Genomic DNA, 72,089 nt, shown 5'->3' on the forward strand with positions numbered 1-72,089 from the left:
CCAAAAAATGCAAATGATAGTCCACGTTTTTTGAGAAGGGAAAGAAATACCAAAAATTGCATATGATAGTCCAGGTTTTTGGAGAAGGGAAAGAAATTTTTGAAATTGCTTATGATAGTCCACGTTTTTGGAGAAGGGAAAGAAATTCTAGAAATTGCATATGATAGTCCATGTAACACCCCTTATTAACCCCACGGCAATTTAAACAAATATTCAGAGTACATGAAGTAAGGGTGCCATAATTCATAATAAATAAACATTATTAAGTCTTGTCATGCATTCACTGAGGTAATCATCATAAATTAAAATGTTTCATGTTAACACAACGGAGATTTAATCAAACGGACTAAGTTTAACATCTTTAAGGGTGAGTCTCATCATAATTAACAAATGTTATAAGGTTATAAAGCAATAACACATCACAGTTGCATCATTCACCCAATTGTTTCATAACAGACATTCAAAACAAGTCAACAATAACCATCACATCATCAACATTTACAACATTGGAAATACCTCCAATCATGTTATAAATTATTCATATGTATGAACTGACACTATGCATGTGGTACCAACATCATCAAATGGGAATAACCCATGACCGATCCAACATCATCAAGATACGGTCCTGCCAGTACAGATTCCACACAATGGGAATCATGCCCTTCATTGATCCAACACACCCTTATGGATACAGTATCATCAATGAACATGAATGAATGCAATATATACAACATACTTATACCATCACCATCATCATCAATATCATCATCATCATCAAGTATGTTCATATATATTAACATCATTCAATCACAATTCCATCATCATCATCATATAGAAAACATACACGTATTTGCACCAATCATCATCAATAAGAATAGCGTACATGTATTCTCATCATTCTACAACCAATCAATCATCATCATATAGATTATTCTGTAAGTTTCGTTTAGCTCGAAACGGCACATCAAACGGACCAACAGTTAAAAAAGTTATGCATCTTTGAACTTTTAAAATATCACAAACATCAACAGCACGCGGCGCCATCTTGGTTCGCGGCGCGAACTGAGCGTCCTAAAAATCCTTGGCTCTCTGCCAAGCTATTCGCGGCGCAAAATCTGCACGCGGCGCGAAGCAAGAAAAAGTTACGCCTTCGCGGCGCCAACACGGGTACGCGGCGCGACCTGTGCGTATCACAACTTCCTGGCATTCTGCCCATCTGTTCGCGGCGCACCCTATGTACGCGGCGCGAACCGGTAATTTTTAGAAACCCCAACCTGTAGAAAACAGCATTCTACACATTCCAAACTCACCCAATTCATATCAGTGCGAACCTAGGGAAATGGAATGCACAAACAACACGAAATACACCTCATAATACACCAATTACGCATCGATTGAGACTATAACAACACAGACATCATGGATTCAAACATAGGGATCAAACATCATACAATTTGACTCAATCCCTAAATCTATCATATGACTCAATTGACCCGAATTCTACATCTATTCTGTATTATCAACCCCTAACCCAATAATAGATGATAATCAGATAAGTCCCCCCTTACCTTAGCCAAATTCTCGAACTCTTCCCCTTTCTCTGCTTCTGCACTTTCACGTTCTTCATCTCTTCTCCTCTTTTGCTCTTTTCACGTTCTTTCTCTAATTTTCTCCTTTTCCTTCTTTTATGAAAAATAATATAATTTAGTAAAAAGGCCTTGTGACTAACACCCCTCCTTTTACTAACACTACCTCGGCCCAACTCTATTATTTTCCATAATTTTTTAGAGAAATGCCAAATAATTCCAATAAAATAATTTAAATCCCAATTAAATTTAATTAAGGAAAATTACGGATGTTACAACTCTCCCCCACTAAAAGAGTTTTCGTCCTCGAAAACATACCTCAAGCAAATAGTTCCGGATAGGAATCTTTCATCTGGCTTTCTAACTCCCAGGTGACGTTTCCATCAGCTGGTCCTCCCCAAGCTACTCTGACTAAAGCTATTTCCTTGCCCCGCAATTGCTTCAGTCTCCTATCTTCAATCCTCACAGGTAACGTTTCAACCGTTAAGTTGTCTTTAACCTGTACATCATCCACTTAGATCACGTGGGACGGATCCGAAATGTATTTCCTCAATTGAGACACCTGAAATACATCATGCAAGTTGGAAAGCATCGGCGGTAAAGCAATGTGATACGCCACTTCTCCCACTCTTTCAGAAATTTGGAATGGTCCAATAAAATGCGGAGTCAATTTCTTTGACTTCAAAGATCGACCAATACCCGTCCTAGGAGTAACCTTCATAAACACATGATCTCCCTCTTGAAACTCAAGTGTCTTCCTCCTTTTATCATAATAACTCTTCTGACGACTCTGAGAAGCTTTCATCTTCTCTTGAATCATCTTAATCTTCTCCGTAGTCTGTTGTACAATTTCTGGTCCAATCACATCACTCTCACCAGCTTCGTACCAACACAATGGAGTCCTACATCTCCTACCATACAATGCCTCAAACGGAGCCATACCTATACTCGAATGAAAACTGTTGTTGTAGGTAAATTCAATCAAAGGCAGATAACTATCCCAAGCACCTCCTTTTTCCAACACACAAGCACGTAACAAATCTTCTAACGACTGAATTGTCCTTTCAGTATGTCCATCCGTTTGTGGATGATTGGCAAAACTCAATCTCAGCTTAGTACCCAAAGCCTTCTGCAAACCTTCCCAAAACTTAGACGTAAATCTTGGATCTCTGTCTGACACGATGCTCGAAGGAATACCATATAGACTGACTATCTTCTCAATATATAATTGAGCCAGCTTTTCCATCGGATAATCCATTCTCATCGGTATAAAATGTGCAGACTTCTTCAACCTGTCCACAACAACCCAGATAGATTCACAATTCTTAACAGTTCTCGGCAGACCCGAAACAAAATCCATCGATATGCTATCCCATTTCCACTCAGGAATGAACATCGGTTGCATAATTCCAGATGGCTTCTGATGTTCAACCTTTGACTTCTGACAAGTCAAACAAGAATAGACAAACTCAGCAATTTCTTTCTTCATTCCAGGCCACCAAAACAGCTTTCTCAAATCATGATACATCTTGGTAGCACCAGGATGAATACTTAATCCACTACGGTGTTCTTCTTCTAAAATACTCCTTCGAAGTTCAGCAACATTAGGAACACAAACTCTGTCACCAAACCTCAGTAACCTATTCTCGTCAACTCTGAATTCACTGCCCTTGTCTTGGTTAATCAAAGTCAACTTGTCGACTAATTCGACATCAGCCTTCTAACCTTCTCTAATCTCCTCAATAATACCACTGGTCAGCTTCAGCATACCCAACTTAACACTAGTAGGAGTTCCTTCACGTACCAAACTCAAGTCTCTGAATTGTTCAATCAAATCCAATTCCTTCACCATTAGCATAGCCATATGCAAAGTCTTCCTACTTAAAGCATCAACAACCATGTTTGCCTTACCCGGATGGTAATTCAAACTAAAATCATAATCTTTGAGGAATTCCAATCACCTTCTCTGCCTCATATTCAGTTCTTTCTGGTCAAAGAGGTACTTCAGACTCTTATGATCACTGAACACCTCAAATCTCGAACCATACAGATAATGTCGCCACAGCTTCAAAACAAAAACTACTGCTGCCAACTCTAAATCATGAGTCGGATAATTCCTTTCATGCACTTTGAGTAGTCTTGACGCATAAGCGACCACTTGTTGATTCTGCATCAGTACACCACCTAAACCCATCAACAAAGCATCACAATAAACCACAAATGATTATGTCGGATTCGGCAAAATCAAAATAGGAGCACTAGTCAACCTCTTCTTCAGTTCTTGGAATCCTTCCTCACATTTTACATCCCAAATAAAAGCCTGCCCCTTTCTGGTTAATTTAGTTAACGGCAATGCTAACTTTGAAAATCCCTCAATGAACTTCCTGTAATACTCATAATGCCCATACCTTGTTCTGAAAGCAGTCTTCTGAATATCATCGTCTTTCACACGAATTTGGTGATACCCAGATCTCAGATCAATCTTACTAAACACACGCGCCCCAACCAGCTGATCCATCAAATAAAACCCATAAAATAAACACTCTCCAACTAGAGTCAGCCTCAATTCTGGGCTTCATACAGAACACAAAAACTCCTTAGTTTAATTCTCCCCAGTAGAGTTATTTTTCAACAAAACAATAAATCAATCAAAAGCCTCAAGCTTGGGCCTCATTCAAGCCAGCTAAAAATCAAATCTTTCAAACAATAGATAGACATAGCTCATCTTCATAGGTAGATATTTCTCTTATCTCACCACAAACAAACAATAATTTCAAACAACAATCATTTCAAACATTCTCCCATTTAGGACTCGTGAAAGGCATGGTCTGGCAACACACCCAGACTTGTACGACCCTTTCCCTAATTTGGTTGAGAATCTTTCATTTAAGAGGCACGATGGCTGTCTTACTTAATCAACCAAGTAGACTCCCCTCTTAATGAAACATCTTTTTTTTAGCTTTTCTGTCACTTTAATAATGTTTGTGGTGGAATAGTAGAAATACCTCTCTGTAAAGATGAATTCATGTCTCTTTATTGTAAACACAGATTTAATTCAAAGCTTCAACCTTAAGCTTCAAGCAAGGTACCAAAAATCATTAAAATCCCTAATTAGTTCCCCGAACTACATTAAGCTCTGACTTCCATTAGGGATATGTAGGCATGAGGTTCACAAGGAATCTCAGCGAGCTAATAAAAAACCAAAAATAGTCAGTCAGTCTGTCTTCTTTTTAATTAAATTTAATTCTCTCTCCTAAACACAAAGGAGAAACTTTCCCAATAACAAGCAACAAACACAATCACAATGACACAGAGAAGGTTCCCGTAGAGTACTACGGATATGTAGGGTGCTTAAACTCTTCCCTATGTATAACCGACCCCCCGGACTCCAGAATTTCTAGTCTAGGTGAACCCCCACACTTAGCAAACTCCTAGGGTTTATTTGAGATCTTTTTCCCCTCTCCTACTCGTTAGGATAATTAAAAAGTTCGTGTGATATCGTAGGAAGAACTGAAACAAAATTCATCCCGCCACGGGCGCATTCTCCTTCCAAATTTCGCGTGAAGGGTCTAGCGTGCCGTCCTCCCAAGTGAAACGGGGAGGTAAAGAAAACGACACCACAATATTGACTACAACATAAAACGAAATTGAAAACAAGGCCAAACAACACCCAGTGAAGTAGTATAAAACGTAAGGGTGGGCCGTTCGACAAGAATTCACCATCCTTATTTTTTTTCTTGCGTTTTCCTCCAATTCCAACATGCACAGAATTTAACCATTGTTTCTAAATCAATTTCTATTTCCTGCACAAACACCTAATCATGGTAATCACCCATTAACCCAATCATACTAACCCATAATAATAAGAATTCTCCCCCTTACTTCTTCATTGTCCTTCAAACCCTAGCTTTTGCCCCTTGTTGTTCTTCCCCTTTCTTCCTCTTCCTCCTCTCCAAAATGAGCCAAAGTTATGATACCTCTACTCTTCCCAAACCCTTACTATATTATTCATATTGGGCTTAACCCATATAATTCCACTTCCTAACTAATTAGGCCCAATTGATGAAATAGAGTAGTTCAAATAAATAATTATGCTCCAACAAATAATATTATTACCCTTAATATTATTTTCCGTTAATCAAATTAAATCCAACTTTATCTTAATTGAATAAAAATCTAATAATAATATTATTTCTAATATTATTTCTCTACATATTTCACTTTATTAATTCTTCGATTAACCGAATAAATTCCAACTTCACTTAATAATCCGAACACGTTTCTCAATAACACCGACGATCCAATTAATTATCAAACTTCGTCCAAATTAAGTAAATAAATCCTTATTTTATTTAATTAGCCAATTAATTAAATTCGGGTTGTTACAACTCTCCCCCACTTAAAAGATTTTCGTCCTCGAAAATTCAGTCGACATGACCATCTCAACACTTGAAACCACACCGACTCTCTTCAGATTCATACCGACACAAGGCGTTGCACACTTTCAACCATACAAAGCTTCATAAAGCATCATTTCAATACTCGAATGGAATACTATACAAACACCCAATCTTTTTGATGCACAACTTAGCAAGTCTCACTATCGAATAATCCATTCTCGTCGGAAATAAATGAGCACATTTCATCAACCTATCCACAACGACCCAAATTGCTCACAATTACTCGATGTCCTTCATCCAAGATTCTTTTATTCAAATCTGAAACATCAGGAATACAAGCTTGATCACGACATCTCGTAACACTGTCCTTCTCAATCCGAAATTATCACCTTTTCCTTGATTAATCAATGTCATCTTGTCAACTAATTCCAAATCCAATTCTGACCCTCTCTAATCTCGTCAAGAATACTGCAAGTAAGTTTCAACATAGCAAGCTTAACACACGAAATAGTTGCTTCACAACCAAACTCAAATCTCGAAGTTGTTCCAACAATCCCAACTCTTGAATCATCAACATAGACATATGCAATGATTTCCTACTCAATGCAACAGCTACGACATTCGCTTTTCCAGGATGATAATTCAAACAAAATAATCCTCCGAGAATTCCAACTATCACCTTTGCCTCATATTCCTAGATACTTCAAACACTTGCGGTCACTATACACATCAAATCTCGGTCCCAACAAATAGTGCCTCTTAGGTTTTGAAACAAACACAACGGCGGATAACTCTCATTCATACGTCGAATAATCCCTCTCACGAATTCTCAGTTACCTCGAAGCATAGGCCACCACTTGTCGATTCCGCACCAACACACCTCAGCTCAAAATCATATATCCAGGGAAACTCACTTCCTTCACTAAACTCATACTTAGAAAACTGAGCACATAACTTCTTCTCTTTCAACACCGACAACACAATCCTTATATGTTCAACATGATCATCTTTACTCTTAGAACTAAATACTCAAGAAATGTTACTGTCATACCCCAATTTTTGACCTAAGATACCACCTCATATCATTTGCATATGCATCATTTGCATCTCTAACAAATTGCATAGCTTGTGTTTGCTACTTGTGACTCAGCAGGATTTAATCAGGAAATCACTCATCAGTACAAGTAACAACCAATTAGGATTTTGTTCTCCCTTCATCTCAAATGAATCATCTTCATCTACAATCAATATTTGGTCCTCAGAGATTCATTTCAACAAGCTCAATGGCTCTGAATCGACCAAGTTAGGGTTTTGACTGAAGATAGCATACTCCTAACTTTTGCTCAGGATTTGACCTAATGACTTGGGACATAATATCAAGACCCCAAGTGCATCATTTTGACCTAATCCATTGGCTCATAACATCTCCTACACAAAGATTGATCAGACAAATCCTCAGATCAGGGTTTTGAACTATCAGGGACTGAAATCAGGGATCACATTTGGGAAACCCTAAAAATCCCCAGGAAGTCAATCAAAGGTTTCAATCATCCTCAAATAATCCCTATGACAATATCCAATGAAGATTGTGTCTCAATTCAAGATCCACAGTCATCAATTTCATCAGGTCGACAATTAGGGTTTTTGACCTAATTCACTGAACCACTGACTTTTTAATCAGGACATGGTGCCACAACTCAAACCATGGCTCAATATCCTCTAATGCTTCAATGTGATCCATTCATATCATTCATTTGATGAGGATAGCCTGTTTCATTTGAAATCTCCAGAAACGCGATTCGTCTGAAAAAGTCAACTGTACAAAATCACCATTGACTTTTGGGGAATTTTGGTCAACCATGACTTTTGAAGTTTTAAATCATCAATATATGATATGAGAAGTCATTTGATCAAGAAAAATCAAGAAAATCAACCAAGAATCAAAAAGTCAAAAGTTTGACTTTCCATACTTAGAAAAATTCTAAGTGTTTTTCAATGGTTTTTTCCAAATTTTGGAAGGGAATTTCTCAAAATTTCACCTACAAACTGAAAAAAACTTCCAACATGAAAGTTGTAGATTTTGATCCAATGAACAACTTTGACACATATAATTTTTTTCCATAAGATCAACCATTTAAGAGATATGGAGCTTCAAAGATGGCATCTTATGAAAATTTCACTTAAAACTTCATTTTCTTCAAAGTTCATGGATCTTTTTCACCCATTTCCTTAAAGGTCTTGAAGAAACTTTCAACTAGGCTTTTGAAGTGTGTAACATGAGCTTTCCAAAATGTCCAAGAGCATGAAAAAATATGGAGTGTAGCTATGGTTTTGAATTTTGACATTAGTGAACTTTTCACTTGAAATTTCAAGCCATTTTCACTAAGTTATGAACCATTTTGCCAAATGATCCAAGTAATGATGCATAGATGCAATAATTGGTAGATATTTTCTGATTTGAGATCAGAATGGAAGAGGATAAGAAGCTTGAGAAATAACCATGGTTAAGTCACTTTTAACCATTTGCATTTAATGTGAAAGATTCCATTTTATCTCTTAAGCCAAATCATCATTCTTGATCAACTTGCAAGAGCTTTGTATTCAGAAACTTTGGCCTATAAATAGAGGTTCAAATAGCTCTTCAATTCACACCAAAACCTCACAATTATAGGTTTTCTCTCTTCTTTCTTGAATTGCAAGTTTCATAGTTTTCAAAGAGGTAGAAAACTCAACCTCCAAACCCTTGAAGTTATGGCCAAAGTGATGGTTCTAGCAACTCATAAACATCATATGGGATGTGTTTGAACCACTCACACACCCCAAATTACCCCAAAACTCAGATTCACTCTTCAACCTCCATATGAACACATAAAGAGCCTTATCATGCCAATTTTCATTCCAGATCATTTCTGTCCAAATTAACACTTCCCACACCTCACATATATCACATATGAGCTATCCAAACACTCATCATCAACCTGAAACATCAGAATCATAGAGCTCGATTCACACTTGGGCTTAACTGCAGATCGGGTACCTCCAACTACTCCAGGTGTTTTCAATTCACTCCAAGCATCCAGACACCTTCCCTAAGGTTCATTGAAGCTGCCCAGATCAAGCAACAACATCTGTAACACCTCCTTTGCAAAATTCAATCTCCAGCTTGGCCGTTTTTGAGGTAAGTGCTCATGAACTTCAAACTCTATCATACATGCATCATAAATGAAAAACTGAGTTACCATCTTGTTTCTGCACCATCACTGAATAATAACCCTCAATCAATTGCATCATATCATGATCATACACGATTTCACAAAGATTTGTCATATTAGGGTTCTTCGTGTTCATCAGAGAATTAATCATCTTAGAGCAAAAATAAATGAAATTAAAGGGCACCATCATGTTCCTTGTGAAAAACCGAGTGAGATAGACCCTTTGATCGATCAAAACAACACAGATTTGAAGGAATTCAAAATTCAGTTAGGGTTGTGTTCTTGGCGCCAGATTTGGTTTGGGAAATTCAACATTGGTTTTAAAATATAATAAACTGAAGGCGTATGTATTACAAGCCACAAGCGTGGCTCAGTTGGTAAGTGTTTTGGCTGGTGAGAGAGAGGGCGCGAGTTCAAGTCCTTGTGGAGACAACCATTTTTTTAAACACTATTTTTCTTTCATTTTTTTTAACAAACTTCATTAATTAATTTAACTAATCAAATCAACTTATTTTTTCTTCATTTTTTGAACACTTCTTATTTAATATACATATTTTATGAATACCAAAAAAAATCATCAAAAAATAATTATTTTGATACATTTTTAAATAGGTTTAAAATGACTTATTTTTAAGTATTTTTAATACTTTAAATATTGTTTTTTTTCATTTAATTTTTAACCTAATCACTTGTAAATATTTTTTGAATAAACCCTAATCATCTAAGTGTTAATTGAAGACAATCTTTTTGTTTATCTTGATTAATTTGACTCCTTTCAAAATTCAAATCATTTTAAAACAAGCGATCACGATTCATTTCAAAGACAATAAACCATTTCTTTTTGAAACTATTGATTAAATCTTTTTAATTGATCAATTGATTTTCAAAATGATGTGGGGCCTCTCGAATATTAGAGAGTATAAGACCCACTCTTTTTTCTTTTATACAGTTTTTCTTTGTACAGAAAACTCTTTCAAAACAATAACTTTCAAACAGTTTTTCAAACCTCGCGTCTGTTAAAAATAATCAACCATGTTTCATAAAAAATATACCACGGGCCTCCACGTAGGTATAAGTCCCAAGCCCCTTTTGTACATACCCATTCCAGTACATGAAATTAGGTATTTCATTGTACGCCTTTTGTACATATCTCAATCAATTTGTTTTTTTAACTTTGAATAACAAACCAAAAATGAAGGTTTCTTTAAATCTTCCCAAAAATATACCATGGGCCTCCATGTAGGTATAAGTCCCAAGCCCTTTGTAAATACCTGTTTACATAGCTTTGAATAAATTCAAGAGGGCCTCTCCCCGAGTATGAGTCCCGAGCCCTGTGTATACAAATGGATCATGCTTACAGGTATATTTCCTTCATAAACTCCATTATATTCACACACTTTGTCATATATATGTATAACTGTTCGTATTTGTTCATGTACTCGTTCATATTTGTTCGTACTTGTTCATGTTTGTGATTGTGTTATATATATTTGTTCAACTTAGTACAACACTAGGTTCCCCATAGCCTCCTATTGGGCTTCGTGCAAAGAATCTCCCTAGTTTAGGTTAGGACATAGAGTATGGTTTCCCGGTGAAATCGCTCTAAGAGCTTAAACCAACTATACCATGCCTCCCCTTGGGCTTTGTACAAACGAGTGACCCTCCCATAGCCTCCTCTTGGGCTTACAATGCAAGGACCCTTGATTGTCCCTCCCATAGCCTCCTCTTGGGCTTACAATGCAAGGACCCTCGGATAGCCTCCTCTTGGGCTTCGTACAAGGACCCACGGGCTTCTTATAAGCATCCCCAATATCCAAATCAAATACCCTAGGAGATTAGACATTTTTCATCTCTATGCTAGGAGTATCTCTTATATATCATCACAAACAATCAATCAATCAAACTTTTTTGCCACAAGTCTGGCCAATCAATCAATCTTCTTTTGCCACAAGGCTGGCTAATCAATCAAACCGTTTTGCCACCGTACTGGCTGATTAATCAAAGTTTTTGTCACAAGGCTGACTTCATTGAAACTTTTGCCACAAGGCTGGCTGATTAATCAAAACTTTTTGTCACAAGGCTGACTTCATTGAAAGTTTTTGCCACAAGGCTGGTTAAACAAACAAAAATCAAACAGATGTATGTGATGATATAGATTAGATACATCTAGCATTTAGACGACATTTGTCTATTTTCCTTTGCTTCCACTAGCATAAGTGGGAACTACGATTGCTCTGACTTTCTCAACATCCCTTTGAGAATACGTAGGCACAAGGTCGATCCTTGGCGAGCAAAACAAAACAAAAAAAAAACCATTCAAACCTTAGCACCCGTAGACCCCGAGCTACAGATGCTCTGATTCCCTCTAAGGGATATGTATGCAGAGGATCGCGATGATCTTTGCGAGCATAATCAAACAAACACCTTAGGTCCCACCTATTTCACAAGAACCTCCACCACAACAAGAATGGAATAAACAAAACAAAGAAACCTATAGAGTACTATAGATACGTTGGGTGCTAATACCTTCCCTTCGTATAACCAACCCTCTTACCTGGAATCTCTCCCCCACTTATGCATTGCTTTTAGTTTCGGGCTTTGCATCTGTTTTTAGGTTATTGCAACTTTTTTCCTTTTCCTCCTTTGGAAATAATAAAAAGTTTGGTCCGTACAAAAGAAAAATCATTTTTTGAGCACTCGAGCCCAAAGAAGGCATCAGGTGTCTCATCCAGAAAAAAGGACAACGATTTTTCCCCGCGACAGTTACCTTAGGGAACCTTCTTTCTTCTTAATCGACAAGACAAGTGCAACCCTACGACTACACACCCAGACGAATGAACCTCTTCTCATATAACTCCTCAACTTGACCCTTCAACTTCTTCCTAGTCGTTTTACACACTACCAAATTAGTAAGACAGGTCTATCTCGTCCAATACGATCTCGTCTCCTATCAACAATAGATTAAGGGTGATCAAGTCCTCAATTTGTCAATAGACAGTCGACAATCATAATGAAACATAAAACTCCATTACTAAACTACAATATCGTTCCTTCAGATCTTGTATTCAAAACCACCTAAACTATCGAGACCCAAAGTCTCTATTGAGGTAACAATTACTCGATTTAACTCCAATCAAATCATATCATTATTCTCATCAAATTGAACTCACGGAGACAAACTAAGTCAATTCCAAAATCTCTACCAAAAATGCTCAACGGATAATTCAACACACAAAGAAGTAGAACAAAACTCATAGCAAGAGTATCAATAACCATACTTCTACGTGTAACAGATAAAACAAGATCCAATCTCATAGCACAATCCAAAGAATGAAAGTATGCGTTGAACCATTATCAATAATAGAGCACGTACCTCAAATTAGCTTCTCCTTAGCAATGGCCTCAGCACCAGACAACGCAAACACTTTTCCTTTCGCTCGCTCCTTCTTTGGCTTGTCACACATGGCACAATTGTGTCCTTGCTCACCACAACTGTAGCAAATCCTACTTGAACCAACTCCACAATCAACAGTTTTGTGACCCGTATCGCCACACCTGTAGCACTTAATCGGAGTAGAAACTCCTCCCCCACCTGGCTTCTTGCTAAAACCAAATTGTTTCCTTATGTCATAATACGGTTTCCCACGGAATTGTTCTCTTCCTCGCTTCAATTCCAGGACCTTCACTTCTTTCTTTCCACGCACATCTTCTGGAAAATAGTATTCCAAAAATGCATCACGGAAAAGATTCCAAGTAACTTCAATACCTTCCTCATCAAATCTTCGCACAGTATTACTCCACCAATCCTCAGCTCCTTCTGTCAGCATGTGAGTACCAAACCGTAACTTCTGTACATCAGTACAACTCATGACTTGAAAGATCTTCTCCATTTCTCTCATCCATGCATGTGCTTTGTTCGGTCCATACTTTCCTTCAAAGATCGGCGGATTGCACCTTCGAAAGTTTACAAAAGCGCGTAACTCATCCTCTCTTCCATTACCTGCACACTCGTGCGGCGCTTGTCCAATGGCACCAATCCACCTCGTTACTGCTCTGACATTAATGTCACCAATCACACTATATAATTTCAATTCAATTATATTTCTATTTCATTTTCCAATTTCTAGTATCCTAATGCTCAAGACCATTTTTATTGAAAAGAATATCGCGCTAGCTTTCTAACGCTTCGAACGGAGACTCAAACGGAGTTACGGTTCAAAAGATATGAATTGTTAAAGTTTTAACGAAGAAACAAACACCGACATCATACACTAACAACTCTAAACATGTCAAAATCACGCAAAACAAATAAAAGTATGACTCTTAATAACTCAAAACAACTCTGACAACTTATTTTCAACTTTAACAACTATATTGACAACTCTAACAACTCTATTGACAATTTTATTAAATTGCTATAATTTATTTATAAAGAATATTTAAATAAAATACAATTTCGGTCGATTCGTAAAAATCACAATTTCAACAAAATAACACCACCACGTTAATCTACTAATTAAACTTAGCTACCACGTAAATTTTCATCAAATTCCAGAGAATTAATTATACCGTTTAATTCGGCTATTTCAAATATATATCATCTCATTCTGATGATTCATTCCCATTTGTATATGTCATTATATATGTTCTTCTAGTAACAGGTAGACAAACATTGTAAACAGAACATATATATGAAGAAAAGTAAAACAAAATAATCAGTACATCATAAAACAAAAATGAACTAGATAAAGTGGGTGTTCCACTTCCATGATGTATAGTACTATATACACATTTTATCTTAAAGAATAATGTGAATACATGGAATAGAAAAAGCATATATAAAACAGTATAGTGAAATCACATGAATTGAAACAGTAAGTGGTGTTTCATTTCTATTTTATATGATCATGAAGTAATAGCACATGAGAATAATGGGAATAGTACCGTACTCACATCAAGGAAACAAAATAAATGGACACATTGACTACAGCATAAAACGAAATTGAAAACAAGGCCAAACAACACCCAGTGTAGTATAAAACGTAGGGGTGGGCCGTTCAACAAGAATTCACCATCCTTATTTTTTTTTCTTGCGTTTTCCTCCAATTCCAACATGCACAGAATTTAACCATTGTTTCTAAATCAATTTCTATTTCCTACACAAACACCTAATCATGTTAATCACCCATTAACCCAATCATACTAACCCATAATAATAAGGATTCTCCCCCTTACCTCTTCAATGTCCTTCAAACCCTAGATTTTGCCCCTTGTTGTTCTTCCCCTTTCTTCCTGTTCCTCCTCTCCAAAATGAGCCAAAGTTATGATACCTCTACTCTTCCCAAACCCTTACTATATTATTCATATTGGGCTTAACCCATATAATTCCACTTCCTAACTAATTAGGCCCAATTGATGAAATAGAGTAGTTCAAATAAATAATTATGCTCCAACAAATAATATTATTACCCTTAATATTATTTTCCGTTAATCAAATTAAATCCAACTTTATCTTAATTGAATAAAAATCTAATAATAATATTATTTCTAATATTATTTCTCTACATATTTCACTTTATTAATTCTTCGATTAACCGAATAAATTCCAACTTCACTTAATAATCCGAACACGTTTCTCAATAACACCGACGATCCAATTAATTATCAAACTTCGTCCAAATTAAGTAAATAAATCCTTAATTAATTTAATTAGCCAATTAATTAAATTCGGGCTGTTACAATAGTCCACGTTTTTGAAGAAGGGAAATAAATTCAAGAAAATGCATATGATAGTCAACGTTTTTTGAAAAGGGAAAGAAATTCCAAAAAATGCAAATGATAGTCCACGTTTTTTGAGAAGGGAAAGAAATACCAAAAATTACATATGATAGTCCAGGTTTTTGGATAAGGGAAAGAAATTTTAGAAATTGCTTATGACAGTCCACGTTTTTGGAGAAGGGAAAGAAACTCCACTAATTGCTTATCATAGTCCAAGTTTTTGGAAAAAAATTCTAGAAATTGCATATAATAGTCCACTTTTTTTGAGAAGGGAAAGAAATTCCAAAAATTGCATATGATAGTCCTTGTTTTTGGAGAAGGGAAAGAAATTTCAGAAATTGCATATGATAGTCCACGTTTTTGGAGAAGGGAAAGAAATTCTAGAAATTGCATATGATAATACACGTTTTTGGAGATGGGAAAGAAATTCCAGAAATTGCATATGATAGTTCACTTTTTTGGAGAAGGGAAATAAATTCAAGAAAATGCATATAATAGTCCACGTTTTTTTAGATGGCAAAGAAATTCCATAAATTGCATATGATAGTCCACGTTTTTGGATATGGGAAAGAAATTTTAGAAATTGCTTATGATAGTCCACGTTTTTGGAGAAGGGAAAGAAATTTCATAAATTGCATATCATAGTCCATTTTTTAAAATAAATTCCAATAATTGCATGTGGTAGTCCATGTTTTTGGATTATGTGAATTATGTGAATTATGTGAATTAATTTTGGATTATGTGTTAATTATATGCTTAATTGATTTTATGTTGTTTTATTTGGGAATTGTTAGTAAATAATATAAGATAGTAAGTGTTGTTGATTATTGGGCTTAAGTTGGTATTAGTAAGTGAGGGGTGTTAGTTAGAGCCCATTAGTAATTTAAGATAGTAAGGGTTTAACTAAATCAAGGGTTTTAGAGGAAATATAAATTAGAAGTTCATTTTGGGGTTTTTGGTGAAAGAAGAGAAGAGTAGAGTGAAGAGGAAGAGGGGAATCTCAATATTGAAGCTAGAGTTGTCTTCAATCCAAACCTAAGGTAAGGGTGGGATTCTTTCATGCTAAAAGGATGTATGATGATGTTTTGGATGGGATTTAATTGTATGTTGCATCCATGGAAGTTGTGTGTAGAGATGTTAGGATCTATGAACTAATGCTTGATTTGATGATTTGGAATGTGTTTAATTGATGTTTGATGATGTTATGATGTTATAAGACCCATAATAGGTGTTATAATTGTGTTTATAACCTGTATTCTATTGTTATTCGTGATGCTTGGTGTTTTCTAAGTAATTGAGCATGATTTATGTATGTGATTTTGTTGTTTAAAATGTGATGCTCCGAATCGTTATGTTCTATTTGCTTGAAATTTTGTACTCTGATATTCCTCTTTATTGCGGGGTAGATTTGGGGTGTTACATTAGTGGTATCAGAGCAGGTCGGTCTTGTCCGGCCATGTGTCGTGTCGTAGTGTAGTCTAACAAGCGTATATTATTGTTTGTGCTGATTGCTTTTGTGTTGAAGTGAAGACATGAGATGGCGGGAAGGAATGATGCTGCAATAGCTGCTGCTTTGGAAGCAATGGCTCAAGCTTTGGAGAACCAACCGAATGGTGGAGAGAGTGATGTTTCTCGGAGTTTGTATACCTTCCAAAGAGAGAACTCCCCTGTGTTTAAGGGAACTTATGATCCTGATGGCGCATTGACATGGCTAAAGGAGATTGAGAGGATTTTCCGTGTCATGGATTGTACTCCTGAACAGAAGGTTAGGTATGGGACTCATATGCTAGCAGTTGAGGCGGATGATTGGTGGCTAGAGACCCGTAGGAGATTGGAAGCGAGTGGTGAAGAGATCTCTTGGATTGTGTTTCGCATGGAGTTCTTAAGGAAGTACTTTCCTGAAGATGTCTGTGGCTAGAAGGAAATTGAATTCCTTGAGCTAAGTCAAGGGAACAAATCTATTGTGGAGTATGCTGCTAAGTTTGGTGAGTTGGCAAAGTTTTACCAACACTATGATGGGCCGAATGGTGAGTTTTCCAAGTGCATTAAGTTTGAGAATGGGTTGCGTCCGGAGATTAAGAAAGCAGTTAGTTACCAGAAGATTCGTATCTTTGTTGATTTGGTTGATTGTTGTCGGATCTATGAAGAGGATAACAATGCTTATTATCGTGTGATAAGTGAGAAGAGGGGAAATGGTTATCAAGGTCGTAGTAAGCCTTATGAAGCTTCGAGTGGAAAGGGCAAGCAGAAAGCGGTTGAGGGTAAGAGAACTAGTGGGGGAGATGCTCCTGCTGGTATTGTGTGCTTCATGTGTGGCAAGGTTGATCACAAGAGCACGTCGTGTAACGTTGATGCTAGAAGATGCTACCGTTGTGGGAAGTTTGGTCATGCATCGTCTGATTGTATGCATAAGGATATGGTGTGTTTCAACTGTGGTGAAGAAGGCCATATTGGAAGCAAGTGTCAGAAGCCCAAGAAGGAACAATCTAGTGCGAAGGTGTTCGCCTTGTCGGAACTCAGACCACTAGTGAGGATTCACTCATCAGAGGTACATGTTTCATTAATAGCATTCCTTTGATTACTATTAATGATACCAGTGCTACGCATTGATTTATATCAGCTGATTGTGTTGATAGATTGGGTTTGGTGTTATCTGCTATGAACGGAGAAATGGTTGTCGATACTCCGGCTAAGGGATCGGTGACTACTTCTCTTGTGTGTCTTAAGTGACCCGTGTCAATTTTCGATAGAGACTTTCTTATTGATTTTGTTTGCTTGCCGTTGAGAGGTTTGGATGTGATTTTGGGGATGAACTGGTTAGGGCATAACCATGTTCACATTAATTATTTTGATAAGTCTGTGAGGTTTTCTTCTCCTGAAGAGGAAAGCTTAGAGTTGTTATCGGCCAGACAGTTTCGTTTGTTGATGAAAAAAGATGTTCAAGTGTTCGCATTGGTTGCTTCGATGTCTGTCGAGAATCAGGCTGTAATAGAAAGATTGAAGGTAGTATGTGAATTTCCTGAAGTTTTCCCTGATGAAATTCCCGATGTGCCGCCTGAGAGAGAAGTTGAGTTCTCTATTGATCCTGTACCTGGTACTAGACTTGTGTCTATGGCACCGTACAGGATGTATGCTTTAGAATTGTCTGAATTGAAGAAGCAGTTGGAAGAATTGCTTGAGAAGAGGTTCGTGAGACCTAGTGTGTCGCCGTGGGGAGCTCCAGTGTTGTTGGTTAAGAAGAAAGATGGAAGTATGAGGCTTTGTATTGATTATCGTCAGTTGAATAAGGTAACAATCAAGAACAAGTATCCACTTCCAAGAATTGATGACTTTATGGACCAATTGGTTGGTGCTCGTGTGTTTAGCAAGATTGATCTGAGGTCGGGTTACCATCAGATTAAAGTGAAAGATGAGGACATGCAGAAGACGGCTTTCAGAACACGTTATGGACATTATGAGTATTCCGTGATGCCCTTTGGTGTTACTAATGCACCTGGAGTATTTATGGAGTACATGAACCGCATTTTCCTTGAGTATCTGGATCGTTTTGTGGTGGTGTTCATTGATGACATTTTGATTTACTCTAAATCAGAATCTGATCATGCTGAGCATTTGAAGTTGGCATTGCAAGTCTTGAAAGAGAAGAAGTTGTATGCTAAGTTGTCCAAGTGTGAGTTCTGGCTGAAGGAAGTTAGTTTTCTGGGGCATGTTATCTCGAGTGATGGTATTGCCGTGGATCCGTCTACAGTTGATGCCGTGTTGAGATGGGAAACTCCTAAGTCGGCTACCGAGGTTCGAAGCTTTTTGGGGTTAGCCGGTTATTATAGAAGGTTCATTGAAGGTTTCTCTAAGTTAGCCATTCCGTTGACTAAGTTGACTTGTAAGGGTAAGGCTTTCGTATGGGATGTTTCGTGTGAAGAGAGCTTTGTTGACTTCGGCACCGATTTTCATATTGCCTAATCCGGAAGAATCGTTCGTGGTCTATTGTGATGCTTCTAAGATGGGTTTAGGAGGTGCGCTCATGCAAAAGGGTAAAGTTGTTGCTTATGCATCGAGACAGTTGAGAGTTCATGAGAAGAACTATCCTACCCATGATTTAGAACTTGCTGCCGTAGTGTTCGCATTGAAGTTTTGGAGGCATTATCTTTATGGTTCTAGATTTGAAGTCTTTAGCGACCATAAGAGCTTAAAGTATTTGTTTGATCAGAAGGAATTGAATATGAGACAACAAAGGTGGTTAGAACTGTTGAAAGATTATGATTTCAATTTAAATTATCATCCAGGAAAGGCTAATGTTGTTGCCGATGCTTTGAGTCGCAAGACTTTGCATATGTCGGCAATGATGGTTAAGGAGTTAGAATTAATTGAGCAGTTTCGAGACCTGAGTTTGGTATGTGAAGTGACCCCTAAGAGTGTTCGATTGGGTATGTTGAAGATTAACAATGATTTTCTGGATAGTGTCAGAGAAGCCCAGAAGTTGGATGTGAAATTGGTTGATTCGATGATTGGAGTCGATCAAGCCGAGAATGGTGATTTCAAGTTAGATGCGCACGGTGTGTTGAGGTTCCGTGATCGAATTTGTATTCCTGATGATGAGGATTTGAAAAGATCTATTCTTGAGGAAGGTCATAGGAGTAATCTGAGTATTCATCCCGGAGCTACGAAGATGTACCAAGATTTGAAGAATTTGTTTTGGTGGCCTGGAATGAAGCGTGACATAGCTCAGTTTGTGTATGCATGTTTGACTTGTCAGAAGTCGAAGGTCGAACATCAGAAGCCTGCTGGTTTAATGCAACCGTTAGAAGTTCCTGAATGGAAATGGGATAGTATTTCCATGGATTTTGTGACAAGTTTGCCGAATACCGTGAGAGGACATGATTCGATTTGGGTGATCGTTGATAGGCTTACGAAGTCGGCTCATTTCATACCTATTAACATCACTTATCCGGTTTCGAAGTTGGCGGAAATTTATGTCCGTGTGATTGTGAAGTTGCATGGTGTTCCTTTGTGTATTGTTTCGGATAGAGATCCGAGGTTCACTTCAGATATTTGGAAGAGCTTGCAATAGGCGTTGGGTTCTAAGTTGAGGTTGAGTTTGGCGTATCATGCTCAAACCGATGGTCAAACGGAGAGAACGATTCAATCTTTAGAGGATTTGTTGAGATCTTGTGTTCTTGAGCAAGGAGGTACGTGGGATACTTATCTTCCATTGATAGAGTTCACATACAATAATAGTTACCATTCGAGTATCGGTATGGCACCGTTTGAAGCGTTGTATGGTCGGAGGTGTAGGACTCTGTTGTGTTGGCATGAATCCGGTGAGAAATTGCTTATGATAGTCCACGCTTTTGGAGAAGGGAAATAAATTCAAGAAAATGCATATGATAGTCAACGTTTTTTGAAAAGGGAAAGAAATTCCAAAAAATGCAAATGATAGTCCACGTTTTTTGAGAAGGGAAAGAAATACCAAAAATTGCATATGATAGTCCAGGTTTTTGGAGAAGGGAAAGAAATTTTAGAAATTGCTTATGATAGTCCACGTTTTTGGAGAAGGGAAAGAAATTCCACTAATTGCATATCTGTCCACGTTTTTGGAAAAAAATTCTAGAAATTGCATACAATAGTCCACGTTTTTTGAGAAGGGAAAGAAATTCCAAAAATTGAATATGATAGTCCTTGTTTTTGGAGAAGGGAAAGAAATTTCAGAAATTGCATATGATAGTCCATGTTTTTGGAGAAGAGAAAGAAATTCTAGAAATTGCATATGGTAATCCACGTTTTTGGAGATGGGAATGAAATTTCAGAAATTGCATATGATAGTCCACTTTTTTGGATAAGGGAAATAAATTCAAGAAAATGGATATAATAGTCCACGTTTTTTGAGAAGAGAAAGAAATTCTAGAAATTGCATATAATAGTCCACGTTTTTGGAGAAGGGAAAGAAATTTTTGAAATCGCTTATGATAGTCCATGTTTTTGGAGAAGGGAAAGAAATTTTAGAAATTGCTTATGATAGTCCACGTTTTTGGAGAAGGGAAAAAAATTCCAGAAATTTCTTATTATGGTCCACGTTTTTGGAGAAGGGAAATAAATTCAAGAAATTGCATAAGATAGTCAACGTTTTTTGAAAAGGGAAAGAAATTCCAAAAAAATGCAAATGATAGTCCACGTTTTTTGAGAAAGGAAAGAAATTCCAAAAATTGCATATGATAGTCCAGGTTTTTGGAGAAGGGAATGAAATTTCAGAAACTGCATATGATAGTCCACGTTTTTGGAGAAGGGAAAGAAATTCTAGAAATTGCATTTGATAGTCCACGTTTTTGGAGAAGGGAAAAAAATTCCAGAAATTTCTTATGATGGTCCACGTTTTTGGAGAAGGGAAATAAATTCAAGAAAATGCATAAGATAGTCAACGTTTTTTGAATATTGAAAGAAATTCCAAAAAATGCAAATGATAGTCCACGTTTTTTGAGAAGGGAAAGAAATACCAAAAATTGCATATGATAGTCCAGGTTTTTGGAGAAGGGAAAGAAATTTTAGAAATTGCTTATGATAGTCCACGTTTTTGGAGAAAGGAAACAAATTCCACTAATTGCATATCATAGTCCACGTTTTTGGAAAACAATTCTAGAAATTGCAAACAATAGTCCATGTTTTTTGAGAAGGGAAAGAAATTCCAAAAACTGCATATGATAGTCCTTGTTTTTTGAGAAGGGAAAAAAAATTCAGAAATTGCATATCATAGTCCACATTTTTGGAGAAGAGAAAGAAATTCTAGAAATTTCATATGATAATCCACGTTTTTGGAGATGGGAAAGAAATTTCAGAAAATGCATATGATAGTCCACTTTTTTGGAGAAGGGAAATAAATTCAAGAAAATGCGTATAATAGTCCACGTTTTTTGAGAAGGGAAAGAAATTCCAGAAATTGCATATAATAGTCCATGTTTTTTAAGAACGAAAAGAAATTTTTGAAATTGCTTATGATAGTCCATGTTTTTGGAGAAGGGAAAGAAATTTCATAAATTGCATATCAAAGTCCATTTTTTTGAAAGAAATTCCAAAAATTGCATATGGTAGTCCATGTTTTTGGAGATGGGAAAGAAATTACAAAAATTGCATATGATAGTCCTTGTTTTTGGAGAAGGTAAAGAAATTTTAGAAATTGCATATGATATGTCACGTTTTTGGAGAAGGGAAAGAAATCCCAGAAATTGTATATAATAGTCCACGTTTTTGGAGAAGGGAAAGAAATTCAAGAAAATGCATATGATAGTCAACATTTTTTGAGAAAGGAAAGAAATTCCAAAAATTGCATATGATAAGTCCACGATTTTTGAGAAGGGAAAGAAATTTCAGAAATTCCATATGATAGTCCAGGTTTTTGGAGAAGGGAAAGAAATTTTAAAAATTGCTTATGATAGTCCACGTTTTTCAGGAAGGGAAAAAATTTTAGAAATTGCTTATGATAGTCCACGTTTTTGGAGAAGGGAAAGAAATTCCACTAATTTCATATCATAGTCCACATTTTTGGAAAGAAATTCCAGAAATTGCATATAATAGTCCACGTTTTTTGAGAAGGGAGAGAAATTCCAAAAACTGCATATGATAGGCCTTGTTTTTGGAGAAGGGAAAGAAATTTCAGAAATTGCATATGATATACCACGTTTTTGGAGAAGGGAAAGAAAATCTAGAAATTGCATATGATAATCCACGTTTTTGGAGATGGGAAAGAAATTACAGAAATTGCATAGGATAGTCCACGTTTTTGGAGAAGGGAAACAAATTCAAGAAAATGCGTATAATAGTCCACGTTTTTTGAGAAGGGAAAGAAATTCCAGAAATTGCATATGATAGTCCATGTTTTTGGAGAAGGTAAAGAAATATTAGAAATTGCAGATGATAGTCCATGTTTTCTGAGAAGGGAAAAAAATTCTAGAAATTGCATATGATAGTCCATGTTTTGGGAGAAGGGAAAGAAATTCCAGAAACTACATATGATAGTCCACGTTTTTGGAGAAGTGAAATAAATTCTAGAAATTGGATATGCTAGTCCACGTTTTTGAGAGGGGAAAGAAATTCCATAAATTGCATATGATAGTCCACGTTTTTGGAGAAGGGAAGGAAATTCATAAAATTGCATATAATAGTCCATATTTTTTGAGAAGGGAAAGAAATTCCAAAAATTGCATATGATAGTACACGTTTTTGGAGAAGGGAACGAAATCTCAGAAACTGCATATGATAGTCCACGTTTTTGGAGAAGGGAAAGAAATCTTAGAAATTGCATATGATAGTCCACGTTTTTGGAGAAGGGAAAAAATTCCAGAAATTGCTTATGATGGTCCACGTTTTTGGAGAAGGGAAATAAATTCAAGAAAATGCATATGATAGTCAACGTTTTTTGAAAAGGGAAAGAAATTCCAAAAAATGCAAATGATAGTCCACGTTATTTGAGAAGGGAAAGAAATACCAAAAATTGCATATGATAGTCCAGGTTTTTGGAGAAGGAAAAGAAATTTTAGAAATTGCTTATTGTGGTGTCGTTTTTTTTTACCTCCCCGTTTCACTTGGGAGGACGGAACGCTAGACCCTACACGCGAAATTTGGAAGGAGAATGCGCCCGTGGTGGGATGAATTTTGTTTCAGTTCTTCCTACGATATCACACGAACTTTCTTATTGTCCTACAAGTAGGAAAGGGAAAAAAAGATCTCAACTAAACCCTAGGAGTTTGCTAAGTGTGGGGATTCACCTAGACTAGAAATTCTGGAGTCCGGGAGGTCGGTTATACATAGGGAAGAGTTTAAGCACCCTACATATCTGTAGTACTCTACAAGAACCTTCTCTGTGTCTAAATGTGTTTGTGCTGCTAATGATTATTGGGAATGTTTCTCCTTTGTATTAGGAGAAGGAATTGAATTGAATAAAAGAAAGACAGACAGACAGACTGACTATTTTTGGTATTTTATTAGCTCGCTGAGATTCCTTGTGAACCTCATGCCTACATATCCCTAATGGAAGTCAGAGCTTAATGTAGTTCGGGGAACTAATTAATTATTAATTATTTTTGGGTGCCTTGCTTGAAGCTCAAGGTTGAAGCTTGAATTAAATCTCTGTTTACAGTAAAGAGACATGAAGTCATCTTTATAGAGAGGTATTTCTACTATTCCACCACAAACATTAAAAGAGTGACAGAATAACTGAATTCATTTCATTCAAGAGGGGGACCTTACTTGTGTATGTGCAAGTATACCAGTCAAATGCCTCTTAAATGAAAGAAAGATGCTCATCCAAATTAGGGAAAGTTACCACATGTCTGGGTTTTACTGCCAGCTCATGCCTTTCAAAATCCTAAATGGGAGACTTGATTAAAATGAAATGTAATGTTTGTTTGAATGTGGTGAGATAGAGGAAAGATCTCTCTATAGAGATAAGCTATGTCTATCTACTGTATAAAAGATTTGATTTTTTAACTGGCTTGTATGAGGCCCAAGCTTGAGGCTTTTTTATTAATGTATTATTTATTGACCCTGGGAGATGACTCCACTGAGGGTTAATTACAAGGAATTTTTGTATTCTGTACAAAGCCCAGAATTGAGGCTGACTCTAGCTAGGAAAAAAAATTATTTTCTGCCTTGTACAAAGCCCAAGGTTGTGGCTGACTAAGTATGAATGACTCTAATAGGGAAAAGATCCTAGATGTTAGGAATCTTTGACACATGAAGTATGGTCTATCTGCCTTGTACAAAGCCCAAGGTTGTGGCTACCTGAATGATGAAGGACTCACTGGGGAGACTCTATTATATGCCTTGCACAATGCCCAAGGTTGAGGCTGACTATTAACAAGGGAGTTTTATTGTTTTGGTGCCTTGTATGAAGCCCAAGGTTGAGGCTAACTGTTTTTGTTGGGTTTTGACTCTACTGAAGGATTTATTTATTAAAAGACTGATTTTTTTGGAAGCTAACCCTTTCCAAGGATTTTGACTCAGCTGGTTAGTTTATCTTTTTTAAGAATGAGGTTTTTTGGAAGCTAACCCTTTCCAGGGGTTTTAACTGCTGGAGAATTTATCTTTTGAAAAGAATGATTTTTGGAAGCTAACCCTTTCCAGGGGTTTTGACTGAACTTGGAGGCTAACCCTTTTCAGGGGTTTTGTTCTTTTAAACAGATTTTTATTAATTGACTTTGGAGGCTAACCCTTTCCAGGGGTTTTTGTTAAGATGAAAGAATGATTTGGAGGCTAACCCTTTCCAGGGGTTTTTGTTAAAATGATGGCAGAAAGATTATCTAATGAGACTTCTTGTTTAAACCCCAAGATGAAGGCTGACACTGACTAAGGATAAACAAAACATGGATCCTAGACTCAGCTAAGGAAGATTAATGAAGATAAGGGTGACAGAGACTGTCCATGCCTCTCATTCCAAAAGGTGTACTCAATGTAAAATTGAGACAAACTTAGCTTGTTTAAAGTCTGGCTTAAATTGGAAGAAACTCACCAGGGTATGTTAAAAGGTGACTAAAGACCTGTTCCTATATTTATAAGAAACCTGATGGGTCCTTGTATACAAGCTCAAGAGGAAGCTGGAAATGCTTTTAAGAAGCCTGTGGGTCCTTGTACAAAACCCAAGAGGAGGCTAATCGAGGGTCCTTGTTATAGCACAAGAGAAAGCTATGTGGTTTTGAACTTATTTTGGCTTTAAGCAAATCGGTAAGAGGTTTCACCGGGAATAATTCCTCTTTGGGTGGATGTGTCGTATTTTTTGGATTCTAAGGTTTTTGCCAAGATGTTTCACCGGGAATAATTCATCTTGGGGGTTCGAACTACAGATCTCTAATTAGGAAAGAGCCTTCACCGGGAAGACATTCCCAATCCTAGGTCATATTCCTATAATATATATATATATATATATATATATATATATAGTTTAACTGTCCTAGGGTTTACACTCAAACGTAGTTCTAATATATATATAAACAGTTCTATATTTGACAATAATTTAAATAAAGACTGTAAATTGAAAGCTTGTAAAGCCTAACCTGGATGGAGTGGAGGCCTTTGAAGAAGTATGTACAAAGCCTTACCAATAATTGATGGATAACAGTTGAATATATATTTGATAAACAGTTAATGTTTTTGAAAACAAAAGAAGTAAAGATGGACAAAGGTCACATAGGTATCTGAAGAGTTTCACCGGGAATAATGCCCTTCAAATACCAGAAGAATGTTTTGAAAACAGAAAGGAGATTTTGAAAATACAGTTTTTGAAAACAAACTATGAAAAGAAAAAGGTGTTGGGACTTACACTCTATTAGAGGCCCACTTAAAATGATTTACTGTTTATGAGAAACAGTTGAAAATGATTGAAATGATATAAGGTTTTGTTGTTTGAAAACCTTAATCATCCTTTTAATTGGAGACTGAAAACAGTTTTGAACATTGACAAAAGTCAACTTAATTAAGGCAAAGGTGAAATCTATACCTAATTAAGACCTAAATAATTAGGTTTTTATCATAAAATTATTCACAAAGTAATTAGGTTAAAACAAAATGAAAATATATATTTTCAAAGTATTTAAAAAAAACACTTAAAACATACTATTTTAAACCTAATAAGAATATATGAAATAAATAATATTTTTATGATTTTTCTGATTATTCACAAAATAGATATATTAAATGACAATTGTGTAAAAAATGAAATTAAAATGAATTAATTTGATAGGTTAAATAATTGTTTAAAGTTGTAAAGAAATCAAATGGAAAAAGTGATAAAAAAATATTGTTTTGTCACTACCAAGGCTTGAACCCACGCTCCCATGGTCACCACACAAAACAAAGCCAACTGAGCTACACGCTCAGTATGACTAAAGAGGGATTCCAATTGGTTATATATAAAACACGCGCGTTAAAATGAAAAATAAAAACAAAAGGTCTGAGGGGGTGATCGAACCCCAGACCTAAGGCATGAGAAAGTGAGAGGCGCTTGTAACCAAGTGAGCTGAATGTTTTAGTCGTTCAAAACACGCTTCCAATTGATTATATTTTAAACTGGCTTCTGAGAATTCAAAAAAACGCGCGCAAAGCAACTTCATCTTCAACCTCACAATTTCAATTTCTGGAAATCCTATCTCCCTCAATTCTCAACTAAATTCAAAGATGTAAAGATGGATTTTGCTCGTTTTTGGACGAGGATCATGATGGTGTCCTTTAATTTAATTTATTCTAAGTGTAACATAAAATTCGCAAGCATGAACACTAAGAACCCTAAAACTGAAATTAAACATGAAATACTATATATGCATGATTTGATGCAAATGATTAAGGGCTAATGATCTATGAAGGTGCATAAACCAACTGGTAACTTCATTTTAAATTTATCATGCGTGAATCATAAAGTTTGAAGCTTTTGAAACTTACCTGAAAAATGAAGATTTGGCTCTGATCAAAGTGTGTTACAGAGTTGTTGCAACGATCCAGATAGCTTCAGTGATCCTCCTGGAAGGTGTTGAGATGCTTAACTTGGACTGAAAGTGCTCAGAACCTCTTGCTCGACCCCAACTGCAACAGATCCAAGTGAGAGGTGAAGATGATGATTCCCCATGTACAGAAGTGTTTCAGAGGTTTGGATCACCTCTAAATGACTCCCCTAAGGTGTTTGAATACTTAATTCCAAAGGAAGAGCTCTGGTTTGAAGAATCCGAGTCTTCTTGCCAAAGAACCTTTGAAAACCTTAAGTATGAAGAAATAAGAGAGAAAGCAAGAATTTTGTTGCTTTGGTGTGTTTTTTGAATGAGAAAGACCCCTCTATTTATAGGCAAATGGTTCAGATCAATTGAACATAGCAAGCTTGCTTAGTGAAGTGAGTTTGGTTTCTTAGCCATGAAGAAATTTTGAAAATATCCCAAATGCAATGATGCATTTTCGGGCTAGCTTCCCCAACCATTGATCTTGTATGATCTTAGGGAACATTTCTGATGCAGAGGAGAGTTCTAATTGGCTTAGAGCAAGATTCCTTGATGATTCACCATTTGCCATAAATTCAAAAATGCAATCATTACATAATCACATGCCTTTGTTTTTGGGAATCTTCTTCAATCCTTATGCAATGATGGAAATTGATGTATGGCATGCTTGCAGATGTATTAGAGGTCGTGTATCATCACTTAGTGAAGCTAATTGCAAAAAATTGCAAAGTTCCAATTTGTACATGACCTATAATTTCACCTTATGAGGCCAACTTTGAACAAGCATAACTCCTAGCTCAAAATGAATTTGGAGAAGGTTGAGCACAATTTGGAAAGCCCTAAAAATCTACTTCAAATAATTAGTTTGGGGTTTCTTCAGAATCATTTGGGAAAATTGTGAAAAATGAGCCCAAAGTTGGATGAAAACTAGGTTAAAAACACTTAGAAAAATTTCTAAGTTTTTATAACCTAAAGCTTGAAAATTCCAAATCTCTTAAATGGTTGATCTTTTGAAAAAAGTTCCTATGTAAGATGTTGTTTTATTTTGCAAGATCTACAACTTTCATGTTGGAAGTTTTTTGAGTTGTGTAGGTGAAATTTTGAGTTCCCACAATGCCCTCAAAAACCCTAATTCCTGACTTTTCGCTCCTTAATGATTCTTCTTGAATTTCTTTGGTCAAATGACTTTAATATCCATATATTGATGATATTGATCTTTGAAAGTCATGGTTTGACCAAAAATCTTAAAAGTTAAAGGTGATCCCATACAGTTGACTTTTTCCAGATAAAGTGAGATTTTGGACTTTTGTGTGGAATTAAGATCATCTCCTCAAATGAGTGATGTAAATGGGTTATATTGAGGTAGTAGAGGTTCTTGAATCATGTCTTGAGTTTTGGATCCATGCCCTGATTAAAAGTCAACTATCCAGATGAATTAGGTTAAAAACCCTAATTGTCGACCAGATGAAATTGGTGACTGTGGATCTTGAATTGAGGTGTGATGTCCAGTGGATCTTATTGTATGGATAATTTGAAGATGATTGAAGTCTTTAATAGATTTCCTGGAGCTTTTTAGGGTTTCCCAAAGGTGATCCCTGATTTCAGTCCATGATAGGCTCAAAAACCCTAGTCTGGTGACATGAGTAAACCTGTACTCAGATGACTGGGTGTCTAATCAATCATAGGTGAATATAAAAGTGAAGCTTTTGAGTCCTATGATTGTGTTAGAGACCAATCCTTCTATTGATTGATCCTTTGCCTGAGTTTTCTTGTCTTTGAACATCCTTGATTAAATGCTAGATGAAGAAGTGACTGCTCTGGGTACTTGCTTTGACCTGATGAAAATCCTGAAGATATGTCATCTCAGGGGGGTCAAAAATTAGGGTATGACAGATGCCCCTATTTAAGTTTCTTTTATCTGGAGGGAGAGAGATTGATATCTCGATCTCTCCTGCGTGAAAGAGACTTAAATATCAAAGAATGCCCGAATTTTGGGCGCTCCTGAGATGTTGTAATTGATAAAATCTTTACATGAACTGATCCCGTTATCGCACTTAGCGGGGGATGAGGAGACAAACTCCTGTAGGAATACGTCATGTGGATTCTGGTGAATGGATGGCAATGTAGGATGCGCAATCCATCTTCTTTAACTAAGAGTTGACACTTAGAAAAAGGCAAGCAACCTCCCCTTGTTTCGGATGTCTGCATCTCGAAACTGGTCTAAGTTGTGATTTTGGACAATATCTCAAATAAAGAGAAATTCTCCAAAGATTTGTTTCCTCATCAAACTTCTCATCAGCACTTGGAGATGAGATACCATTTGATGGTAATAAAGAAACTTCAAAGGTTTGTTTCCTCATCAAACTTCTTACCAGCACTTGGAGGTAAGATACCATTTGACGGTAAATAAAGAAACTTTAAAGGTTTGTTTCCTCATCAAACTTCTTACCAGCACTTGGAGGTAAGATACCATTTGACGGTAAATAAAGAAACTTCAAAGGTTGGTTTCCTCATCAAACTTCTTACCAGCACTTGGAGGTAAGATACCATTTGACGGTAAATAAAGAAACTTCAAAGGTTGGTTTCCTCATCAAACTTCTTACCAGCACTTGGAGGTAAGATACCATTTGACGGTAAATAAAGAAACTTCAAAGGTTTGTTTCCTCATCAAACTTCTTACCAGCACTTGGAGGTAAGATACCATTTGACGGTAAATAAAGAAACTTCAAAGGTTTGTTTCCTCATCAAACTTCTTACCAGCACTTGGAGGTAAGATACCATTTGACGGTAAATAAAGAAACTTCACCATCCCTCCTTTCAACTTGACGTTTTTGAAGGATCGTCATATGGTCCCGCGCTCTTTTGAGGGGTTAATGACTTTGCTCGAAAGTGGATGAACTGTCTTCGGGAAGAAGACTACCATTCACCTACTTACACTGAGGAATCTGAACTATCTTCTGGACGTAGACTACCATTCACTGACTCCGTTGGGGATCATTTGTTGATCCGCTGGGGAAATACCAAACTTCCGAGGAATTCAAAATGCGAAACAAACTATCTTATTTGAAGAAGATTGTCGAGCGTCGCTTCTGCAGGAGATTCTCAATTGGGGAATTCCAAAAGTGAACAAACTATCTCTTTGAGGGAGACTACCATTTGTTGACTTGCTTGGGGAACTTGGGTGTATGAACCTTCTTCATGAAGAAGAAAACCCTTTCACAACTTTGCAGGGGAATCTTGAGTATATGCCCAAGTAATTTGGGTATTAACACGATCAAAACCTGGCTCGACTATGCTAATTACGCAAATATGGTGTGAGACAAAATGCATGAATATTACGATGATTATGAAATGCAAAGTGAATGTGAATAGAATTGTCGCGGATGTAAAATCCTATGATACGACTTAAATCTTGTTGATCAAAAGATGTCTTCTTCTTGTAGTTCGAACTCTGTTGGGGATACCTGGTTATCAGTTGTCCGCTATCCGAAGTGAGTGATATGAATTGAAGTGAAGATCCGTCATCGGGAGATGTTCGCAAAGCGACCTCATGGGGAAATCTTGGTTCCCGGAGTCTCAACCGTTCTCGGAGTAGCTGTTTGCATTCTTCCTATTGTTTGTAAACCTTAGAAAGAAAATTTCACCTCTATTTTTTTTTTTTGCAAGTAAATTCATTTTTATTTTATGAAAACATTTCGTTTCAAAAAAAAAATGACTGTTTAAATTAAAAAACGCATTTCAAGAAACTGAAAAAGACTCGATTGCAAAGAAAGGCACAAGGCTCAAATTATTATTTACGAAATGGTAATCAGCCAAATGCTTGATTCCATGGAGTATTTACAAAGTTGGAAATTGATAATTTTTCGGGAAAAGGGCTACGATGAAACGTGACGACCGTTATCTTTCCCTTCCACTCCGAGTTGTGCTGTATTGGTGCTTCGTAGAAGATGACCTACTGCTAATGAATACTCCGTTATGGATTTTTGAATGATCAAGTTTGTCCTGAACACAGTTACTTGCCATATATCCCTAACTTTTGCGTAAACTACCCCTCTCGGGTTTTAAGTCTACCGGGATTGATTATTTATTTTTTATGTCTCTAACTTTTGCCTGAATCGCCCTTTCGGGTTTTCGATTCACCGAGACGCTCTTTTTTGCCTAAGTCGCTCTTTGCGAGTTTTCAACTTAGCGAGCTGTTCTTTTAATTATTTAGGCGAAGTATTTCTTGACTGCGTCGACGTTCACAGGACGGGTGAATTCTTCTCCATCCATAGTCGTGAGTATTAAGGCTCCTCCTGAGAAAGCTCTCTTGACCACGTAGGGGCCGTCATAATTGGGAGTCCATTTTCCTCTCGAATCTGTGAGAAAAGATTGAATCTTTTTGAGTACAAGGTCGCCTTCTTTGATTTTGCAAGGTCGAACCTTTTTGTCGAAAGCTTTCTTCATTCTTTGTTGATATAGCTGACCGTGGCATAAAGCTGTCATGCGCTTTTCTTCGATCAAGTTCAATTCATCGAATCTGCTTTGACACCACTCGGCTTCTGTTAATTTCGCCTCCATCAAGACTCTCATTGATGGGATCTCAACCTCTATGGGTAGGACTGCTTCCATGCCATATACAAGGGAGAAAGGAGTTGCTCTAGTCGAAGTACGTACTGATGTACGGTAACCATGAAGAGCATACGGGAGCATTTCATGCCAATCTTTGTAAGTGATGACCATCTTCTGAACGATTTTCTTGACGTTTTTGTTAGCTGCTTCTACAGCTCCATTCATCTTTGGTCTGTAAGGAGATGAGTTGTGATGTTAAATCTTGAATTCTTCACAAAGTTCCTTCATCATTTTGTTATTCAAATTTGACCCATTGTCAGTGATTATCTTGCTAGGAATGCCGTAGCGACAGATAATGTGATTCTTGATAAACCTGACGACAACTTGTCTTGTAACGTTTGCATATGAAGCTGCTTCAACCCATTTGGTAAAATAGTCTATAGCTACCAAGATGAAGCGATGTCCGTTGGACGCTTTTGGCTCGATCATTCCAATCATGTCGATTCCCCACATGGAGAAAGGCCAAGGGGAAGAGAGTATGTTGAGAAGAGATGGTGGCACATGAATTCTATCGGCGTAGATCTGACATTTGTGACACCTCTTTGCGTACTGGTAGCAATCTGACTCCATCGTCAGCCAATAATATCCTGCTCTCAGTATTTTCCTTGTCATGGTATGTCCATTGGTGTGAGTACCAAAGGAACCTTCATGTATTTCTCTCATGAGTACTTTTGCTTCTTTTTTGTCAACGCATCTGAGCAGAACCATGTCGAAGTTTCTCTTGTACAGAACATCTTCATTCAGGAAGAATCTACAAGTTAACTTTCTCAAAGTCTTTCTATCTTTCTTTGACGCCCCAAGAGGGTACTCTTGCTTTTGAAGAAAGTTCTTGATGTCGTGATACCACAGTTTGTCGTCGATGATTGCTTCTACTGTGAAAACATGAGCGGGCCTATCCAGTCGCATAACATCGATCCGAGGAATGTCATTCCAATGATTTATCCTAATCATGGAAGAGAGTGTGGCTAATGCATCAGCCAAGTTGTTTTCGTCGCGCGGAATGTGATGAAAATCTACCCTGTCGAAGAATGGTAATAATCTTCTCGCGTAGTCTTTGTAAGGAATTAGCCCTGGTTGGCGTGTTTCCCATTCTCCTTTGATTTGATTGATGACCAAAGCAGAATCTCCGTATACATCCAAGTGTTTGATTCTTAGATCCACGGCTTCTTCGAGACCCATGATGCAAGCTTCATATTCGGCCTCATTGTTTGTGCACTTGAAAGTTAATCTGGCGGTAAATGGAATGTGGGTACCCTGAGGTGTAACAATGATTTCCCCAATTCCTCGTCCATAAGCATTGACGGCTCCGTCAAAGATTAAGCCCCACTGGGATCCTATCTCAGGTCCTTCGTCTGGTAGTGGCTCGTCGTAATCTTTCATCTTGAGGTACATGACGTCCTCGTCCGGAAAGTCAAAACTGGTTGATTCATGACCATTGAGTGGATGGTGAGCCAGGTGCTCAGCTAGAATGCTTCCTTTCACGGCTTTATGTGCGTGATACTCAATGTCATATTCTGATAACAATATCTGCCAACGGGCAATTCTCCCAATTAAAGCAGGCTTCTCAAAGATGTACTTGATTGGATCCATATGAGAGATCAAACAAGTAGTATGTCGAATCATGTACTGGCGGAGACGCTTTGCAGCCCAGGCCAAAGCACAACACGTCTTCTCGAGCATGGAGTAGCGGGATTCACAGTCAGTGAATTTCTTGCTTAGGTAGTAAATGGCATGCTCTTTTCTTCTCGTCTCGTCTTGCTGTCTAAGGACACAACCCATGGAATCTTCTAAGACGGTTAAGTACATTATCAAAGGTCTTCCTTCCACTGGAGGAGACAAAATGGGTGGTTCGAGCAGATATTCTTTAATGCTGTCGAACGCTTTCTGACAATCGTCTGTCTAGACGCAACTTTGATTTTTCCGTAGAAGTTTGAAAATAGGAGCACAAGTTGCAGTCATGAGATATATGAATCTCGAGATGTAATTCAGACGTCCAAGAAATCCTCTAACTTGTTTCTCGGTTTTGGGTGAAGGCATTTCTTGAATTGCCTTGACTTTGTCTGGATCTACTTCAATTCCTCGTTTGCTGACAATGAAACCAAGGAGTTTTCCTGAGTAGACACCAAAGGTGCACTTGTTGGGGTTCAGGCGAAGCTGAAACTTCCGTAAGCGTTGAAATAACTTTGTCAGATTTTATATGTGATCTTCTTCATTTTCTGATTTGGCAATCATGTCATCCACATAGACTTCCACTTCTTTATGCATCATGTCGTGGAAAAGCGTAGTCATGGCTCTTTGATAAGTTGCCCCTGCGTTCTTTAGTCCAAAAGGCATAACACGATAGCAGAACGTGCCCTAGGGGGTGATGAAAGCTATTTTCTCCATGTCTTCAGGTGCCATTTTGATTTGGTTGTATCCTGAAAATCCGTCCATGAATGAGAAAACTTTGGATTTTGCTGTACTGTCTACCAACATATCAATATGTGGTAAAGGAAAATCATCCTTAGGGCTAGCTTTGTTCAAATCTCTGTAGTCGACGCACATGCGGACTTTTCCGCCTTTCTTAGGAACGGGAACAATGTTAGCTAACCACTGAGGGTATTCTGAAGTGACGAGGAAACCTGCGTTGATCTGCTTTTGAACTTCCTCTTTGATTTTCATGGCCATCTCTGGATGAGTTCTTCTCAATTTTTGCTTGACCGGAGGGCATTCTGCTTTTAATGGCAAGTGATGCTCCACTATACTGGTATCCAACCCTGGCATATCTTGATAAGACCAAGCAAAGACATCTGAGAATTCTTTGAGCAGTTGTATCAAACTCTCTCTGATCTCTGAACTGAGCGAAGCTCCAATCTTAACCTCTTTTCTGTTTCCATCGGAACCAAGGTTAATGATCTCTAGAGGCTCATTGTATGGCTGAATGGCCTCTTCCTTTTGTTGAAGTAATCGTGAAATTTCCTTTGATATTTCTTCGTCTTCTTCTTCCTCTGCCTCGAATACAGGAAACTCAAAGCTTGGAGAAGTCATACGATCGCACGTTTCAACGGGGTATTTTATGATTAATCTGCATATGTGTGATAAATTTTATTTAGACAACGAGGGAATACTCGGTGTATGCAGTTAATGGAATTTTTGATGTTTTTTAAGGGTGTTTTTTAGGATTACCAATTTCCGAATAAAAGAAAAGGAAAAACTAACGACGGAACAAAATGACATTTTTATTTATTGACAGTCATTTCTTGAAACAAAGACCCTATAAAACAAAACTCTATTGCTTTGGGCGAAGCAAAGAGGGACATTTTCCTAAGAAATAGTAAAATGCAAAGCCCAATGAAACATCTCTTCATCCTGGACTATGGTGAGAGGACAAAATAACGGTGAAAGTTCCTACTTAGGAGTGCGAACAACAGTTGTAACTTCAACAGCTGTCCAATAGTGGCGAACCCCATTGTGCACTAGGTAATCTGGAACCTTAGGCTTAAGCTGGCCTGTGGTAGGTCTTGATTTACCAACCACTGTCTTTGCAACACTCAGACGATCTTTTTCTACTTCAGCAGACTGAGCGGTGTGAGCATACCCATTTCCAAGTGGAGTACGTCGAACTTTCTTTTGAGGAAACTTCCAATCTTCTGAATGGAGAGACTCGTTGTCGGAGACACTTTTGAGATCATCCTCTTCTGTATTTTGGTCTTGCTCTTCTCCCAAGATGGCATTGACTAGGTATGTATTAGATCCGTAGCCTCGGAAGGTGACTTGGGGATATAATCCTCAATGATGATTTCACCAGATGTTGATGATGAATAGAAAGGGTTATATATCTCTTTTGGCTGAGAGAGGTACTCGTAATCAATGTTCCATCAAGTTGGAACGATATCTTCAAAAGAGGTTTTTGAGCTTTCAGGAGCGGAGTATTTCACCATGTAGTCGAATTTTCCGCTTGGTTCTCCTAATGTATCCCAAGTTTCTTCGGGGATAGGAGGAACTTCTTTTGATGAACCATGACTTCTGGTGGTGAAGCTATTTGTAACTTCGTCACTGCTTGGTTGAGTCTTACTTTCAGATCCCTTAGTCGGATAACAGCAAGGTGATTCAGACTCTGATAGGGAGATGTATCCTGCTTTGTTAAGATAGGATAGCCATTCCTCTTCATCGGTGTTTTCCGTACCGATGGTATTGACTGTTTGTTGAACAGGTTGAAGAAAATCTCCGCTGCGGAAAGTTTCTTGAATTGGAAGAACTACCTCAGTTCCTGGAATAGTCTTTGATCATGTTGGAAAGAATCCAACTCCTGTTCTGTTCTTGTTGTTGGTAGGAATATTAATGTGCCCCCAACCACTAGTAGTGCCATCCTTTACAACTTGGATTGCATCTCTGTATGAAGAGATAGATGCTGCTTTCTCCTTTCCTTTGTCCAAGGAAAGTGCTTGGAATTTAGTTCCAACAACTTCTTTTGGTTCTATGTCGGAGAATGATGACAGGTTGCTGACGATCAGAGCTCGTTCTCCACATACGGTTATCAATTTGTCATTTCTTATGAACTTCAGTTTCTGATGAAGTGTTGAAGTAATTGCCCCAGCCTCATGAATCCATGGGCGACCTAGCAAACAACTGTATTGTGCTGGAATATCCATGACTTGGAAAGTGATTTTGAACGTCTGAGGTCCAATAGTTATGGGAAGATCTACTTCTCCAAAAACTGACTTCCTTGATCCATCAAATGCTTTGACGATGACATGACTTTTTCTTAGAGGGTAATCTTCGAAAGATAATCTTGACAATGTTGATTTCGGCATGACGTTGAGAGAGGATCTGTTGTCTATTAGGACTCCTGTGAGTGTATCACCCATGCAGCCAACTGAGATGTGAAGTGGAAGATTATGGTCTACTCCTTCTTCAGGAAGATCTTCGTCACAGAAACTCAGGCTAGTTCCCGCGGAGATGTTGGCAACGATGTTGTTGAATTGGCTTATTGTGACGCTAGGTTCTACAAAAGCTTGTTCCAAAACTTTCTGTAGAGCTTCCCTATGAGCTTCATAACTCAATAGCAGGGAAAGGACAGAAATCCTAGACGGAGTATGTAGTAATTGATCTACAATGTTGTATTCACTCCTCTGGATTAACTTCAAGATCTCATCATTTTCTTTCGCTTGAACAGCATTGTTCGGATGATTGTCTTGCCTATGTGGTACTTCCTCCGAAGGTTTCTCCATATTTTCTGTTGTTCTGTTGAAGACTCGTCCACTTCTGGTGACTCGACTAACATCAGCAATGTTGACAACAGACGGTAATGGTATCTCCTTACCATTTTCAATGTATGTAGCATTGTACTTGTATGGTATAGCCTTGCTGGACTCATACGGTACAGGACCTGGTAAGTAGATGACTAGTGGAGCAACTGCTGTCTTCCTGCTATCATACTTAACTTGCATTGGTTCAACTTGATTAATTTGAGGAGATACGGTAAAGACTTCATCATCTTCTCTGTTGGCAAGAACAGTAATGGTATTGTCATCCATCAGTTTTTAAATGTCGTTGCGAACATGCAAACATCCTTGTGAATTTCTTCGACAAATTCTGCATCTACTGTAAGCGTGGAAATCTGTTCCAAAGTAGGCAAGTCCATTTAAAGTTTTATGGAACCTGACTACCGATCCTTCAAGATCTTCAACTTTGTAGATTTTGTATTCTCCTGGACATCCTTGAACCATGTTGATGTCATGTTCAGTTCTGACTCGGATATGTTGAATCCATTCTAAGTCCATTTGTTCTTGTAATGCAGCTTGAACTACGGCACATCCTTGATTATTCTTTGGACAAATATCGCATGTGAAGTAGTTGTGCGGTGGTACGTGGCCGTACCTAGCTTGTTTAGCGTGCATCTTGACAAGATTTTCCCCTATCTGACGAATGTCGTAGATTTGAATGACGTTAGGGTATTGATCTATCCAATTCACTGAAGCTTCTTTATGCTGCGGCAAAGGATTTTCTTGGACGTTTGGACTAGTGTCTTTGAAGGATAGCATTCCACTCTTCACTAATCGTTGGACGTCAATCTTGAAAGGGAAAAAGTTCTCAATATTGTGACCTGGTGCCCCCTGATGATAGGGACAAGATTGGTCAGCCTTATACCATGGTGAGGAACTGTTTGTAGGATTTGGAGGACTTCTTGTCTGAATGAGTCCTTTTTCCAGTAATGTTGGAAACAATTCCGTATACGGCATTGGTACTGGGTCAAAGGCAGGATACCTTGGAGCCCGATTGTTGTAATTTGGAGGTCGAACCTGCTGCTGAGGTTGCTGCAACCTTTGTTGAATTTGTTGTTGCGAGACCTGAGGTTGATAAGCTGGCGCTGAGTTAACACCCGGAGTTATTGCTGCAACTTGAGGTTGAAATTTCTTCTTGATTTTGTGCAAGACATTGCTGACATCTTGATCCTTTTTCTTCTGGAAAGAACTTCCATACTTCCTTGGACCAATAGAAGATTCTGGTTCTTTGTTCAAGCGTCCTTCTCGAACTGCTTCTTCTAAACGTACACCCATGTTTACCATCTCGGTAAAGTCACTTGGTGCACTTGCAACCATTCGTCCGTAGTAAAATGGACTCAAAGTCTTGAGATAGATTTTTGTCATTTCTTTCTCTTCAAGTGGTGGACAAATTTGAGCAGCAACTTCACGCCATCTCTGATCGTATTCCTTGAAGCTTTCTCTATCCTTTTGAATCATGGCCCGGAGTTGATCTCTGTCGGGAGCCATATCCAGATTGTACTTATACTGTTTGACGAAGGCCTCTCCGAGGTCTCGAAAAGTACGAATCTTTGAACTGTCCAAATTCATGTACCATTTGAGTGCAGCACCAGTCAGGCTGTCTTGAAAATAATGAATGAGTAATTGTTGATTATCAGTCTGAGTTGACATTCTTCGAGCGTACATTACGAGGTGAATTTGTGGGCATGAATTCCCTTTGTACTTCTCGAATTCTGGTACTTTGAATTTGTGAGGAATCTTAACATTTGGAACCAAACAGAGGTCTGCATCATTCTTTCCAAATAGATCTTGTCCTCGAAGAGTCTTGAGTTCCTTCTGCATTTGCAGAAACTGTTCCTGGAACTCGTCCAATCTTTCATACACGCCAGCGTCCTCACTGGGAGCGTGATGATATACTTGTCCGCCCTGTGGAGGAAAAGTATGCATAATGGGCTGTGGAGAAGCCATGACAGCAGATCTTGGAATCTCAGTATTCTGTTGTTTGAAACCCATTGTCGTTGCTCTTGGATCTTCAATTTCCAGAGGTTTGTAACCCTCCGGTGGTTGCATCTCCATTGTAGCTCTTGGAACTTCAGAAACTGGGGGTATGTACCCTTCTGGAATAAAGTTTTACGGCATGCCCCAAGGTCGGTTGGGTGGCATGGCATACTGAGGAATAGGAGTAGAAACAATCTCGGAAACCACAGTCCTTTGTGGTTCTTCTGGCGTTGGTCGATTCTGTGCAACTACCAAGGCTTCTACCATGCTATTGAGCCTTTCAATAGCATCTTTGAGAGTATTAACCTCTTCTCTGAGTTCTCCATTCTCTTGCTCAAAGTCTTCCATTCTTTTCTTGCGACTTGAACGAGTGTTGTATGGATGAGACAGCTTGAAAGTCTTGGTTCACCTCCTTCTCCTCCTCTCTTTCTGGAGAAAGGAAAGTGACTATTAGATCCGCGACAATTCTCGTGTCAGTGCGTACGACTAAAGCGATGTATGATATGCAATTAAGTTAATATTTTTCAAGGAAACACCATAATTACGTTATGAAACATCAAACTTTTATTAATTAAGCAAAAACGCCGTTTTTTACACACTTTGAAAAAGAAATACAGAGAAACTGAGAGAAAGGACTCTAAAACTTTGACGAAGAGCCGACTTCACGTTCTAACATCTTCTTCTGTTTCTTGAGCTGAGCGTTCTCTGACGTGAGCTGATCGATGATCCAGGAAGCAGGAGGGATATGATGAGAAAGTGATGATTGTGTCACTTGTCGATCGAGTACTTCAAGTAACTCATCCTTCCTTCTTAGGATGTTCTGAATCTCAACATTTTCCGTGTTGACGATTCGATACTTGTTCCTCCAAGCATTCCTTTCTTGGCATACCTTGTTTAATGCCGCTTGTAATTTTTCAACATCGGTGGAGAAAAGGTATATTGGTTCCCTTAGGGGAATGGGTTCTTGATGCTGATATGGCATCCTGAGCTTGAATGCTCTGATGCGTACCCATTGGAGGTAAGGATCCAGGGAAATGCAAAGTTGTTTTCCTAACAATCTTCTCCCTTTGCTGTGAACAAGACACCAGGCTTGGACAATTTCCTTCTTCAGCATGTTGCCATGATCGTCGATGTTCTTGAAGAACAGACCCTCCAATTGGATGTTACTTGGTATATTTTTCATGGGATAGCCGTATTGACGACGGGCTAAAGCTGGATTGTAACTGATTCCTCCCTTAGTTCCAATAAGGGGTATGTTGGGAAAACTTCCGCAACTGAAGATGATCTTGGTTTCATCGTTGTCAGGACTACACCATTCAATGTCCGTATGAGTGAGGGACATGATTTTCTGTGACCAGTAAAGGCCATCCCTCATGTTCCAGAAAGTGCTAGACTTTGACAGGTGCGAAACGAACCATTCGTATAACAACGGTACGCAGCATGTGATTAATCCTCCTCGCTGCAGGTTTCTTGAATGCACAGAGTGATAAGCATCCGCAAGCAAGGTTGGAACTTGATTTCCAATTAAGAAGATCTTAATTGCATTGATGTCAACGAAATCGTTAATGTTAGGAAACAAAAACAATCCGTATATAAGCAAAGCCAAGATTTCCTCAAATGCGCTCATATCTTGGATACTGACGAAGTACCGAGCTTGATCAAACAGGAATTTGGAAGGCAATCCTTGAATTCCTCCTCTACTCACCATATGATTTCTGATGTCGACTACGTTCAAAGGAGTAGTTGCAGCAATGATAATGTCGTCAGGATTCTTTTCCAAACCGGAGTACGGATCTTGCGCGTACACGGGTATTCCAATCAGACGAGAGTACTCCTCCAACGTAGGCATGAGCTGATAATCTGGAAAGGTGAAACAGTGATACGTTGGATCGTAAAACTGTACCAATGTGGGAAGGACCCCATCCACAATGTTGGTATTGAGCAAAGGCAGAAGTTTTCCATACTTCTCCTTGAAAGCCTGGGGGTTGACCACCAGTTTTCCGAGCTTTCCCAGTTCCTCGACCTGGGGAATCTTGAAGGTGTATTTCCTAGCTCTCTTTCTTCCGTAATCCATGGTATAGATCCTTAAGTCCTTTCTCCGTTTCTCTCTTTCTATGAAGTTCAAAACGTTCGTTATTTAGTTTCCTTGAAAAACGACTCGAAAAAGACTCTTTTGTTTTTAGTTATTATTAATGAATGATGCATGAATGCATGAATGCACACACAAGAGGTTTTAAACAAACATGGCGCAGAAGGGTATAGTGGTCATGAAGTCAAAACGCAAACCTCGCCCCAATGGTAAACTAAGGATAAGGATTTTTGTACCTGTAGAACGGGTTCTAAGGGATCTCAGAGCTTTTGCTCAATCTTAAAGATACGTTGACTGGTATCTATAAGAGAGTTTTCTCTGAGTGTAGTATCTGCGTGACAATTACTTTCGTAATCACCGCTCTACGTCCTAACAAAAGGGGTAACCGGTTACGCTGTTGAAAATTGGGAAATCTAGGCATTTTACGTGACCGTAACCGGTTACGGTTCCTGGTGTAATCGGTTACACTGGGCGTAGAAGGAAAATTTCAGCAATCTTGGGAAATTCATATCTCCCGTTTCGTGTGTCCGTTTGATGCGTACCATATATCGTTAGAAAGCTAATTAAGTGTAATATCTAGGAAAGTTAGCCTTAGTGTCTAAATAATATTTTTCGATATATCTGACGCACCTTCAGTTAAGTGCGACACTGATAACATGTGAAGCATGTATGTTTAGACTGAAATTCTGCATTATTCTTTAAAGCTGTGTTATGTCATTATGTACTATGCTGAGAATATGAAAACTCCGTCGTTTTGGTTAAACGATTGGATTGGTTGCTTTGTTTGTGACTTTGACATTATGTCATATTTTCATATGCTTGAATCGAAGTGGCCGGAAAGCTAGATTGGGACGCTGCTCCGACTATGTAGTCTATGAGCCCTCCCGAACCGTGTAGTCCAATGGAATAACCCGTTCATGTGTATTGTTCGATATGGTGTGCATCTGAGCTACCGTTGCAGTGTGCTCGTGAGTTTCCGTACGGGGTTTTACTCACTTGGCATTAACACACTTGCGTGCTCGGCATGGTAGGGTTATGCGGCTATGTAGGCTAATGCATAATGAGGTAACTCACCTCTAGTAAAGTCACGTAGACTAATACTAGGCTTTCTCCCGATGGGCTCAGGCGTCAAGGTGGCGGTTTGTACTCGGCGTAACTCACTAGCGTGAAGAAGGTTAACGGAACAATGACGCCATTTAGGCAAAAGTCATCTCGCGGCCATTTAGGCTCGTGCGAACCGTTTAACCGTCTTGCAGTGTGCTTGTACAAGTCCCTTGACATATAGGCAGGAGGTTACTCATCGAGGATGCATTTATTCCATAATCTAGCCGAGGTTGTTACACTTCGGGATTTCCCCGTGTGTGGATGCGGGTTTGCATACTTGTTTGCTATACAGTGTGTATTTGCTTGAGACAAGTCCAATGGTGGACGAGTCACTTTGTTTACTCCGTAATTGTACCAGAAGTGAGAATAACCCCGAATCCATGGTGGGTTCGTTCCTTTTGTATGTTCCCTTTTAGATCCGAGCGGACTAATAGGATAGGCGGACTCACTGAGATTTAGTAATCTCATCCCATTCCAATTATTTCTTTTCAGGTGGCTCGAGACAAGATCGCGGTAAGGTAAAGATGGTTTAGATCTTTGGCGATGCTTGGATGTTCCTTTTAGTTCCTTATCGTGCTTACTATCTATTGTATTTTGGATATGTACTAATATGATGTACTTGTATTTTGGCCATGATACATTCGGCTTTTGTATTCATGTACTTTCACTTTCCGCTGCAAACGTTATGTAATTGTTGTCTTATGAACCATTTTTAATACTTTATGCATATTATTCTAGATATATATGTGTGGGGTGTTACAGTTGGTATCAGAGTAGGTCGATCCTCGACCTTGCTAAGACGCATCATAATGCAGTACAATTCTGCCTCATATGTGTATAATCAGTATGATTCCTTATGTCTTATTTATGGCATTGAGTCTGATCAACTTGATTCCATGCGTAGGACAGACAGGGAGATGGCTGAGCAACGCAGAGGTCCCGGAAGGCCCAGAACTAGGAATGTGGAGCCCGAGCAACCATCCGGAAGTGCAGGCGTGCCTTGGCAACAGATGATGCAGCAGATGATGCAGCAAAATCAGATGATGGCTCAAATGATGCAAGGCATGCAAGGACAACAGCCTCCTACTCAAGTTCCCGTTCCTCAAGCTGCGGCTGGACCAGACTTTCGTGCTTTCTTCAGGATGGATCCTCCAAAGTTTGTTGGCGGACTTGATTCACTATTGGCTCATGATTGGTTAGCTGGTATGGAGAGGGTGTTTCAAGCTATTCAATGTACTGAAGAGGAGAAGGTGATCTTTGCTACTCAGAAGATGAAGGGACCAGCTCTTAGTTGGTGGAACACTGCATCTACCTATTTCACCACACAAGAGATTCCTAAGGATTGGCAACACTTCAAAGTAGCATTCTTGGAGAAGTATTTCCCTAATAGTGTGAGGACTCAGAAGGAGCGAGAATTCCAGAACTTCAAGCAAGGTGACATGTCTGTTTCAGAATATGCAGAGAAGTTCGAGGACTTGGCAGACTACTCCAGACAAGCTGTTTATGCTCTAGATGAACTATGGAAGATTGACCATTTCATGATGGGTTTGAGGGCCGACATTTCTCATAGTGTTTCCTAGAGAGAGTTCACCACTTATGCTGAGTGTTTGAGGCAATGCTATGTTGCCGAAAACAGTTTGAAGAGGGTTCAGGAAGAGAGGAACCAGAATAGGGCTAATTTTAGGGAGCAAGGAAGATCTACTCAACACTTGAGGCCCCGTAATCCTCCACCAAAGAAGAAGCAGGTTTATGGTGATCAGTCGGCTCAACCGCCCCATTGTCGCAAGTGTGGAAGGAAGCATACCGGGGAGTGCAAGTACGTTTCTGTGACTTGTTTTAGATGTGGCGAGCAGGGCCACATAGCTCCACAATGCCCACAAAAGAGGATTCCTGAGAAGACTGCAGGTCGTGTTTACACCTTGGATTCGAGGAAGGCCAAGGGAAACAACAATCTCATTGCGGGTACGTGTTATGTTAACAATCAACCTTTATGTGTTTTAGTTGATTGTGGAGCCACTCATTCTTTTGTCTCTACCGAATGTGTTTACCGACTTGGTTTGGAAGTTACTCCATTACCCAATCCTATGATTATTTCTTCGGCAACGGATGATACCGTGGAAGCTCGACTAATTTGCAAAGATTGTTTGGTGTCTTTTAATGGTCGTGACTTTCCGATTGATCTAATTTGCTTACCCCTCAAGAAGCTTGATGTTATTATAGGGATGGATTGGTTGTCTCTTAACTCGGTGTACATTGGCTGCAAAGAGAAAGCCATATTCATTCCTGCTGAAGAGATTTCTTCCGATGATGCAATTACCAAGTTGATAGAAGGTACAATCAGCACGGTTAATTATCTCTTTTCTCAAGAAATATCCTTTCTTTTAGTTCTTTCGAAGGAACCTTCCGTGAGAGTTGAATTGTCAGAGATTCTGGTGGTGTGTGAATTTCCTGATGTGTTTCCTGAGGATATCACTTCTCTTCCTCCGGAAAGGGAAGCGGAATTCTCAATAGATCTTGTTCCTGGAACAGCCCCAGTTTCCATCACTCCATATAGGATGTCTCCTATTGAACTCAGAGAGCTGAAGAGCCAATTAGAAGAGCTTCTTGCTAAGCATTTTATCCAACCCAGTGTTTCTCCATGGGGAGCTCCTGTTCTTTTGGTGAAGAAGAAAGACAGAAGTATGCGCCTGTGCATCGATTACCGTCAGCTGAACAAAGTTACCATAAAGAACAAATATCCTTTACCACGGATTGATGACCTCCTAGATCAGTTGAAAGGAGCCAGTGTGCTCTCGAAGATTGATCTTAGGTCAGGATACCATCAAATCTGAGTGAAGAGCTCAGATGTGCCTAAGACTGCATTCAGGACTCGATATGGTCACTACGAGTTTCTAGTTATGCCATTTGGTGTGACTAATGCTCCGGTAGTTTTCATGGATTACATGAATCGAATCTTTCAGCCATATCTGGACCAGTTTGTGGTGATTTTCATTGATGATATTCTTGTGTATTCTCGTACTCCCGAAGATCATGAAGAGCACTTGCGGATTGTGTTATCTACTCTTCGAGAGAAGCAATTGTATGCCAAGTTCAGTAAGTGTGAATTTGGGCTATCCGAAGTAAGTTTCCTTGGTCATGTCATCTCAGGAGGAGGCGTGGCAGTGGATCCTTCTAAAGTAGAAGCAGTAGTGAATTGGGATCGGCCAAAGAGTGTGACTGAAGTCAGAAGCTTCTTAGGTTTGGCAGGCTATTACCGGAGATTCATTATGGGGTTCGCTAAGTTAGCCTTACCATTGACAAAGCTTACGTGAAAGGAGGTTGCTTTTGAATGGGACTCCGAGTGTGAGCAAAGTTTCCAGAAACTTAAGAAGAAGTTGACTACTGCACTCGTGTTAGTAATTCCAGATCCAAACCGATCCTATCAGGTGTTCTGCGACGCTTCTAAGAACGGTTTAGGCGGATTATTGATGCAAGATGGCCAGGTGGTAGCTTATGCCTCTCGGCAGTTGAGATCTCATGAAGAGAATTACCCGACCCACGATCTTGAGCTTGCTGCAATAGTTTTTGCACTCAAGGTGTGGCGACATTATCTATATGGCGTTCACTTTGAGATGTTCAGTGATCATAAAAGCTTGAAATATCTCTTTGACCAGAAGGAGTTGAATATGCGACAAAGAAGATGGATGGAGTACCTTAAAGATTTTGACTTTGAACTGAAATACCATCCAGGAAAGGCTAACAAAGTGGCAGATGCCTTAAGCAGGAAGGAATTTCGAGTTGCGGAGTTGATGATGTTAGAACTTGGATTGTTAGAAGAGTTTCGAGATCTTAACCTTCAGTTCGAATGGACGCCCAATGGCGTGTTGATTAGCAACTTGAGCATCCAGAATGAGCTACGAGAAAGAATTCGGATATCACAAGGGGATGATGAGCAATTGCAAGCGAGCGAAGGCGTGTCTGATTTTGAGAGAGCACCTGATGGGGTAATCTTGTTTAAGCAAAGAATGTGTATACCGAACGATTCTGAGTTGAAGCGTTTGATTCTGGATGAAGCACACAAGAGTAGATTTTCTATTCATCCTGGATCGACCAAAATGTATCAAGACTTGAGGAAGGACTTTTGGTGGCCAGGAATGAAAAAGGAGATTGCAGAGTATGTATCGTAATGTTCCATTTGTCAACAAGTAAAGATTGAGCATCAGAGACCAGGAGGAATGTTACAACCACTGGAGATACCAATGTGGAAATGGGATTCTATCTTCATGGATTTCATTGTGGGATTACCCCTTACTCGAGGCGGACATGATTCTATATGGGTAGTAGTGGACAGGTTGACTAAGTCTGCTCACTTTTTACCTGTAAAGACAACTCACAAGGTGATTCATCTCGCAAGGATTTTCATAGCGGATATTGTACGGTTGCATGGTGTGCCATCAAGTATAGTGTTCGATCGTGATCCAAAATTCACTTCAAGATTTTGGAAGGTATTTCATAAGGAATTGGGAACTAGACTGGATATGAGTACATCCAACCATCCTCAATCCGATGGGCAGACAGAGAGGACAATCCAGACGATAGAAGATATGTTAAGAGCTTTTATTCTAGAAGAAGGTGGGAGTTGGAAGGATCATTTACCGTTGGTAGAGTTCGCATATAATAACAGTTACCATGCTAGTTTGGGTATGGCTCCCTATGAAGCTCTATATGGGAGGAAGTTGAAGGATAGAAAAACACTTAGAAAGGGGGGGATTGAATAAGTGTGACTTAAAATCTTGAGCGATAAAAATAAAATGCACAATTATTTTTATCCTGGTTCGCTGTTAACGAAGCTACTCCAGTCCACCCCCGCAGAGATGATTTACCTCAACTGAGGATTTAATCCACTAATCGCACGGATTACAATGGTTTTCCACTTAGCCGCAACTAAGTCTTCCAGAGTCTTCTGATCACAACCTGATCACTCCAGGAACAACTGCTTAGTTCACTCCTAAGACTTTTTCTAGAGTCTACTGATCAACACGATCACTCTAGGCTTAGTTCACTCCTAAGACTTTCTGCTCAGCCAACTGCCAAGACTTCCTGCTCAGCTAACTGCCAAGACTTCCTGCTCAGCCAACTGCCAAGACTTCCTGCTCAGCCAACTGCCAAGACTTCCTGCTCAGCCAACTGCTAAGACTTCCTAGAGTATACTGATCAACTGATCACTCTAGTTCCTTACAACTTAATGTAATCTATTCAAGAGTTTACAAATGCTTCTTAAAAGCGATAATCACAACTGTGATATTTCTCTTACAATTTAAGCTTAATCTCACTAAGATATTACAACAGCAATGTAGTGAGCTTTGATGAAGATGAAGATTCTGAGCTCTTGATTGAACAGCGTTTCAGCAAGTTAATTTGAATTGTCTTTTTTCAGGATCGTTAACCTTGCTTCTCATCAGAACTTCATATTTATAGGCGTTGAGAAGATGACCGTTGAATGCATTTAATGCTTTGCGTGTTCCGTACAGCTTTGCATTTAATGTTATACGCTTTTGTCAACTACCTCGAGCCTTGTTCACGCTGTGTCTACTGACGTAGCCTTTAGTAGCTTTAACGTTCCTTTTGTCAGTCAGCGTAGTCTGCCACGTGTACTTCCTTCTGATCTGATGTTTGTGAATACGACGTTTGAATATCATCAGAGTCAAACAGCTTGGTGCATAGCATCTTCTGATCTTCTGACCTTGAAGTGCTTCCGAGCGTGATACCATCTTCTGATCTTCAGTGCTTCTGATCTCATGTTCTTCTGATGCTTCCATAGACCCATGTTCTGATTCTGCTTCGACCATCTTCTGATGTCTTGCCAGACCATGTTCTGATGTTGCATGCTGAACCATTTGAGACACAACTTCTGAGCGCTGAATTATGCGTACTCTTTATATATTTCCTGAAAGGGAAATTGCATTGGATTAGAGTACCATATTATCTTAAGCAAAATTCATATTATTGTTATCATCAAAACTAAGATAATTGATAAGAACAAATCTTGTTCTAACAATCTCCCCCTTTTTGATGATGACAAAAACATATATAAATGATATGAATTTGCGATCAGAAAGAGTAGACGGCAAAAGACAAATTACACAGCTATAGCATAAGCATATGAATATGTCTCCCCCTGAGATTAACAATCTCCCCCTGAGATAAATAATCTCCCCCTGAAATAAATACTCGAAGAACTTTGATAAAAGACTTCCCTGATTATTTCGGTAGAGACGATCATATAAGCTTCTGCCTTCAGAGAATTCATAGCTTCTGACTTCTGCTTCCATTGGACAGCTTCAGAACTTGAATTTCTTTAGATCCTTAGAACATTCACAGCTTCTGATTTCTGCTTCCATCGTGGACAGCTTCAGAACTTGAGTTTCTTTGATCTTCAGAACATTCACAGCTTCTGATTTCTGCTTCCATTCAGGACAGCTTCAGAACTTGAATTTTCTGGATCTTTTAGGACATTCACGTCTTCTGATTTTTGCTTCCCTCGGATAGCTTCAGAACTTTGAATGTCTACCAACATCACTTCATGCTAGATTTGTATCAGAACATTGTTGAATGTACCAGAGCATCATCTGAGCATCTCTACATCCTGAAATGTTACAGAACAAAAACTACACGACAAAAGTCAGCATGAACGAGTTAGAACATAAAATGTATATTCAAATACATGATATGTATTAGAGCTAAATGTATCAGAGCATTTAGGCTAAAAACGTGTATCAGAGCAAATAATGTATCAGAGCCATAACATTATGTGTATCAGATCAAATAGAATTTTGTCAGAACAGGATAGACAATGATATTCAAATTCTATTATCAGTGCTTCTGATTCATTCTTCTTTCTTGCTTCTGATCTCTGAAGCTTGATAGCACTCAGCTTGCTTCAGTTTCCATGGTTTTGCTTCTAGTGTTTGCTTTGAAGATTCACTTCACTTCTCTGTACCTGCAAAACACTTAAACCATATAGAACTTGCAGTTCTTGTTAGTGAATGTGTGGGAGCCTTTACCCAGCAACTGATAGATTTAATCAAATCATTTATCATTTATCTTCTCCCCCTTTTTGTCATAACATCAAAAAGAATATTTAAAAAGATTCAGATGTATAAAACGACAAAAGAAAACATTTACTGGAATGTAAAACACAAGGAAACTTTTCATTGATAATCAAAAGATATTACAAAAGGTTCCTATGTTTAACAAGATGAGAAACATTCCTAGCAAATACAAAGTAGAGTTTCCACAGAGGAAAACACTACAAAAATTAAAAACAGAGCCCTAGCTAGACACGCTCTGTGTCAACCCATCAAGAATCCCGGAGGACTTCTTGTCTTCCAGACTGAAACCTCCACTGTAGGAGAGATCCCAGAACCAAGGAGGAAGTGAGGGACAGTTCACAGACAGAGAGCTAATGTTGCAAACGGGGCTTTCCCTCAACATAGACGTTGAGCCTATCTTCCCACAACTCAAGAAAGTCTTCTGTCTTTGGATGAAAGTTGATAACATCAAAGAAGGATCTGACTTGAGAGGTATTAGAAGAGCCATCCCGAGATGCACAGAGATCTGTCGCCTTTGAGTCATGGATCTTCAACAGACTAAGAGTGAATCGCTAGGTTTTGAGAGAAGAAATGAAAAACGAGAGAGAGAGAGAGAGAGAAAAAAAACTTTAAGAGGAAAACAAAAAGATAGGAAACCGAAAATCATTTTGAAGAGTATTTAAAAGAAAATAAAATGAAACGAATGATGAAAAGCATTTAATGTTACGTGACGTGAGGAGAGATAATAAAGACGAATGAGGTGACTAGCACAGTTACCTATGGTCGGCGTCCCTTCAACTGCACGCGCGCTTATCCATGAATAGTAACGATAGGTTTACCATCCCGAGATAAAGCGTAACAGCTGTTTTGCTTTAAAAGAGGTTCTGAATCAACTTAGACAATGAAACGTTAGTAATAACCGAATCATAATTTCTAAAAGAATTCAATCAGAACTTCTGAAAAAAAATGTTCCACATTCATTTCAGAAGATACTCATACATGAGAACTTCTCATCTTCTCATTCTGGGCATAAATCCATACTGATGTTCTTCAGAATGAACTTAAACCTATCTTCAGCTAGGGGTTTTGTAAAGATATCAGCCCATTGATGGTCTGTATCAACAAAGTTTAAAGATATAACACCCTTCTGAACATAGTCCCTTATGAAATGATGTTTTATCTCAATATGTTTAGCTTTTGAATGAAGAATAGGATTCTTAGATAAACATATAGCAGAAGTATTATCACAGAATATAGGAATGTTACTCTCAAATATCTGATAATCTTCTAACTGACTTTTCATCCAGAGCATCTGTGTACTACAACCAGCAGCTGCGACATATTCTGCTTCTGTGGTTGATAGAGCAATGGTTGCTTGCTTCTTGCTGTACCAGGAGATTAAGTGACTTCCAAGAAATTGGCAACTTCCTGAAGTACTTTTTCTTTCAATTCTGTCTCCAGCATAATCAGCATCGCAGAATCCTACTAAGTTGTATTCTTTAGATTTTCTGTAAACTAAACCAACATTAGTAGTACCTTTCAGATATCTTAGAATTCTCTTAACAGCAGTTAAATGAGATTCTCTAGGATCTGATTGGAATCTAGCACACAAACAAACACTGAACAGAATGTCAGGTCTAGAAGCAGTCAGATATAGAAGAGATCCAATCATACCTCTGTATAACTTCTGATCTACCTTCTTACTTACCTCATCCTTACCTAGGATGCATGTTGGATGCATAGGAGTTTTGGCTTCTTTGCAGTCCAGAAGATTAAACTTCTTCAGAAGTTCCTTCACATACTTGGTTTGGTGAACATATGTTCCTTCTGATGTTTGATTTATTTGTATTCCAAGGAAATACTTGAGTTCTCCCATCATGCTCATTTCAAACTCAGCCTGCATAGACTTAGCAAACTCCTTTCCAAGTGTAGCATTAGATGTTCCAAAAATAATATCATCTACATATATTTGACAAATTAAAATATCCTTTTCAAAGGTTTTACAAAAGAGAGTAGTGTCCACTTTTCCTCTAGTGAAACCATTATCTAGAAGGAAAGAACTTAAGCGTTCATACCAAGCTCTGGGAGCCTGTTTCAATCCATACAATGATTTCTTTAGTTTAAAAACATGATTAGGAGACATAGAGTCTTCAAAACCAGGAGGTTGATGGACATAAACTTCTTCATCTATATAACCATTTAAGAAGGCACTCTTAACATCCATCTGATAGAGAGTGATGTTATGTTGAGTGGCAAAAGAAATTAATAGACGAATAGACTCTAACCTGGCCACTGGTGCAAAGGTTTCTGTGTAGTCAATCCCTTCTTGCTGACTATAACCCTGAGCCACCAGTCTGGCTTTGTTCCTTACCACTTCTCCTTTCTCACTGAGCTTGTTTCTGAAGACCCATTTTGTACCAATTATATTGAATCCATCTGGTCTAGGAACAAGATCCCAAACATTATTCCTTGTAAACTGATTTAGTTCTTCTTGCATAGCAATTATCCAGTCTGGATCTTCTAGAGCATGATCAACAGAAGTTGGCTCGATCAAAGATACAAGACCTAATTGACAGTCTGCATTGTTTCTAAGGAATGCTCTTGTTCTGATTGGATCATCCTTCTTTCCAAGAATGACATCTTCTGAATGACCAGAGATAAGTCTGGATGATCTTCTGACAAATGGTTCTTCAGATATGCTTAGATCCTCCAGAGAAGCTGATACTTGATCTTCAGATTCTTTGCTTCTGAGAAGCTCTGCTTCTGATGCGTTGCTTCTTGGCTCAACAACTTCTAATATGTCAATATCACAACCTGCAAAATTATCAACTTGCTTTGGTTTTTCAGAACCAAGCTTATCATCAAACCTGATATTGATTGATTCTTCTACAACCAATGTTTCAGTATTGTATACTCTGTAGCCTTTTGAGCGTTCAGAATATCCAAGAAGGAAACACTTTTGAGCTTTGGAATCAAACTTACCAAGATGATCTTTAGTGTTCAGAATAAAGCACACACATCCAAAAGGATGGAAATATGAAATGTTGGGCTTTTTATTCTTCCACAATTCATAGGGAGTCTTATTAAGAATAGGTCTGATAGAGATTCTATTCTGAATATAACATGCAGTGTTTATTGCTTCTGCCCAGAAATGCTTAGCCATATTGGTTTCATTGATCATGGTTCTGGCCATTTCTTGAAGAGTCCTATTCTTTCGTTCTACAACCCCATTTTGCTGTGGAGTTCTAGGACAAGAGAAATCATGGGCAATACCATTTTCTTTGAAGAATTCTTCAAAGGGTCTGTTCTCAAATTCACCACCATGATCACTTCTGACCTTTATGATTTTACACTCTTTTTCAGATTGAATCTGAATGCAGAAATCAAAGAACACTGAATGAGTCTCATCCTTGTGTTTCAAGAATTTTACCCATGTCCAGCGGCTATAATCATCTACAATGACTAATCCATATTTCTTTCCTCTGACAGATGCTGTTTTGACTGGTCCAAACAGATCAATGTGCAAGAGTTCTAATGGCCTTGAGGTAGAAACAACATTCTTAGACTTGAATGCAGGTTTGGAGAACTTGCCCTTCTGACATGCTTCACAAAGAGCATCTGATTGGAATTTCAGATTAGGGAGTCCTCTGACAAGATTCAGTTTGTTAATCTGAGAGATCTTTCTCAAACTAGCATGACCTAATCTTCTGTGCCAGACCCACTGCTCTTCAGATACAGACATAAGACAAGTCACCTTCTGACTCATAAGATCTTGCAGATCTGTCTTATAAATGTTGTTCTTCCTCTTGCCTGTAAATAGGATTGAGCCATCCTTCTGATTTACAGCCTTGCAAGACTCTTGATTAAAGATTATATCATAACCATTGTCACTTAATTGACTGATAGATAAAAGGTTATGTGTTAATCCTTCTACAAGAAGTACATTAGAGATGGAAGGAGAGTTACCAGATTTTATAGTTCCAGAGCCAATTATCTTGCCCTTCTGATCTCCTCCGAACTTGACTTCTCCTCCAGACTTAAGTACCAGGTCTTGGAACATAGACCTTCTTCCTGTCATGTGTCGCGAGCATCCAGAATCCAGGTACCATGACATGTTGTGCTTTGTCCTTCTTGCAGCCAAGGATATCTGCAATAGGAATAATCTTATCCTTAGGTACCCACATTTTCTTGGGTCCTTTCTTGTTAGATTTTCTCAAGTTCTGTTTGAACTTGGATTTAACATTGTAAGCAATAGGAGGAACAGCATGATAATTCTTAATGTGAGTTTCATGATATTTCCTAGGTTGTGTCACATGCTTCTTAGTGTGTGTTATGTGAAAACTTTGTGCATGTGAGGTGTGCCTAATATCATGAGAGTGGCCATACTTGAACTGATCATACAATGGCTTGTATGTAATTTTCATTTCATCAACAGGTTCAAGTTTGTATGGGGTTTCACCCTCATAACCAATGCCAACTCTTTTGTTTCCAGACACAGCATATATCATAGAAGCTAGCTGACTTCTGCCAATACTTCTAGATAAGAACTTTCTGAAACTTAAATCATATTCTTTCAGAATATGGTTCAGACTAGGAGTGGATTTTTCTGAATCAGAAGGAGATCCAACATTATTGGATAATTTTAAAAGTTTTTCTTTTAATTCAGAATTCTCCAACTCAAGCTTCTTTGTTTCAAATTCAAATTGCTTTTTCAGCTTTTTGTATTTGAGACTAATCTGAGACTTGAGTTCCAGAAGTTCAGTTAGACCGGAAACTAACTCATCTCTAGTAAGTTCAGAAAATACCTCTTCAGAATCTGATTCTGATGTAGATTCTGATCCGTCATCTTCTGTCGCCATCAGCGCACAGTTGGCCTGCTCATCTTCTGAATCATCTTCTGACTCATCCCAGGTTGCCATAAGACCTTTCTTCTTATGAAACTTTTTCTTGGGACTTTCCTTCTGAAGATTTGGACATTCATTCTTGTAGTGTCCAGGCTCATTGCATTCATAGCACATGACCTTCTTCTTGTCAAATCTTCTTTCATCAGAAGATTCTCCACGTTCAAATTTCCTTGAACTTCTGAAGCCTCTGAACTTCCTTTGCTTGGTCTTCCAGAGTTGATTTAGCCTTCTGGAAATCATGGATAGTTCATCTTCTTCTTCAGATTCTGATTCTTCAGGATCTTCTTCTCTAGCCTGAAAAGCGTTAGTGCATTTCTTGATATTGGATTTTAATGCAATAGACTTACCTTTCTTTTGAGGCTCATTTGCGTCCAGCTCAATCTCATGGCTTCTCAAGGCACTGATAAGCTCTTCCAGAGAAACTTCATTCAGATTCTTCGCAATCTTGAATGCAGTCACCATCGGACCCCATCTTCTGGGTAAGCTTCTGATGATCTTCTTTACATGATCAGCCTTGGTGTATCCTTTGTCAAGAACTCTCAATCCAGCAGTCAGAGTTTGAAATCTCGAAAACATCTTTTCAATGTCTTCATCATCCTCCATCTTGAAGGCTTCATACTTCTGGATTAAGGCTAGAGCTTTGGTCTCCTTGACTTGAGCGTTTCCTTCATGAGTCATTTTCAAGGACTCATATATATCATAGGCCGTTTCCCTGTTAGATATCTTCTCATACTCAGCATGAGAGATAGCATTCAGCAAAACAGTTCTGCATTTATGATGATTCCTGAAAAGCTTCTTTTGATCATCATTCATTTCTTGCCTTGACAGCTTCACGCCTCTGGCATTTACTGGATGTTTGTAACCATCCATCAGAAGATCCCATAGATCACCATCTAGACCCAGAAAGTAACTTTCCAGTTTATCTTTCCAGTATTCAAAGTTTTCACCATCAAATACCGGCGGTCTAGTATAACCATTGTTACCGTTGTATTGCTCAGCAGAGCCAGATGTAGATGTAGTCTTTTCACTTTCATCAACCATCTTTTAAATGAAGCGTTTTTCTCTTCCTGAATCTTTTCTAAACACGGTTAAGTGCTTGCACCTTAGAACCGGCGCTCTGATGCCAATTGAAGGATAGAAAAACACTTAGAAAGGGGGGGATTGAATAAGTGTGACTTAAAATCTTGAGCGATAAAAATAAAATGCACAATTATTTTTATCCTGGTTCGCTGTTAACGAAGCTACTCCAGTCCACCCCCGCAGAGATGATTTACCTCAACTGAGGATTTAATCCACTAATCGCACGGATTACAATGGTTTTCCACTTAGCCGCAACTAAGTCTTCCAGAGTCTTCTGATCACAACCTGATCACTCCAGGAACAACTGCTTAGTTCACTCCTAAGACTTTTTCTAGAGTCTACTGATCAACACGATCACTCTAGGCTTAGTTCACTCCTAAGACTTTCTGCTCAGCCAACTGCCAAGACTTCCTGCTCAGCTAACTGCCAAGACTTCCTGCTCAGCCAACTGCCAAGACTTCCTGCTCAGCCAACTGCCAAGACTTCCTGCTCAGCCAACTGCTAAGACTTCCTAGAGTATACTGATCAACTGATCACTCTAGTTCCTTACAACTTAATGTAATCTATTCAAGAGTTTACAAATGCTTCTTAAAAGCGATAATCACAACTGTGATATTTCTCTTACAATTTAAGCTTAATCTCACTAAGATATTACAACAGCAATGTAGTGAGCTTTGATGAAGATGAAGATTCTGAGCTCTTGATTGAACAGCGTTTCAGCAAGTTAATTTGAATTGTCTTTTTTCAGGATCGTTAACCTTGCTTCTCATCAGAACTTCATATTTATAGGCGTTGAGAAGATGACCGTTGAATGCATTTAATGCTTTGCGTGTTCCGTACAGCTTTGCATTTAATGTTATACGCTTTTGTCAACTACCTCGAGCCTTGTTCACGCTGTGTCTACTGACGTAGCCTTTAGTAGCTTTAACGTTCCTTTTGTCAGTCAGCGTAGTCTGCCACGTGTACTTCCTTCTGATCTGATGTTTGTGAATACGACGTTTGAATATCATCAGAGTCAAACAGCTTGGTGCATAGCATCTTCTGATCTTCTGACCTTGAAGTGCTTCTGAGCGTGATACCATCTTCTGATCTTCAGTGCTTCTGATCTCATGTTCTTCTGATGCTTCCATAGACCCATGTTCTGATTCTGCTTCGACCATCTTCTGATGTCTTGCCAGACCATGTTCTGATGTTGCATGCTGAACCATTTGAGACACAACTTCAGAGCGCTGAATTATGCGTACTCTTTATATATTTCCTAAAAGGGAAATTGCATTGGATTAGAGTACCATATTATCTTAAGCAAAATTCATATTATTGTTATCATCAAAACTAAGATAATTGATAAGAACAAATCTTGTTCTAACAGAAGTGTCGATCACCTCTATGTTGGGCCGAAGTAGGGGAGAAGAGTATTCTTGGACCGGAGATTATACAAGAAACTACCGAGAAAGTTAAGATGATTCAGAATAATCTCAAGAAAGCCCAAGACCGACAAAAGAATTATGCGGACAAACGGAGGAGGCCTATAGAATTTGAAGTTGGTGATCATGTGTACTTGAAGGTCACTCCAAGATTAAGGTTGGGAGGACCGTTCAAAACACGAAAGCTCAGTCCGAGGTATGTGGGACCATATCAGATTATGAGCCGGGTAGGTGAGGTGGCTTATCAGTTGGCATTACCGCCTTCACTATCCGGGCTGCATGACGTATTCCACGTATCTCAGCTCTGGAAGTTCGTACCTGATACTTTCCATCCTATCCTTCCGGATTCTGTTGAGGTAGAACAAGATCTTTCCTATGATCCTCAACCTTATCGTATCTTGGAGCGTGCTAGCAAGTGTCTGTGGAGCAAGGAGATACCTTTCGTGAAGGTGATGTGGGATGAGACGCGTCCTGAGGAAGCTACGTGGGAGCTTGAGTCAGAGATGCGAGAATCCTATCCTCACATGTTTTGGTAAGTTTCCGAATTCGAGGACGAATTCTATTTAAGGGGGGAGAATGTAATACCCGGTATTATAATTGTCCAATTACTAATTCTAAATTAAATTGAGATGAGTAATGGATAAATATGATACACATTCTTACCAATAGGTTTACCACTTAAACCATGTTAATTAGTGAGAATGAGGGTATTATGGACATTTCCCACTTAAATGAGAATTAAGGCTTGTTTGGTTCTTTTCTTGTCCCTAACCATTTGAACCAAAAACCAGAATTTGGCAAGAATAGAAGAAGAAGGAGAAAACGTGGAAGGGGAAGGAAGAGAGAAAAAGCTCCATTTTTGCATGCAGCGGATTCTATCTCTATCTCTATCATCATCTCCTATTCTGCTCTCAGCTCCATTCTCATCATCTTCTCAACCTCTAAGGTGAGTCCTTAGATAGAAACTTTGGGCTTGCATGTTGGGGTTTCCCATTGGGGTTTAGGGATTATGAGTGAAGTATGAATTAAAGATGTTAATCATGTTAGTCCTACTATAATCCTTGTTTACTGATGTTTCTAAATGCATTTGTGTGATACAATTTCGTTTGGACTCTTATACAAATGTAGGGGATCAATTATAGATTATTTGGGACTGGTTTAGAGCTCCCAAAATGCAGAAAAATGATTCTGGTTCAGTGTAACCGGTTACGGGTTTGAGTGTAACTGGTTACGCTGTTGAAAATTGGGAAATCTGGGCATTTTGCGTGACCGTAACCGGTTACGGTTCCTGGTGTAATCGGTTACACTGGGCGTAGAAGGAAAATTTCAGCAATCTTGGGAAATTCATATCTCCCGTTTCGTGTGTCCGTTTGACGCGTACCATATATCGTTAGAAAACTAATTAAGTGTACTATCTAGGAAAATTAGCCTTAGTGTCTAAATAATATTTTTCTATATATCTGACGCACCTTCAGTTAAGTGCGACACTAATAACATGTGAATCATGTATGTTTAGACTGAAATTCTGCATTATTCTTTAAAGCTGTGTTATGTCATTATGTACTATGCTGAGAATATGAAAACTCCGTCATTTTGGTTAAACGATTGGATTGGTTGCTTTGTTTGTGACTTTGACATTATGTCATATTTTCGTATGCTTGAATCGAAGTGGCCGGAAAGCTAGATTGGGACGCTGCTCCGACTATGTAGTCTATGAGCCCTCCCGGACCGTGTAGTCCAATGGAATAACCCGTTCATGTGTATTGTTCGATATGGTGTGCATCTGAGCTACCGTTGCAGTGTGCTCGTGAGTTTCCGTACGGGGTTTTACTCACTTGGCATTAACACACTTGCGTGCTAGGTATGGTGGGGTTATGCGGCTATGTAGGCTAATGCATAATGAGGTAACTCACCTCTAGTAAAGTCACGTAGACTAATACTAGGCTTTCTCCCGATGGGCTCAGGCGTCAAGGTGGCGGATTGTACTCGGCGTAACTCACTAGCGTGAAGAAGGTTAACGGAACAATGACGCCATTTAGGCAAAAGTCATCTCGCGGCCATTTAGGCTCGTGCGAACCGTTTAACCGTCTTGCAGTGTGCTTGTACAAGTCCCTTGACATATAGGCAGGAGGTTACTCATCGAGGATGCATTTATTCCATAATCTAGCCGAGGTTGTTACACTTCTGGATTTCCCCGTGTGTGGATGCGGGTTTGCATACTTGTTTGCTATACAGTGTGTATTTTCTTGAGACAAGTCCAATGGTGGACGAGTCACTTTGTTTACTCCGTAATTGTACCGGAAGTGAGAATAACCCCGAATCCATGGTGGGTTCGTTCCTTTTGTATGTTCCCTTTTAGATCCGAGCGGACTAATAGGATAGGCGGACTCATTGAGATTTAGTAATCTCATCCCATTCCAATTATTTCTTTTCAGGTGGCTCGAGACAAGATCGCGGTAAGGGAAAGATGGTTTAGATCTTTGGCGATGCTTGGATGTTCCTTTTACTTCCTTATCGTGCTTACTATCTATTGTATTTTGGATATGTACTGATATGATGTACTTGTATTTTGGCCATGATACATTCAGCTTTTGTTGTCTTATGAACCATTTTTAATACTTTATGCATATTATTCTAGATATATATGTGTGGGGTGTTACAATCATAGTCCACATTTTTGGAAAAAAATTCTAGAAATTGCATATAATAGTCCACGTTTTTTGAGAAGGGAAAGAAATTCCAAAAATAGCATATGATAGTCCTTGTTTTTGGAGAAGGGAAAGAAATTTCAGAAATTGCATATGATAGTCCACGTTTTTGGAGAAGGGAAAGAAATTCTAGGAATTGCATATGATAATCCATGTTTTTGGAGATGGGAAAGAAATTCCAGAAATTGCATATGATAGTCCACTTTTTTGGAGAAGGGAAACAAATTCAAGAAAATGCAAATAATAGTCCACGTTTTTTGAGAAGAGAAAGTAATTCCAGAAATTGCATATAATAGTCCACGTTTTTGGAGAAGGGATAGAAATTTTTGAAATCGCTTATGATACTCCATGTTTTTGGAGAAGGGAAAGAAATTTCATAAATTGCATATCAAAGTCCATTTTTTTTGAAAGAAATTCCAAAAACTGCATGTGGTAGTCCATGTTTTTGAAGATGGGAAAGAAATTACAAAAATTGCATATGATAGTCCATGTTTTTGGAGAAGGTAAAGAAATTTTAGAAATTGCATATGATTGTCCATGTTTTTCGAGAAGGGAAAGAAATTCCAGAAATTGTATATAATAGTCAACATTTTTGGAGAAGGGAAAGAAATTCAAGAAAATGCATATGATAGTCCACATTTTTTGAGAAAGGAAAGAAATTCTAAAAATTGCATATGATAGTACACGATTTTGGAGAAGGGAAAGAAATTCTAGAAATTGCATAGGATAGTCCACGTTTTTGGAGAAGGGAAATAAATTCAAGAAAATGCGTATAATAGTCCACGTTTTTTGAGAAGGGAAAGAAATTCCAGAAATTGCATATAATAGTCCACGTTTTTGGAGAAGGGAAAGAAATTTTTGAAATTGCTTATGATAGTCCACTTTTTTGGAGCAGGGAAAGAAATTTCATAAATTACATATCATAGTTAATTTTTTTTGAAAGAAATTCCAATAATTGCATATAGTTGTCCATGTTTTTGGAGATGGGAAAGAAATTACAAAAAGTGTATATGATAGTCCATGTTTTTGGAGAAGGTAAATAAATTTTAGAAATTGCATATGATTGTCCATGTTTTTCGAGAAGGGAAAGAAATTCCAAAAATTGCATATGGTAGTCCATGTTTTTGGAGATGGGAAAGAAATTACAAAAATTGCATTTGATAGTCCATGTTTTTGGAGAAGATAAAGAAATTTTAGAAATTGCATATGATTGTCCATGTTTTTCGAGAAGGGAAAGCAATTCCAGAAATTGTATATAATAGACAACGTTTTTGGAGAAGGGAAAGAAATTCAAGAAAATGCATAGGATAGTCCACGTTTTTTGAGAAAGGAAAGAAATTCTAAAAATTGCATATGATAGTACACGATTTTGTAGAAGGTAAAGAAATTTCAGAAATTCCATATGATAGTCCAGGTTCTTGGAGAAGGGAAAGAAATTTTAGAAACTGCTTATGATAGTCCATGTTTTTGAAGAAGGGAAAGAAATTTTAGAAATTGCTTATGATAGTCCACGTTTTTGGAGAAGGGGAAGAAATTCCACTAATTTCATATCATAGTTCACGTTTTTGAAAAGAAATTCCAAAAACTGCATATAATAGTCCACGTTTTTTGAGAAGGGAGAGAAATTCCAAAAATTGCATATGATAGGCCTTGTTTTTGGAGAAGGGAAAGAAATTTCAGAAATTGCATATGATATGCCACGTTTTTGGAGAAGGGAAAGAAATTCTAGAAATTGAATATGATAATCCACGTTTTTGGAGATGGGAAAGAAATTCCATAAATTGCATAGGATAGTCCACGTTTTTGGAGAAGGGAAATAAATTCAAGAAAATGCGTATAATAGTCCACGTTTTTTGAGAAGGGAAAGAAATTCCAGAAATTGCATATAATAGTCCACGTTTTTGGAGAAGGGAACGAAATTTTTGAAATTGCTTTTGATAGTCCACTTTTTTAAAGCAGGGAAAGAAATTTCATAAATTTCATATCATAGTTAATTTTTTTTGAAAGAAATTCCAATAATTGCATATAGTTGTCCATGTTTTTGGAGATGGGAAAGAAATTACAAAAAGTGCATATGATAGTCCATGTTTTTGGAGAAGGTAAAGAAATTTTAGAAATTGCATATGATTGTCCATGTTTTTCGAGAAGGGAAAGAAATCCCAGAAATTGTATATAATAGTCCACGTTTTTGGAGAAGGGAAAGAAATTCAAGAAAATGCATATGATAGTCAACATTTTTTTAGAAAGGAAAGAAATTCCAAAAATTGCATATGATAGGTCCACGATATTTGAGAAGGGAAAGAAATTTCAGAAATTCCATATGATAGTCCAGGTTTTTGGAGAAGGGAAAGAAATTTTAAAAATTGCTTATGATAGTCCACGTTTTTGGAGAAGGGAAAAAATTTTAGAAATTGCTTATGATAGTCCACGTTTTTGGAGAAGGGAAAGAAATTCCACTAATTTCAGATCATAGTCCATGTTTTTGGAAAGAAATTCCAGAAATTGCATATAATAGTCCACGTTTTTGGAGAAGGGAAAGAAATTCCAAAAACTGCATATGATAGGCCTTGTTTTTGGAGAAGGGAAAGAAATTTCAGAAATTGCATATGATATGCCACGTTTTTGCAGAAGGGAAAGAAATTCTAGAAATTGCATATGATAATCCACGTTTTTGGAGATGGGAAAGAAATTCCAGAAATTGCATAGGATAGTCCACGTTTTTGGAGAAGGGAAACAAATTCAAGAAAATGCGTATAATAGTCCACGTTTTTTGAGAAGGGAAAGAAATTCCAGAAATTGCATATGATAGTCCATGTTTTTGTAGAAGGTAAAGAAATATTAGAAATTGCATATGATAGTCCATGTTTTCTGAGAAGGGAAAAAAATTCTAGAAATTGGATATGATAGTCCACGTTTTTGGAGAAGGGAAAGAAATTCCAGAAACTACATATGATAGTCCGCGTTTTTGGAGAAGGGAAAGAAATTCCACTAATTTCATATCATAGTTCACGTTTTTGAAAAGAAATTCCAAAAACTGCATATAATAGTCCACGTTTTTTGAGAAGGGAGAGAAATTCCAAAAATTGCATATGATAGGCCTTGTTTTTGGAGAAGGGAAAGAAATTTCAGAAATTGCATATGATATGCCACGTTTTTGGAGAAGGGAAAGAAATTCTAGAAATTGAATATGATAATCCACGTTTTTGGAGATGGGAAAGAAATTCCAGAAATTGCATAGGATAGTCCACGATTTTGGAGAAGGGAAATAAATTCAAGAAAATGCGTATAATAGTCCACGTTTTTTGAGAAGGGAAAGAAATTCCAGAAATTGCATATAATAGTCCACGTTTTTGGAGAAGGGAACGAAATTTTTGAAATTGCTTTTGATAGTCCACTTTTTTAAAGCAGGGAAAGAAATTTCATAAATTTCATATCATAGTTAATTTTTTTTGAAAGAAATTCCAATAATTGCATATAGTTGTCCATGTTTTTGGAGATGGGAAAGAAATTACAAAAAGTGCATATGATAGTCCATGTTTTTGGAGAAGGTAAAGAAATTTTAGAAATTGCATATGATTGTCCATGTTTTTCGAGAAGGGAAAGAAATCCCAGAAATTGTATATAATAGTCCACGTTTTTGGAGAAGGGAAAGAAATTCAAGAAAATGCATATGATAGTCAACATTTTTTTAGAAAGGAAAGAAATTCCAAAAATTGCATATGATAGGTCCACGATATTTGAGAAGGGAAAGAAATTTCAGAAATTCCATATGATAGTCCAGGTTTTTGGAGAAGGGAAAGAAATTTTAAAAATTGCTTATGATAGTCCACGTTTTTGGAGAAGGGAAAAAATTTTAGAAATTGCTTATGATAGTCCACGTTTTTGGAGAAGGGAAAGAAATTCCACTAATTTCAGATCATAGTCCATGTTTTTGGAAAGAAATTCCAGAAATTGCATATAATAGTCCACGTTTTTGGAGAAGGGAAAGAAATTCCAAAAACTGCATATGATAGGCCTTGTTTTTGGAGAAGGGAAAGAAATTTCAGAAATTGCATATGATATGCCACGTTTTTGCAGAAGGGAAAGAAATTCTAGAAATTGCATATGATAATCCACGTTTTTGGAGATGGGAAAGAAATTCCAGAAATTGCATAGGATAGTCCACGTTTTTGGAGAAGGGAAACAAATTCAAGAAAATGCGTATAATAGTCCACGTTTTTTGAGAAGGGAAAGAAATTCCAGAAATTGCATATGATAGTCCATGTTTTTGTAGAAGGTAAAGAAATATTAGAAATTGCATATGATAGTCCATGTTTTCTGAGAAGGGAAAAAAATTCTAGAAATTGGATATGATAGTCCACGTTTTTGGAGAAGGGAAAGAAATTCCAGAAACTACATATGATAGTCCGCGTTTTTGGAGAAGGGAAAGAAATTCCACTAATTTCATATCATAGTTCACGTTTTTGAAAAGAAATTCCAAAAACTGCATATAATAGTCCACGTTTTTTGAGAAGGGAGAGAAATTCCAAAAATTGCATATGATAGGCCTTGTTTTTGGAGAAGGGAAAGAAATTTCAGAAATTGCATATGATATGCCACGTTTTTGGAGAAGGGAAAGAAATTCTAGAAATTGAATATGATAATCCACGTTTTTGGAGATGGGAAAGAAATTCCAGAAATTGCATAGGATAGTCCACGTTTTTGGAGAAGGGAAATAAATTCAAGAAAATGCGTATAATAGTCCACGTTTTTTGAGAAGGGAAAGAAATTCCAGAAATTGCATATAATAGTCCACGTTTTTGGAGAAGGGAACGAAATTTTTGAAATTGCTTTTGATAGTCCACTTTTTTAAAGCAGGGAAAGAAATTTCATAAATTTCATATCATAGTTAATTTTTTTTGAAAGAAATTCCAATAATTGCATATAGTTGTCCATGTTTTTGGAGATGGGAAAGAAATTACAAAAAGTGCATATGATAGTCCATGTTTTTGGAGAAGGTAAAGAAATTTTAGAAATTGCATATGATTGTCCATGTTTTTCGAGAAGGGAAAGAAATCCCAGAAATTGTATATAATAGTCCACGTTTTTGGAGAAGGGAAAGAAATTCAAGAAAATGCATATGATAGTCAACATTTTTTTAGAAAGGAAAGAAATTCCAAAAATTGCATATGATAGGTCCACGATATTTGAGAAGGGAAAGAAATTTCAGAAATTCCATATGATAGTCCAGGTTTTTGGAGAAGGGAAAGAAATTTTAAAAATTGCTTATGATAGTCCACGTTTTTGGAGAAGGGAAAAAATTTTAGAAATTGCTTATGATAGTCCACGTTTTTGGAGAAGGGAAAGAAATTCCACTAATTTCAGATCATAGTCCATGTTTTTGGAAAGAAATTCCAGAAATTGCATATAATAGTCCACGTTTTTGGAGAAGGGAAAGAAATTCCAAAAACTGCATATGATAGGCCTTGTTTTTGGAGAAGGGAAAGAAATTTCAGAAATTGCATATGATATGCCACGTTTTTGCAGAAGGGAAAGAAATTCTAGAAATTGCATATGATAATCCACGTTTTTGGAGATGGGAAAGAAATTCCAGAAATTGCATAGGATAGTCCACGTTTTTGGAGAAGGGAAACAAATTCAAGAAAATGCGTATAATAGTCCACGTTTTTTGAGAAGGGAAAGAAATTCCAGAAATTGCATATGATAGTCCATGTTTTTGTAGAAGGTAAAGAAATATTAGAAATTGCATATGATAGTCCATGTTTTCTGAGAAGGGAAAAAAATTCTAGAAATTGGATATGATAGTCCACGTTTTTGGAGAAGGGAAAGAAATTCCAGAAACTACATATGATAGTCCGCGTTTTTGGAGAAGGGAAAGAAATTCCACTAATTTCATATCATAGTTCACGTTTTTGAAAAGAAATTCCAAAAACTGCATATAATAGTCCACGTTTTTTGAGAAGGGAGAGAAATTCCAAAAATTGCATATGATAGGCCTTGTTTTTGGAGAAGGGAAAGAAATTTCAGAAATTGCATATGATATGCCACGTTTTTGGAGAAGGGAAAGAAATTCTAGAAATTGAATATGATAATCCACGTTTTTGGAGATGGGAAAGAAATTCCAGAAATTGCATAGGATAGTCCACGTTTTTGGAGAAGGGAAATAAATTCAAGAAAATGCGTATAATAGTCCACGTTTTTTGAGAAGGGAAAGAAATTCCAGAAATTGCATATAATAGTCCACGTTTTTGGAGAAGGGAACGAAATTTTTGAAATTGCTTTTGATAGTCCACTTTTTTAAAGCAGGGAAAGAAATTTCATAAATTTCATATCATAGTTAATTTTTTTTGAAAGAAATTCCAATAATTGCATATAGTTGTCCATGTTTTTGGAGATGGGAAAGAAATTACAAAAAGTGCATATGATAGTCCATGTTTTTGGAGAAGGTAAAGAAATTTTAGAAATTGCATATGATTGTCCATGTTTTTCGAGAAGGGAAAGAAATCCCAGAAATTGTATATAATAGTCCACGTTTTTGGAGAAGGGAAAGAAATTCAAGAAAATGCATATGATAGTCAACATTTTTTTAGAAAGGAAAGAAATTCCAAAAATTGCATATGATAGGTCCACGATATTTGAGAAGGGAAAGAAATTTCAGAAATTCCATATGATAGTCCAGGTTTTTGGAGAAGGGAAAGAAATTTTAAAAATTGCTTATGATAGTCCACGTTTTTGGAGAAGGGAAAAAATTTTAGAAATTGCTTATGATAGTCCACGTTTTTGGAGAAGGGAAAGAAATTCCACTAATTTCAGATCATAGTCCATGTTTTTGGAAAGAAATTCCAGAAATTGCATATAATAGTCCACGTTTTTGGAGAAGGGAAAGAAATTCCAAAAACTGCATATGATAGGCCTTGTTTTTGGAGAAGGGAAAGAAATTTCAGAAATTGCATATGATATGCCACGTTTTTGCAGAAGGGAAAGAAATTCTAGAAATTGCATATGATAATCCACGTTTTTGGAGATGGGAAAGAAATTCCAGAAATTGCATAGGATAGTCCACGTTTTTGGAGAAGGGAAACAAATTCAAGAAAATGCGTATAATAGTCCACGTTTTTTGAGAAGGGAAAGAAATTCCAGAAATTGCATATGATAGTCCATGTTTTTGTAGAAGGTAAAGAAATATTAGAAATTGCATATGATAGTCCATGTTTTCTGAGAAGGGAAAAAAATTCTAGAAATTGGATATGATAGTCCACGTTTTTGGAGAAGGGAAAGAAATTCCAGAAACTACATATGATAGTCCGCGTTTTTGGAGAAGGGAAAGAAATTCCACTAATTTCATATCATAGTTCACGTTTTTGAAAAGAAATTCCAAAAACTGCATATAATAGTCCACGTTTTTTGAGAAGGGAGAGAAATTCCAAAAATTGCATATGATAGGCCTTGTTTTTGGAGAAGGGAAAGAAATTTCAGAAATTGCATATGATATGCCACGTTTTTGGAGAAGGGAAAGAAATTCTAGAAATTGAATATGATAATCCACGTTTTTGGAGATGGGAAAGAAATTCCAGAAATTGCATAGGATAGTCCACGTTTTTGGAGAAGGGAAATAAATTCAAGAAAATGCGTATAATAGTCCACGTTTTTTGAGAAGGGAAAGAAATTCCAGAAATTGCATATAATAGTCCACGTTTTTGGAGAAGGGAACGAAATTTTTGAAATTGCTTTTGATAGTCCACTTTTTTAAAGCAGGGAAAGAAATTTCATAAATTTCATATCATAGTTAATTTTTTTTGAAAGAAATTCCAATAATTGCATATAGTTGTCCATGTTTTTGGAGATGGGAAAGAAATTACAAAAAGTGCATATGATAGTCCATGTTTTTGGAGAAGGTAAAGAAATTTTAGAAATTGCATATGATTGTCCATGTTTTTCGAGAAGGGAAAGAAATCCCAGAAATTGTATATAATAGTCCACGTTTTTGGAGAAGGGAAAGAAATTCAAGAAAATGCATATGATAGTCAACATTTTTTTAGAAAGGAAAGAAATTCCAAAAATTGCATATGATAGGTCCACGATATTTGAGAAGGGAAAGAAATTTCAGAAATTCCATATGATAGTCCAGGTTTTTGGAGAAGGGAAAGAAATTTTAAAAATTGCTTATGATAGTCCACGTTTTTGGAGAAGGGAAAAAATTTTAGAAATTGCTTATGATAGTCCACGTTTTTGGAGAAGGGAAAGAAATTCCACTAATTTCAGATCATAGTCCATGTTTTTGGAAAGAAATTCCAGAAATTGCATATAATAGTCCACGTTTTTGGAGAAGGGAAAGAAATTCCAAAAACTGCATATGATAGGCCTTGTTTTTGGAGAAGGGAAAGAAATTTCAGAAATTGCATATGATATGCCACGTTTTTGCAGAAGGGAAAGAAATTCTAGAAATTGCATATGATAATCCACGTTTTTGGAGATGGGAAAGAAATTCCAGAAATTGCATAGGATAGTCCACGTTTTTGGAGAAGGGAAACAAATTCAAGAAAATGCGTATAATAGTCCACGTTTTTTGAGAAGGGAAAGAAATTCCAGAAATTGCATATGATAGTCCATGTTTTTGTAGAAGGTAAAGAAATATTAGAAATTGCATATGATAGTCCATGTTTTCTGAGAAGGGAAAAAAATTCTAGAAATTGGATATGATAGTCCACGTTTTTGGAGAAGGGAAAGAAATTCCAGAAACTACATATGATAGTCCGCGTTTTTGGAGAAGGGAAAGAAATTCCACTAATTTCATATCATAGTTCACGTTTTTGAAAAGAAATTCCAAAAACTGCATATAATAGTCCACGTTTTTTGAGAAGGGAGAGAAATTCCAAAAATTGCATATGATAGGCCTTGTTTTTGGAGAAGGGAAAGAAATTTCAGAAATTGCATATGATATGCCACGTTTTTGGAGAAGGGAAAGAAATTCTAGAAATTGAATATGATAATCCACGTTTTTGGAGATGGGAAAGAAATTCCAGAAATTGCATAGGATAGTCCACGTTTTTGGAGAAGGGAAATAAATTCAAGAAAATGCGTATAATAGTCCACGTTTTTTGAGAAGGGAAAGAAATTCCAGAAATTGCATATAATAGTCCACGTTTTTGGAGAAGGGAACGAAATTTTTGAAATTGCTTTTGATAGTCCACTTTTTTAAAGCAGGGAAAGAAATTTCATAAATTTCATATCATAGTTAATTTTTTTTGAAAGAAATTCCAATAATTGCATATAGTTGTCCATGTTTTTGGAGATGGGAAAGAAATTACAAAAAGTGCATATGATAGTCCATGTTTTTGGAGAAGGTAAAGAAATTTTAGAAATTGCATATGATTGTCCATGTTTTTCGAGAAGGGAAAGAAATCCCAGAAATTGTATATAATAGTCCACGTTTTTGGAGAAGGGAAAGAAATTCAAGAAAATGCATATGATAGTCAACATTTTTTTAGAAAGGAAAGAAATTCCAAAAATTGCATATGATAGGTCCACGATATTTGAGAAGGGAAAGAAATTTCAGAAATTCCATATGATAGTCCAGGTTTTTGGAGAAGGGAAAGAAATTTTAAAAATTGCTTATGATAGTCCACGTTTTTGGAGAAGGGAAAAAATTTTAGAAATTGCTTATGATAGTCCACGTTTTTGGAGAAGGGAAAGAAATTCCACTAATTTCAGATCATAGTCCATGTTTTTGGAAAGAAATTCCAGAAATTGCATATAATAGTCCACGTTTTTGGAGAAGGGAAAGAAATTCCAAAAACTGCATATGATAGGCCTTGTTTTTGGAGAAGGGAAAGAAATTTCAGAAATTGCATATGATATGCCACGTTTTTGCAGAAGGGAAAGAAATTCTAGAAATTGCATATGATAATCCACGTTTTTGGAGATGGGAAAGAAATTCCAGAAATTGCATAGGATAGTCCACGTTTTTGGAGAAGGGAAACAAATTCAAGAAAATGCGTATAATAGTCCACGTTTTTTGAGAAGGGAAAGAAATTCCAGAAATTGCATATGATAGTCCATGTTTTTGTAGAAGGTAAAGAAATATTAGAAATTGCATATGATAGTCAATGTTTTCTGAGAAGGGAAAAAAATTCTAGAAATTGGATATGATAGTCCACGTTTTTGGAGAAGGGAAAGAAATTCCAGAAACTACATATGATAGTCCGCGTTTTTGGAGAAGGGAAAGAAATTCCACTAATTTCATATCATAGTTCACGTTTTTGAAAAGAAATTCCAAAAACTGCATATAATAGTCCACGTTTTTTGAGAAGGGAGAGAAATTCCAAAAATTGCATATGATAGGCCTTGTTTTTGGAGAAGGGAAAGAAATTTCAGAAATTGCATATGATATGCCACGTTTTTGGAGAAGGGAAAGAAATTCTAGAAATTGAATATGATAATCCACGTTTTTGGAGATGGGAAAGAAATTCCAGAAATTGCATAGGATAGTCCACGTTTTTGGAGAAGGGAAATAAATTCAAGAAAATGCGTATAATAGTCCACGTTTTTTGAGAAGGGAAAGAAATTCCAGAAATTGCATATAATAGTCCACGTTTTTGGAGAAGGGAACGAAATTTTTGAAATTGCTTTTGATAGTCCACTTTTTTAAAGCAGGGAAAGAAATTTCATAAATTTCATATCATAGTTAATTTTTTTTGAAAGAAATTCCAATAATTGCATATAGTTGTCCATGTTTTTGGAGATGGGAAAGAAATTACAAAAAGTGCATATGATAGTCCATGTTTTTGGAGAAGGTAAAGAAATTTTAGAAATTGCATATGATTGTCCATGTTTTTCGAGAAGGGAAAGAAATCCCAGAAATTGTATATAATAGTCCACGTTTTTGGAGAAGGGAAAGAAATTCAAGAAAATGCATATGATAGTCAACATTTTTTTAGAAAGGAAAGAAATTCCAAAAATTGCATATGATAGGTCCACGATATTTGAGAAGGGAAAGAAATTTCAGAAATTCCATATGATAGTCCAGGTTTTTGGAGAAGGGAAAGAAATTTTAAAAATTGCTTATGATAGTCCACGTTTTTGGAGAAGGGAAAAAATTTTAGAAATTGCTTATGATAGTCCACGTTTTTGGAGAAGGGAAAGAAATTCCACTAATTTCAGATCATAGTCCATGTTTTTGGAAAGAAATTCCAGAAATTGCATATAATAGTCCACGTTTTTGGAGAAGGGAAAGAAATTCCAAAAACTGCATATGATAGGCCTTGTTTTTGGAGAAGGGAAAGAAATTTCAGAAATTGCATATGATATGCCACGTTTTTGCAGAAGGGAAAGAAATTCTAGAAATTGCATATGATAATCCACGTTTTTGGAGATGGGAAAGAAATTCCAGAAATTGCATAGGATAGTCCACGTTTTTGGAGAAGGGAAACAAATTCAAGAAAATGCGTATAATAGTCCACGTTTTTTGAGAAGGGAAAGAAATTCCAGAAATTGCATATGATAGTCCATGTTTTTGTAGAAGGTAAAGAAATATTAGAAATTGCATATGATAGTCCATGTTTTCTGAGAAGGGAAAAAAATTCTAGAAATTGGATATGATAGTCCACGTTTTTGGAGAAGGGAAAGAAATTCCAGAAACTACATATGATAGTCCGCGTTTTTGGAGAAGGGAAAGAAATTCCACTAATTTCATATCATAGTTCACGTTTTTGAAAAGAAATTCCAAAAACTGCATATAATAGTCCACGTTTTTTGAGAAGGGAGAGAAATTCCAAAAATTGCATATGATAGGCCTTGTTTTTGGAGAAGGGAAAGAAATTTCAGAAATTGCATATGATATGCCACGTTTTTGGAGAAGGGAAAGAAATTCTAGAAATTGAATATGATAATCCACGTTTTTGGAGATGGGAAAGAAATTCCAGAAATTGCATAGGATAGTCCACGTTTTTGGAGAAGGGAAATAAATTCAAGAAAATGCGTATAATAGTCCACGTTTTTTGAGAAGGGAAAGAAATTCCAGAAATTGCATATAATAGTCCACGTTTTTGGAGAAGGGAACGAAATTTTTGAAATTGCTTTTGATAGTCCACTTTTTTAAAGCAGGGAAAGAAATTTCATAAATTTCATATCATAGTTAATTTTTTTTGAAAGAAATTCCAATAATTGCATATAGTTGTCCATGTTTTTGGAGATGGGAAAGAAATTACAAAAAGTGCATATGATAGTCCATGTTTTTGGAGAAGGTAAAGAAATTTTAGAAATTGCATATGATTGTCCATGTTTTTCGAGAAGGGAAAGAAATCCCAGAAATTGTATATAATAGTCCACGTTTTTGGAGAAGGGAAAGAAATTCAAGAAAATGCATATGATAGTCAACATTTTTTTAGAAAGGAAAGAAATTCCAAAAATTGCATAT

The sequence above is a fragment of the Vicia villosa genome, linkage group LG6 (assembly GCF_029867415.1).
Source record: "Vicia villosa cultivar HV-30 ecotype Madison, WI linkage group LG6, Vvil1.0, whole genome shotgun sequence".
Lineage (NCBI taxonomy): Eukaryota > Viridiplantae > Streptophyta > Magnoliopsida > Fabales > Fabaceae > Vicia > Vicia villosa.